A 69154-nucleotide genomic window follows, 5' to 3' on the forward strand; every position below is an offset into this window, starting at 1 on the left:
AACAGATTGTGAAAATGGTCATTTTTTGCAGTGCATGCAGCTCCACTGCTGAGAGGGCCTGTCAGAGGCTGACAAATGGAGAGAGTGCTTTCTGCTGAGAGCAGTCCCTGCAGGTTTCCCAAGTGGGCACCAGCCCAGGGCCAGGAAATTACACATGTACATCACTGACCATCATAACGCTGTCATATGAAAGACTGCATAGCCTAAAACTAAGTTTAGACTGTCCTGTCTGACACAAATGCACGGTTTGAAGACCAGTAACTTGGTTTCTGATATGCTGAAGACTTTGGTTGATTCAGGTAACATGAAGAAGACTAGCTGTACAGATGTACAGCAAGGTCAGTATGCTGCTACCCCTAACCTCTGATGTCACTTCCTGTCAAATAAATGGAATTGACTGCTGGGCATTTTCCTGCTCCTGTATCTAAGAGAGACACCACGGAAAACAATAAAAAAATAGCCTTTTATTTTCCACACATCATTTCTGTACAGGCTTTTTCTGTGTTAGTATTTCATACTTTTGTATTTTGTGTATATCTTTAAGTTTAAAGTTCTAATTTAGTAAGGGTCAATAATTTGTCAATGTCATACTTCACAGTGACTGCAGCTACTGTGCCCTCTGCACACATCCTCATATACTGTAGCTGCAGTCCTCAAGGAAAGCGAGGCTTCAGCAGTTTAACAGACTGAACCCCTGCAGAGGACAGCTCTGTGGAAGAGTGAAAAATCAGGGCTTTTTCTGCTTCATCCAGAGATAACACCTGAGCAGAGTTTCATGTGTGTGTGTTTTTTTTTTTACTTCAGTGCAAAATGAGTTGGTTTTGTAGAAAAACAGACAAAAGAAGCCTGGAATTTAAAGTCTCATAAGCATAAACGTTCTTTTATGATCCAATATGATCTGCTTTGACCCAGGTGTTTTGCGATGTGCTGCAAAAATCGATACCTCTCTACGAATTACCTCTAACCTTTACACCTTAGTCATCCACCATCCTCTTTAGCCTTATGATGAACGTAATTATGCAGCTTCATCAAAGCAAGCAAATCAATAAACTAATCCGCAAGTCCATCGTGCCTTCTTCAGTGCCGATCTTTTTCCACTTGAGCAGAAACGGCGCCAAACGCCAGAGTTATTTTCCATAGCTGGAGAAAACAGATTTCTAAAGACGTCAGTCATGCATCATCGCTACGATCCCTCCATTATGTTTCATCAGTCTGCACGAGTGTTTGTTGGCCCGGAAACACTCACAGCGGAGCCCCCCCAACCCACCCCCTCCATCTGTGTTGCTGCTGACTCATTGTCACAACCCCTGAATCTGCTGCCTGCCTGCATTATTTACACTCACCTTCCTCTGTTGGTGCCTCCTCAGCACCTGCAGCCTAAAACTAGAGGCGGGGCAGCTCCAAGCATCCCGGGGTGTTCATTTTAGCCACATGTCCACTTAGCACCAGCCGACTCATCGATTAATCGAATGAAAGAAACAAAGACGTCATTGGCCATTTGAACAACTGAATAATTCTTTCCTTCGATTGATCGGCGAATACACCGAGTGTGTTTTGTTTATTGAAACTTTATCTGGAGATCATAGACAAATACGCCAAGAAAAAACAGTTTCAAGTGCTGCTTGTTCTGATTCTTCAGTGTGATTTGCTTCTGCTTTAGTTTTCATTATTATGATGCTTATTTCTGGATATTAAGGATTTAATATTTTCACATCATTATTTTTATTTATTATTAAAGCATTCTCATACCTACTATTGCATTTGAATCTGGACAGTCTTCATAAACAACTTGAAAATGATATTGTGATATTGATATGATATTGTTGAACTTGAAATGTTATTGTACATGCTACAGAAGGATAGTGAGCTTGAAAGACTTTAAACTATGACAGTTATAAGTAATTTTAACACCTTAAACTGCCAAATAAAAACGTTTACTTCTGGTTCTAATTGGGACCTTCAGATCATGTATGTGTAATTAATCTCCCATAGAAACAATATTCAGAGTTAAACAGCATATTGGAGGCATCAGATTCAGTTAACTGACTGCAGAAATAGTGGAGACACTGTAAAGAGTAATAACTGTGCTCCTCCCCGTGTCTGTCAGAAGTCCTGCAGGACAAAAAAAAAAAAGAAGAGACCTCGCTGCAGCAGGTATCTACTGCTGCATTGGCTGGGGAGAGTGCAGAGCTGCAAACTAAAGGACAGTGACACGCACACATGCTCTGCTCCTGGCAGCAATGCTGCAATGAAAAGATGTTGCATTCAAAGAAATCTGACCAAGAATCATGCCCATCAGTACTCTGCCTATATCCAATCACTGAAAACGCTTAGCGGTGAAAATGCGGTGTATTTGAAAAACTAGTCTGTGTCGTTCTGTGTCACCTTGTGTGCTCAGCTGAAGTTTGACTGCAGAGCTTCCTAGCTGACAAAAAGTGATCTGCCCCCCAGTGGAAGGATTTGGAATAATAGAGGAGCAACTTAAAAGTGAGCTTCCTGGGATTTGTATTTTCTGCAGAAAGGCAGTGATGAGAAGACAACAGCAGACAAACACCAGCTCAGAGTTTTTAGTTTTATTTAAGGTTCATTTTTCCAGACCTGCAGAGGACAGTTCACTTCCTTTAAGCGCCTCAAATTTGTCGTTTTGTTTATTTTTTCCTTGCAACATCATGTTAAAACCCATTGTATGACTCTGTGTTGGTTTCTCCTGGATGACTTTGTTCATTTTGTGAATACTGTTAAATAGAGAACAGCAGGGGGGGAGGATGGGGATCAGAGAGACAGAGCAAGATTGAGAGAGAAGAGAGCGGTAGAGAGAGCGAACACAGATCAGAATTAAGACTTCAAAAAGAAAAAAAGGTGGTGGTCAGAGAGGTTGATTTCAAATCCTAAAGGCTCCTTAAATCACTACTACAGTACTTGGTATTGTCTTGCGGCACCTTCCTTTGTGACACATGATCAGATACAGTTGTCAAAGTCATGTACAATATTGCATATTTTTCAGCAGTCCTGATGCTCTCCTTCCTATCGCTCAAGCTTCTCTCTCACTCTCTCTCATCTGTCCATTTTAAGGCCTCGTTTAAGCCCTCGTGGGTCAAACAAAGGGACCTGTTAACCCCTTTATTACCCTCGTTAGTATTCGACATATCCTCATCCATCTAGTCATTGTCCTTACTAAGTGGTGGCTGTCCATGTTAGGGCTAGCTATTGTAGGTACCACACAGTGGCACTGTGAGTCTAACCCTAGTGCTCAGGATGTGTGCCACGATCTCCCAAAGCCCTGGCTCCCTGCGGTTAGGCGATGCTCTATCCTCTGATACAGAGGTTCAGCAAAATTTTCCCTCCAGCAGGACGGGGCCAATGGGAGTTCCCCTCGACTAAAGAGAATGTGAGCCAAGTGGCCTCTCAAAGCAGGCCATTTGTGTCCTTACCTAACAGGGAGCCCATGCATAGCCTGTGCCCTCAACTTCCCCGTCTCATCTGCATTTTGACCTTTACTAACCAATTCTTAGCTTCTTTTTTTGTTTTTGAGGTTTCGTTTTATTTATTCATTTTTGAACCCACTCAACAAAAAGCTAAGACCAACCCCTCTTCTCTCCAGCCCCCTTCAGACATGCGCTTCTTTTTGTTAATCTTACACATCAGCTAAACGTCTAGATGGTCACTTTTTCTGTATTTCAATCACCGTCTTGTACGGCTGGACCTGACGGCATTTACAAATCAATTTGAAGTTTGATTGCAAACAGGCATGTTGGTGGATAGGCACGCACACGATGATGATTCACTAGGAGGCGGCTCTAAACAGCAATTACATGTACACAATGATAATTTATCTAATCGACTCCTTTTCTCATTCACAATGTGATTACTACAATCTTCTTTGATGTGATTTGCCTATTTCCAAAGACAGATCTGTCTCGATGCCTGTGTGTAAGAAGCAGGGTACGGTAGGAGAAGCAAAGCAGCAAGTCTTTTCTTTTTTTTGTCTCCCTTCCCTTATTTATCTGAATAAACATAAATATAAAGGTGACTCAAGACAGAATGACAACTCCCTTTGAACGAGGTGATGTCACGAATCCCATGTCTGAAAAGGGCTTCCCTCTATCATCTCTCCTTATTCTCGACACAACTGTAAGAATTAACCGTTTCACAGACTCCTGTTAAACTGGGGAGGATGAGGGTCTTTGGGGCAAAGCTTCAAAGAGCAGATTCACAGCTTGGTTCATTCCTCGAAAACTAATCAAGACTTCAACTTTCAAAAACACAAATGCTGTTCATGCTTAATTATTAGTTACTTTTAAAATAAAAAGACCTCACATCAGCTAATTTGTTTATTTGCCAGTTTGTGGAGTTAACTCTCATGTCACCACTGGGTGCTCGATCCTATATTGATTCTTGTGCTCTCCGTTAACAGTAAGCTACATAATGAATCCCATGTTACACCCAGAACTAGGTCTAAGGAGTGGTGAATGCAGCAGACAAAAAGGTACTGATAACTTGTGTGCCACAAACAAAACAAAATAAAATGCCTTCAGAGTGGACAAAAAGGAAGGATGAAGAGAAAAAAGATGAAAGCATGTTTGTTACTTTGTTAATTTTTCATACTCTGCAGATTGGTGTGTATTGCATTGGGAGGGGGAGGGGGGAGGGTACAAGATGAGTGGGTATAAAGTGGTAGTGGGGCAATGGATGGGTGTCTGCTGTAGTCTATGTTCAGTGGCGGTCCACAGCAGCACTCTGTAGCAGCTCTGTGGAGGGCTGTCCTGGGGGTCTGAAGGCGGTCTGGAAGCCTGGGGGAGGGGAGTGGAACTGACTGGCGGGATTGGCTGTGGGAGGGGGAAGGTAGGGAGCCCAGCCGGCGGCGGCTCTGTGGTGAAGAGGGATGTGGGCATCGAGGAGGCTGCTGTGGAGGGGCTGGGGAGTGGGCATCGCTGAGCTGGCAGGGCCGTCCATCTCTGTGAGCGCCTGCAGGGATTTAAGCCAGTGTGGTGGGTTATCGTCCTGGAGGCAGTCTAAACTGTTGCCGGCTGAGGCTGGGATGCCTGCGGGGAGTTATGGAGAGGGAGGACAAGAGATGAGTGATGGCAAAAAAAACACCACAACACAAATCTGACATAAAGACAATGATTTTTGTGATCAGCTGCTTTGTTGAAACATTTAGAGTAGTGCTGTCATTGGTGACTTTACTCATCATTTCTATTCGATATAACAATATATTGCTTATATGACACATCAAAATGGAAAAGTTATGCAACTTCATTTGAAAGGCTTTTCTTAATCATGTAGTTAAGACACTAAATCAGTTTAAAAAACACTTTAAAATGTTTTTTGTCTTTTCTGTTATCAGTCATAATAGCTGGCACACATTTACGCTTTATGCTAAAAAAATGAAACTCTTCATACTTTCTTCATTTTGTCATCCAAAGCTGTAAAAATTTCAGAACTCCAGGGTTAGTCTTGTGTGAGCTTGTCGCTCGCGCTCCTCCCTCTGCTCAAAAATGTCATAAATGACCACATTGTGCCACTTCTATGATAGTTAAAAAAGGAGGAAGCATTTTGATGCCTGTAAAATATTTATGGTGCTCTTTCCTTGCTATTATTCTGCTAAATACGCTGATGGAATTTCCCAGGATATGTTTGACATTCAAATCAGACGTCATACCAAACTACTCATCCTCACTACCAGACCAGATGGAAAATGACTGCTTACAATTATGACTTGGCGAAAGATAATAACTTGATTTCCATTACCACAAAAGACAAAACAAAAAAAGAATCTAATAACTCATCCATGATTTGTATATACCCAGTTTTAAACTTGCTTAACCCTTTAGAGCCGATCGGAGCGGGAACGCTCTGTTATGCGTAACTATTTTTAAATCCCAGTAGCACTGCAACCACGTAAGCTAGCGCAAAAAATTTTTTTGCATATGAAACCGGAGGAGTTGTACTTACATCTGATGCCATCAGCTTGTCCTAGGTCACGGTTTCCTTCCACATAAAGCTTTGCAAAAACTGCATAAAAAGCGCTTGCAGGAACAAAAACATAATATTCCAGAAACACGCTTTACCGATCCGATCAGCTGTCCATAACACTTCCTACGTTGGAATAGACGTCAGCGCGAACTTTTGCATTTCCGCCATTACCTGGCCGAAACCGGAAGTGACGTCATTTTCGCGGAAATGTAGTCTTTTTTGCGATCAGGGCCTCAGGGCCTATACTGCTCTTTTTAAAAGTTATCTTTGACTTTATGACTTTCTGTGTCGTTTCTGGGATGCTTAGGACTCATATTGCACTGCTGGAAATAGTTTATTTTGATGCATATGCTGCTTTTTTGCAAATTTGCAGTATAATATTTATTTTCGTTTTTCCTGCAGTGTATAAAAATTGGTGTATTTCAAAAATAAAACTATGAAGACACTCAAAATAAATTTCCTGTGGTGGAAAACTATTTTGTGCAACTTTTTTGTATTTACAGTTTTGAGGGATAAGCCTCATAAATTTCTCTAACTACAAATATATGTTAAAAAATCAAAAACGATTTTCAATTTTTTTGTAGTTTATTGCACTTTTTTGCAATTTATGTAATTACTATGCACTTAATGAATACATATTATTAAAATCTGGGCTATAATGGTTGTATTGATGTATAGCAACTTGAAATGCTCCCAAAAATGGCTCCACAGCATGTAAAAATATAATATAAGCTCTGGCGGACTTGGTTCTATGGTAGGTCTTAAAGGGTTAAACGTGTCAGCCTTTATCATGTTAAATATTAAATATCAAGTAATTTCACTAATAGTGCTGATGTTTTTACAGACCAATCTTTTAGGACTAAACAATAATTTCAAACAAACAAAAGCCCAAACCAGTTATTTTGGATTTTTGCTTCATAAAAGATGTGAAATGTTGCTGTGAACTAATTGCCAACCTGTAATAATAGCGGGGTCCATCCAACTGCCTGTGCCGTCCCAGCTCAGGCTGTGCGACATGCCTGCAGGTCCAGCTGGCCCACCAATGTGGTTAACACTGTTGGAGGATGAGGAGGAGGAAGAGGACGAGGAATTTGGGAGGCCCCCAAAGTTGATATTAATGTTGGGCAGAAGAGCCCTGAGACCATCCTGCCACTCTTTCACATTTAAGCCGTCTATAGAGCTGCTGTTTTCTACAAGAGAGAAGTAAACAGACATGTCAGCTCCTCAGGTGTTTTTGTGTTTAAGTACAAAACTGCATCTGCCAGCAAAAAAAATATCAATACATGCTAATCAAAACAAGTATCATAATGCCATGCCGCGGCACACATGTGCTGTGAAATTAAATAGCTTGTTGATTGTCTGTTTTACATGCACTACTGCAATGTGACACAGAAAGGTGCCAAAGTGACCCACGGGTCTGGTACCTGAGATGGGGATCCCTCCCAGCCCTGTGTTGTGCTGAGGCGGCAGATTCAGGTCCAGAAAATTACTGTGTGAGGCAGCACTGGCTGAGTGGTTCAAGTGTGTGAGGTTATTCCGTGTGGGCACGCCCAACCAGGGGTGTCTGGCAGCTGGCTGCTGCTGACTGGCCTGGCTGTTGTGAGTGCTGGGGAAACTGAAGGAGCTGTAGATGGTTCTGTGGTGCTGTGGGACACGTGGGAGGCCACTGGGGAAGTGATGGGAAGCGCTGGGGTTAGGGTTGGAGGGTGGCAGGCTGGGTCCATGGTTGCTCCCCTGGGTGAGGGGCCCTGGGGATGAAGGGCTCTGATCCTGTACTGACAACTCCTTCTCTATCAGGTCGGCCAAAGCCTTGCGAGTCACATCGAAAGGATCAAAGCCCAGGTCGTCATCCTGCTGTTTGCTGGATGAGCCAAAGCCAAAGGCCGCCTGCCAGTCTGTGGAGGACGACACTGGTATTGTGTCTGAAGGGAGAGAAAACACAGAGGTTATAGGAGACACAAAACTTCGACTACCTGATAAACTTAGATGATAAAGATTACACCTGCAATAGTTTTGAAATTTCCTTACATGCAAATTAAACAAACTTCCCCTTTTTATTATAGTCTTATACGTTTGAGCTTGAATAGGTATTAGATACATTAAAATTTAAGTGCAACTTGTGCCTAAGCATTTTCTGCTTATCATTTACATTACCGGCATTAGTTATATTGGCTCAATGTTTAGAAAACGGAACATTTTTCAACAGAAAATTTAGAATACAGCAGATAGAAGTAATCTAAATGTTTGACAGCTAGATTAAACATGGTGTTATTCTACCTGATGTGAAGAGGCTCTGTGGTTCAGGGGTCATAGGCCAGTCGGAACTGCCGCGAGGGGAGCTGGGGAAGGGTGGCAGACCAGCAGGGAGGGGGTTTGGATGTCTGAAGTTACTGTTGTCTGAAAAGAGTGACTGGGACTCAGCTGCAGCACCCTCAAAGGGCGAACGGGCTGTGATGTCTGACATGCTGATGGGCACTACCAGGCTGGGCTTAGTTAAACCCGGGGGAGGGGAGGGCGAGTCACTTGTGGGTATCTTTATTAAAAAAGAAAAAAAAAACCAAGAAAGAAGAAAATGTTTGTGAAGTTGTCCTTATTACTGCTGATTCATACTCAGATTTATATTCAAACAAAAGAACCACAGAGGTTGGTTAATGCTATATTACCTGTTGTAAAGTCTCGCCATTTACCATGCCGATAGACTCTGGAGGTTTGTCACTGGGACTGCAGGTAGAAAATTTATATATAGACAGAAAAAAAAAAAAGGTCATTGCAAAATAAATACACAATTGCTTTATTCAATAACATGCAAGTCCTTTTCCGGAGGAAAAATCCATGTACCTGTTACTGTCACAGTTAGAGGAAAAGGGGGACAAGGCAGTACGCTGGCCTGGACCTAGCTCTGTTTCTAGCCCATCTGAAGTAATAGCTTCTTGGTCTAGATAGTCTAGCAGTGGAGGGGACTTGCGGTCTTCTGAAAGCCCGTTGGACAGTTTGTTATGCCCTGACAGCGTCGGCCACCCATCTTTACCATTGCTACTGTTGGTTCTGTTACAAAGCAGGACAGAAATTAGCCTCCGCTGCACTGTGAGTAAATAATAAAAATACAACAAATCTAAATATTAATAAAAACCAACCTCTGTGTGGAGTTGGATTTACTCTTTGACTTTTCTGTTCCACAAGCTGGAGGTTGTAGAAAGCTAGGGTTAATTTTATAGAGGTCTTGGAGGAGTTTTTGCTCATACTCTTGATGTTTTCCTGCCTGAAGAAACAACATAACATGGGTCAAAAAGGTGCTTTAAACCACAACTGACTCTCATTGTGGGAAGAGGAAAAAAAAAAAGTGTACCTGCATCTCCTCTTTAGTAAAGCTAGCTGCTTCATCCCCCAACTCATGTAGGTACATACAATCAGGTTTGGGACACTGCATACTTTTGAGGAAGTAACTGCAGTATTTTGTTGTGCCTAAAGAAGCCTGCAAAAGAAAGAAATAGAAGAAGAAGAAAATTTTACATAGAAATTCATACTAATTCTTTTCAAAGAATTCTTTATCTTCTCTGTGTAATCTACATTGTTTACAATGACGTTTGTGTTAAATAGCTAGAAGCAGAAAAGAAAATGAAGAATAAAATGACTAATTTTTGTGCACTTTAAAAGACTACTAAAATCACTAAAAATTAACAAAGATTTTTGGGTCAACTTCTCACCTTGAGTGTTCTGCCATCAACAACCACATTGTTCACACACTGTATTGCTCTTAGAGCATCTTCAGAGCGGATGTAAGTAACATAAGCGCTGGCACTAGGCCCCTAAAAAACAAAACAGGTAAATAAACATGCCATTGATGCGGTTGCATACTTTTATGAGCTCACTGTAGCTATGAAAGAGGATTTTCATTATTAAATTGCCGTTTTAACCTAATCCACCCTCCTCACCTGTGAACCTGCGTAAGATGTGCTATTGTTGATGACCACTTTATGGATTTTCCCAAACCTCCCAAAATACTCCGGCCGTTTTAGGACCTGTGGGTAAAACACAGCAACACTTGTGACAAAGTGCTGGAGATACTGAGCTCTTTCAAACTGAATATTCAACAGAATCACGAATCACGAGGAAGCTGCAGGTAAAAACATTTAAATATACATAAAGATCATTCTCCAACAAAGTACATTTAAACTTCACTGCATCTGTCAAGCCCAAATCTACAGTGACACAGCCACTTCCTTAGCTGCATCAAACTGAATACCATAAGTTTCAACGCTCCTGTCACAGGTAGCTGAAGTGTAATGTCAGCATTACACTCACCTCTGGGTCAGCGAGTCGCTGCGAGAGCCCCACCACAAACACCAGATTTCTCTGGACCACTCTGACACTGGCCAGATGCTTGCGGTTTTCTGTCACCTTTTGCTTCTTCTCATTCTGTTTCTGCTTCTTTTCATTCTTTATCCTTTGGATCTCCTCCTGTGACAGAGGCTTGTACACAGCAGGGTCCTCTGGATAAGGCTACACAAAAACACAAAGAACTGCGTTACAAACAGAAATATCTCCCATTCAAAGGAAAAAAAATTACTAATTTAAGGCATGGTTACACACAAGCTACACCTGTGTAGTTCTAATTACATGATGTCTCCTCCAACAAGACTGCTGAGCCAGACAAATCATCCTCCTGTTTAATGAGCTTAATGGCATCTACATCCATTTCACCTTTCTGCATGCGGGGCAGAGGCCGTTCTCATCTGTACGGATGCGGTGCCAACAGAAGCGGCAGATCTGGTAGCCACAGGTGCAGGGGAAGAAGTTGACGTCATCAATCTCCAGCGGCTCCATGCACAGTGGGCACTCCATGGGGTCGTCCTTCATTTCAGGGCTGTGGGACATCCTATGGCGCAGCAAGGCTGAGTACTGAAGCGGATCACAGAGCACAGGGCTACCAAAACATAAATGAAGAGTATAAGAGCTCCACTCAGAACTGACTAAATATAGCAAGCAATATATTTACAATTTATTTAGAATGACTGAACTTGTTGTCAGTGCAGATGCTTAACAGCAGAAAGGTATAGCAGTTTCAATTGAACTTCCAACGTGACAATATATCAGTGAACACGCCAAAATACTTTTAATTGCATTTTTAAATGCAATTTTTTGAATGCCAAAACAGTTACTTAAGATCACCCAGCATTTTAAAACAACGTTTTTTAATCAAATGACAGCACAAAGTAGAGAAGCACCATTATAATAGCTAAACATCAGTATCAGCCTAGTTGATTACCTGGAGATTTTTAAAACAATCTGGTCAAGATTTTTTGCTTCTTTTGTAAAAAAAAAGAAAGAAAAAAAGACAAAAAAGGGGGGGAGGTATAAATGAAAACAACAACACACCCACCCCTATCGGCATCAGCTATAGGCCAAACTGTTATTTCAAACATTGTATCAGCTCAGGATTTCAGTGCTTCCCGAGTAATACAGCTGAAAATCATTGTGCTACACACAGAGCTGTAATATTTAAGTGATACATCAAAGATTAAGAAAAAGGTGTCAACAATTGACACATTTGTGTCTCAATACTATTTCAAACGGTCCTAAATTAATATATCCGACCGTTTTCGTTAGTCCTCAATAACAGTTAAATATATCTGAGTGTGCTACATCGCGCAAAGAGAAACACTCATCGGTAACACCTCTACAGATGACCACGAAAAGGCTTGAATAATAACGGGTCATTCTGGCCTCCACAGATGGAAGATTTGTTGCATTCTGTTGAGGTCTTTTCATTGGGCGGCACTGGTTTTTCTAGCTAGGTCTAAAATAAGCCAAATGGGTGTACGTACCAACCCAATCCTTAAAAAAACAGAACTAATGGTCGCAAAGTGATAATGCGGATGTTGTGGTATCTTTCTTGGGCTGACACGTCATGGTCGACGTTAAAGACAAATACAATAAAATAGGTTTATTTAGGAATGAATCGCCTGTTGTTGGCATTTAAACACCAGCCTGTTTTCTACGTGACAACACCGCTGCCAGCAGACGAGCCCATCGAGAGCTCGATAAAAACCTAAAAGACTATAGACATCCAATGCCGGGCAGCATTTTCGCAAATAACCCTACACGTACACGGCTATCGCCGTTTAGCATTTTCACTCGCAGACATCCCCACTAAAGTCGTGAACAAATCGTGTTGGCCAAGCTGGTAACTTTAGCTGCTTAGTCTCCTGGATCGTACGTTATGACAGATGTTATTTGGCTAACCACGGGCTAAGCTAACATTAGCCGCGAACTGGCAAAAGACGCCGGTCTGATTGAGACCAAGTATTCCGTGACAACTGCGATGTTAATCACAAATATAATGCATGTGGACATGAGACGTTCCCCAATATTGACGTTCGTAGTTTAAAAAAAACGTATGACATAACGTTATGGTGCCCTCCTATATAAAAAGTGACAGCTTGCTTAAGCTAACCCGTAGTTAGCCGGCTACATTATCAGAGTGTACGAGGGTTTGGAGTTGAGCTGACGACGAGGCCTTACATAAGCTAACACTGAACAGGGAACAAGTTGTTGGCACTATAAACAACTGTCATTGCTCAAACGACATTAAGATTAGCTGGGCAGAAATTCATGAAGAGTGAGAAAACTTTACAGTCAGTCAGTAAAATCGCAACAGACATAATTGCCCTTCATTTATTGAGGCAGAATGGAAGCTGGCTAGCTCAGCTAGCAGCTTGGTTAGCGTTACTTACCCTGTCCGTATTTAGCTTAGGATTCCTCTCCAAGGGAGTCACACTAAATTGGGCGGGGACTGCGAGCCAATGTATCTGAAATGTCAAAATATCTATAGAGGGTTACGTAAGATACCAGTAGTTGTGTTGTTCTGTTGTAATTAAAAGGCTATAAAGATATTTTGCCCCTTTCTTTTCTTGGTATTGTGGAGACAATTTACGCTCAAACCACCATCTTAGCTAGCATTATAGTTGGGAGGAGGGAGTGGGGCAAGTATTCAGTGCCACTGAGTCTGCGCAGATGGGCTGATGCTTTCAGGGAGATGTAGTTTTTACATTTTCCCATCGTTCCATTACGTTCAAGAGGAATGTAGTTCCCACTGCAACGCACTTACGAAGAAATTTTGTTCGCCATTATTTTCTAAATTCAAAATGCATATATTTTAAATCAGCCGTCATTACTATGTTAGTTATATTCAACTTTTTACATATCATTCCTTTGCACTACATTTAGATTTTGTGTTATTTTTCGCCATTATTTTATTTTCTACACTATTTTATCTTTAGCTCCTTATGTGTACTTTTCATCTATCTATCTATCTATCTATCTATCTATCTATCTATCTATCTATCTATGTCTTCTTTTGCACTGAGATAATTGACACTCAATTTCGTTGTTCAATGTTTGTTTCACTCCTACAATGTCATTAAAGATTCTGATTCTGATTATTTAAGCTTTTTTTTTTTTTTTTAACAGATTTTATTCAATATATAGTTGCGGTGACACAAAAATATAAAGGAATATCTTACCCATCCAATATTATAGAATCTTGTTTTTATATGTTATTGTGTAAGCATAATTAAAACATAAATAGAAAATATTTATACAAAAACACTGGTTCATAATAACTTGCTTTCCGTCTGTCCTTAATGTAATGTTTTTATAGATTCTTTTGTATTTAGTGCCTTTCACAAAATCATCATAGTAATTATTCAACTGCAAGCCATTGACTGTCTCATTCTTTAGAAATCAAAGCACCAGAATGCCCTTGAATTCATAATTTTTTATAATCTGTTTATTGAACTTGGTTATCATATGGCTGTATAAAATTAACAAAGCTGCTTGACATATTTTGCAAGATACAATTATTACAGAACATTAATAATCAAGGAAAATTAGAATTCAATATTTTTTCTTTTGTTCTTTATAGTTTCCTCGGTCACAATACACACAGTTTCCATAAGAATATTACAAAGCTAACACAATTTTTTATTATTTTTTAATCAATCCACACAAGGCTTGGTTTGGGCCAGGTCTGAGTGTGGACTTTGTTGGGGTTTACAGCATCTAAAGTGAGCATTGGAGCGATGGGGTGCGGGGATGCCAGAGATGTCCTTGCAGCCAAGAGTCCCATCCGAACACAGCTGTCTGTGTCTTTCCCCAGGACAATCCCTGCCATTAAGGCACCTGCAAGACTGGAAACAAAGGGGAGATGAGAGTCTTTTGTTTGAGTGTTTCACCATCATTTTGTGACTCAGTGAAAGAATGCCAGTGAGATGGGGAGAGAAAGAGGTCATAGAAATTGAAAAGTGGATAAAACTGCAGCAGAAGAAACAAAGGAAATGAAAGTCAAATAAGAACAAGATGGATGAAGTAGGTCAAGCAAATTTTTAGCACCTATCTCCAGCTCCCGACACATTCATTATCTCCTCTGGGGTCACAGCAAGTGCTGGGTAGTGGAGACCACAAAGCTGCCTCTTCTGCAAACAGAAGCAGGAAAAAAGCCATTTTTACCACTACTGTCAGAGCAAATCGTTACAGGCTGGCATGAAGACCATCCTTACCCTCTTCTGTTTTCTTGGCTGCAAGTTGACTGTGCCTTCATCATACTCTCCACACAGCAACACGCCATTAGCCCCTAGAGTCACCACCAGGCAGTGAAGATGTTCCAGAAGAGGGCGCGAGAGAGCCACAGCAACACTGAGCGTCTCGTCGAGTGTGCTCGGCAGCACTGCCGCAATACAAAACCACATCCTCAGCTTCCGTCAGAGTATTTGCATTTTTGACAAGAGCTCTAACATCAATAGCAGAGGGTGTGAATTTGTTTTTTGATGGCTTTCGCTGATAAAAGAGGAGTAACATAGTTTACCTTCAGGTGTTTTGACACCCAGTGTTTTATTCATGGTGCACAGCTCTGCCAGGTTTGGAGATGAATAGGACAAAGACTTCCAGGCATTTGAAAGGAAAGGCTTACAAGCCTTTTCTGAGTCGGTCGGTTCATACCAAACTGCGATACATATGGAAATCTTAGTGTTACAATCAATAAAAGCACATTTTTGAGATTTTTTAGAATCATGTCTTTCCATTGGTTACCATTTATGTTGCGCTTTTCAGCAAAACAACAAACATAGTTGATGGTTGAGGTGGGAATGTTACCATCCAGACACACGAGTGTGGCTGATGAAAGTTGCGTCTTGAATTGTGACACCTACAAAAAATTATTCAGTGACAGAATATTGAAATGGTAAGTACAGCGTATTTAGCATTTTGTAAAACCAGAGGTTCTTCACAGGGGCTCAGGGAAAACAATGGCAAAATGTAAATCAATCATTTCATAAATTTAATAAATCAGTCAGCAAATTGAGAAAATATAACTGTCCAAAACTGTACAAAACCCAAATACACCAACCAAGCATTTTATTAGGTACATCTTGCTACGGGGTTGGGCCCATCTGCCTTCAGAACTGCCTTAATTCGTAAATTCAACAGCTGATGAGGAGCTTTTGCTTCTCCACATCACAAAGGTGCTCTATTGGACTGAGAACTGGTGACTGTGGAGGTCATTTGAGTAGAGTGAATTCACTGTCATGTTCAAGAAACCAGTTTGAGATCATTTGAGCTTTGTGACACGGCGTGGCGACCTGCTGGAAGAAGCTGAGAAAATATCTTAGCAGCCTGAGCCATTGATACAAGGCATGATCATTCAGTGGTTTGATGTTGCTTATTTCAAATGCTGGCCCCAAATCACCACCAGAAATCAAGACTTATCAGACCAAGCAATGTTTTTCCAATCTCCTGCTGTCCAATTTAAGTGAGCCTGTGCAAACGTTAGCTTCAGTTTCCTGTTCTTAGCTGATAGGACTGGAGCCTGGTGTGGTCATCTGCTGCTCCATACTATTCAGAGATGCTCTTCTGCATACATTGGCTGCAACCACAGATTATTTGTGTTACTATAGCCTTTGTGACCCACACAAATATGTGGTCAAAATTGTGAATCAAGTCTTGTTAAATATGTAGGCAATCATGGATGCTTCACTTTGTTTACTGGTATGATAAGGTTCAAGAAGTCCTCCAAGTTTTGTATTGCAAATGCATGCATATCACTTTGGACAGTAGATGGCAGTAGAGTACCTTAGGACTGAATAATAATAATAATAATGGATTGGATTTATATAGCGCTTTTCAAGGCACCCAAAGCGCTTTACAATGCCACTATTCATTCACTCTCACATTCACACACTGGTGGAGGCAAGCTACGGTTGTAGCCACAGCTGCCCTGGGGCAGACTGACAGAAGCGAGGCTGCCATATCGCGCCATCGGCCCCTCTGGCCAACACCAGTAGGCAAGTTGTTGTTGTTGTGATATTTTGATACCATGGTAGCATTTACAGGATATTGTTTTGTAGTGATATTATACAGAAAAGAGTTACTCAATAAGGCCCATTTACTAGTTGTTTTTCTCTTTCTCTGTGACCCAAGAATTGATGTGTAAGAATCACAGGCTGGTACCCCAAGGTCGAAAATACCACAGAGACGAGACCACTTCCTTACTCCCATCCTCCCTTCCTTATCTTTTATAAAAGAGCTTGTTAAAAGCCAGGTGGTTTGTTTCAGAATTCACTAATGAAAGAACTCTGTATTCTATGTCTAGGAGTGTATTTTGCTGGGATGATCATAAATTGTAGCTGAACTGATAAACTACACACAGGATACTTCTTTGCTCAGAAGGCAGGAAGACGTTTCCTTATTTGGTCTGTACCGGTTTGAACTGAGAATCTGCTGACACACGAACCTTTTTTTCCTCTATATAAGCTGTTTTGTACTAAATAAACCTTTGAGTTGGTTTGGGAAGGCAACCTGAAGCAGTCTGTGTTTCCTTGTTCTCCCAAGCTACTCCCGGCGCTGTAACTAACCCGCTGAACGGCATACCTGAGCGTTACTTTGAATAATTAGGAATCTTATAAGGAAAGGACAAAACTCTGCTTATCGGTGCTCACGCCTTGGAGGGAAACCGGGACGGAGATTTTCTCTTCAGTTGTGCACTGAGTTGTGCACATAGTTCTGGCAAGACTGACCAGGCCAACTGCAGCGTGTTTCCTCTGCACTATTTCTCCTGTTTTACAGGGCAGTAATGTGCTCAGCCAAGTATACAGTTCCTGTATATACAGTTCCCGTATACTTGGGTAACTTTGCCTCTGTTGCAAGTGTTTTTGTGTACCATGTCTGTAAAACGTTCTTAGTTGGGTAGGTCATCTTAAAATTTATGTTTTAATCATGTCAGAAGCTAGCTTGTCTGAAAACATACAAAGCCAGAAAGCTATGAGTACTGCCACCACAAATGTTAGCAAGTACATAAGAAATGAATGTGGAGTTCTTCCATAATAAGACACAAACACAGTGCAGTTCTGTTTTCGTCTTAATAAATGTCCTTACCTTTAGATCCTTTATCATATGTAATTTTTTTTTAAAATTTGTGTACTGTGGTCTCTCGTTTATCGCGGGAGTTACGTTCTAAAAATAACCGGCAATAGGTGAAATTTGTTTTGCCTAATGCGCCTTATAATCCGGTGTGCCTTATACTTCTACCTTACTTTAGCATGTCCAGAAGTCCAACAGGTGCCTTTGGCAATGCAAACGTTTCGTCGACATTGTTGTGTTTGTTGGGGAGAAATCTTACAAACATACAGTACAGCACTTCAGAGTCACACTGCTAGCGATTGAAGATTTATGTAAATTTGACAAGCTCACCGCATTCTGTACTGTACAGGAGACACGGCACCAAGGAGACTGACAATGGTCTACATATATCTATATCTATATCTATACATAAAGCATGCAAAACAGCGAGGCCGCAAAAGGTGAACCGTGTTATAGCGACGGACCACTGTACATAAAACTGGTGTCAAAATTTGTGTTTGAATATGCTTCACAATATTGTAATAGAAACAAAGACAGCGCAATGGCACTCAAAGTCATCTATAAGAAAATGTATTTGGATTATTAACCTTTTGACTCTTGAGATTAAAAATGTCTTTTGCAAGAGTGTCCTAATCTGACACCACACAGCAAGAAGAGTTTGGGTTTGAATCTCCTGACTTGCTCAACCCTTCTTTGGGGGATTTCCATGTTCCCCTTGACCCTGTGTGGGCTCACTCTGGTTACTCTGGCTACCGCTCACAGTTAAGTTAATTGGAGGCTCTAAATAGTCAATGGATGTGAGGTAGATAAAATGCATAGTGTTGTGCTAATTTGTGCGTTCAAAAAAGAAGTATAACGTGTGTGGAAAAAAGCTTTTTAAAGTGTCTTTCAGGGGCAAAATCTTCATCTGTTTAAAGTAGATCTATCACATTTGACTGAGGATTCTATATGTGCAGTTTTCATCCCTTTGTGCTTTATGGCTCTTAGCATGAACAGTGTCTGATGTCACTTACATAGTGCTCTGTGATTTGCTGATGAATATCCATGTCTCCCAAACCGAGACTCAGCTCTCCACTCTCAGTGATGACAGCACAGTAGGTTGCAGTGCTGTGCTCTTTGAGCCTGGCCACACCACTTGTGTTCTTACAAAAAGTTGAAAAGGAAAAAACAAATATATTATTTTCATCTTTAAATAAGATTTTAGCCGTGCATGGTATTGACTAAACACCATTGTTCACATACCATATGTTTGCAGTAGTTTAACACTGCATCACTGTTTGAATCAGCTCCAGTAGCTGAAATGAACAGGGTTTCTTGGCCTAATCTGCTTAGAGAGTCTTTAAGGAAACATTCAGAGAAATTACTCACGAAACTCACGAAACTATGTTCATGATGTAAAATATAATCAGATAAAAAAAACAACCAACCAGCGATGTTTCTTCCTACACCACCAAATGATTGACAGACACTTCCTGGGTTAGTTTGTCCAAACTGAAAGAGATAACGGGAGTTCTCAGAACTCAGTCTGGTTCACCTCCTCTGCACTATTGTGGCTGATTCCATGTCGTAAATGAAGCTTACATTAAGTGCTTTTGTTTTTCCCTTGGCGATAAAATCAACATTTATTCCTCCTATCACAACCTGCAACAGAATAGTCATTGCATGCACTGTTATGTATGACTGTTTGATTTTCACTAATTTAGAATTTGAAAAAAATATGTGTTTATACTCACAATATTGGAATCTGAATTGGATGGAAATTTTGACGCTTTTGGAGAAGTTTGACGTTTTAATCCTCTGTCATTCATCTGCTTTGACAGAGCACAGGCTATTTGACTGCCAACTTTTGCGTTGTTATGAATGAGAGCAATGTCTTGAAACAGAACACGTTAAGGACACATTAGTTCTCATACACTGTAGGCCAAAAGTCTCCAACAGTAACATTGTCATGCCAGTCAATCATCTTCGTACTCTCTCTCTTTTTTCACCAAAGTGTTTGATACAATCATGTTTACTGCATAATTTTTTGATGAGCCAGACTTTTGAAAGGATACTGGCCTGAAGGGACTTCCCTTGAGTCAGGGCACTGACTTTTTGAAGAATGAATGGCGTCACATCTTTTCCCATCACACCTTCAGCCCTTGAGATTTCAAAGCGAGAACAGAAAATGATGCTAATACTGATATCAGTGATATTAATCAGTGACTTTAGGATACGTGGGGCATCAGGTATCGTAAAGTGGCCACATTTCAAATCCAAAGTTGGCTCCTGAGAGAAAATCGAAAACAGATTTTCCGTACCTTGCCTCTGCCACTGCAACTTTTATAGCATCTTCAATCTGCTGTCCAGATGCTGCGTGCTCCTCTGGGATGGGCACAGCTAACAGGACGCCACTTTGGAGTCCCAGGGACAAAGAGCTTGCTGAGTGACCAAACAAAACCGCAAAACAATAAAATAAATATCATACAAAAAATAGTAACCCAAACTTGCTGTACAGTGAGTGTCTAACATTCTATTTGCTAAAATGTGAGGTAAAATGAGATAGTAACTAGTACTGAATTTTAACCTGTGAGTGCTCTATCAGTGTTTATTATGGCATAAAATTGTGATATACCAATAAGTTTTGCAGCCTCCTCAGGGTTGGAGACGTGGCATGCAGACCTGAATCCACTTTGTGGAGAGAAGAAAGCTGGAAAGTTCTTTGACTGTCCATAAGTGGCTACACAGACACCCTGTGTCTCCTAGACAATCGATTGTATATACATTTTAGATGAATTCATACAGGTTAAGGATTATAATACACTGATTACTAATACATATTTGCTCTTCATACTGAAATATGCACCACTTTATTAAGCCTGTCACACTAGAATGGGGGGTGTAAAAATTTCTTACAAGGAACTCCAGTGTGCGACCGATGTCCAGAATGGACTTGACCCCAGCAGAGATGACAGCGATGGGAGTCCTACCAAGTTCTGTGAGATCCGCACTGATATCCAGACCTGGGAGATTATTAATCTAATCAGAGAAACTATTTTAAGCTTTTACCTAAATACAGTTAAAGAGACTTTTGAAGTTATCAAACTCCTTCACGTTTACATAAAATCTCAGGACAGTAAGCGACCTTACTGTTGGGACATCCTTCCACATTAAGACCTTAAACAACTGTAACCAGATGTGTCTTTTCTTTACCAACCGTGTGCACAGCACCATCTTTGTTCCTTCCTTTGTGGCAAAATTAACAGAAATGTAAAATTTGCCCACCTGACAACATATTTTGTTTACTCCAAGCACAGCTCTTTGTGAAATGATATGAAAATGTGTAAAAGGTATTTTCAAAAAATGTGGGACTCAGCTCACTGTTCTCTCCATCTCTGTGAACTCCTCCAATACCCCCAGTGACAAAAACAGGAATCCCAGCTCTGTGTGCTGCTATCATAGTGGCTGACACCGTTGTTCCTCCAGAGAGTCCCTGAGAAAAGAACATACATCTAATAAGTGGATGACACTCTGCCAGTATTTCATTTAGAGTGTGATCAAAGTGTCAAAGACTCACTTTGCTAATGACGTAGGACAGATCACGCCGTGACACTTTCTGGGAGATCTTGCTCTGGGCGAGGTGGTCAAGCTCCTCGGACGACAGTCCAACATGGACTTCCCCACTGATGACGCCAACCGTGGCGGGAGTGGCTCCTTCAGCTCGTACAATAGCCTCTACCTCCTTGGCTGTCCTGTATAACACTCCAACTCATCATTTAATCTTAAAACAAATACTACCTTCTGGTACCCAAGTTTGTTGGTAATTGAAGGTCATTTTTGGCACCTCAGGTTATGTGGGTAAGGCATGCCGTGTGTGATAATTGTGCTTTCAAGGGCAACCACGGGTTTGTTTTCTGCCATTGCCTGTGACACAGATGGGTGAATTCTGAGGAGGCAATCTAAAGAAGAAGTAATCATCATTATTTCCATAAACTGGTTATAAACTGTGTTAATATTATAGCTTTTAATATCAGTGATACAGTGCATTTACCCTTTTTGAGCATTGTCTTCTGGCATGTTGTTATTTCTCTTCTTAGTACAAGAGCAGAGACTTGCCTCAGTATCCTCATTTTGTGTGGGTCAACCCTGAGAGCATGAATGATTTTAGTGTCAATAAAGTTGTATCAGGTGATCTTGTTCTTCTGATCAACTTACGTGAATCAAGATGGCAGGTGCTTTTTAGTTAGATAGTTAAAATAACATTTGTACTACAGAGCTGCACAAAAGTCGTTAGCCACCTATCATTTTTAAAAAAATATTTTACATGTATGAAGCCAGATTCTCTTTAGTTTGTGAAGGTCAAACATTTAAAAAAACATTTAAAAAAGGACCTAATTCAAGGGTTGAACCAGTGTTAGCAAAGAAATAATTGTAAATTATATCTTTGGGCACATTGTTACTATCAATGTGCTTTACTATCACAAAAACACATAAATTATTATTTATTTATTTATTAACCTTTATTTAACCAGGAAGATCCCATTGAGATTAAAAACCTCTTTTTCAAGGGAGACCTGGCCAAGATAGGCAGCAGCAGATGTCTCACAGTTACAGAAATTACTCAAACACAGGCAGCAACAACACACATGCAACAATAAGTGAAAGAATACAAATAAAATAAAAATAAAATTCAATAAAATTCAAATAAAATAAAAAGTCAGTTAAAATGACAATCAATCTAATTGAAACAGTTGCATGTTATGGACTTGGCCTCAAGGATTCGTAGTTTAGATTTAAAATCACTTAATGAAATGAATTCAGTCATTTTCCATTCCTTCTGCAGTTTGTTCCAGGCCGAGGGTGCTAAATGGACAAAAGCTCTTTTACCAAGTTCAGTTCGGGCAAATGGAACAGAAAGCAACAAGTAACCATGCGGACGAAGAGAATACCGACCAGCATGTTTCATTACAAGCAGGGAACATATATAAGAAGGCAGCAACCCAAGTATCGCCTTATATATAAAACTGTATAAATGAGAGTTCCTCCGACTTACCAAAGCAGGCCATCCTACCTGAGAGTATAACTCACAGTGGTGAGTCTGAAATTTACAGTTAGTGATGAACCTCAGAGAAGCATGATACACAGAATCAACCATTCGAAGACATTGAGCAGAAGCATTCATATATAGAATATCACCATAATCCAGCACAGGCAAGAATGTTGCAGCAACAAGCCGCTTCTTTGTATTAAAAGAGAAACACAACTTATTTTGAAAATAAAATCTCAGTTTTAACTTCAGGTTTTTCACAAGATTCTCTACATGTGGTTTGAAGGTAAGCGAGTCATCAATTAAGATTCCCAGATATTTATAGGTGTGAACCAACTCTATTTTATTACCTTCAAGAGTGGTTACTGATGGGATTGTTTGGGCTCGTCTCCTTGATTTAGAAAACAACATGAGCTTTGTTTTGTCTGCGTTGAGAACAAGTTTAAGCTGATGTAATGAGTGCTGGACATATACAATAAATGTCAAAGAAAACAGTTTGACAGGCATAAAGTTGTATATTTGCCCAAAAATGTTGCCATGAAGCAGTTTTCATAGCACAATGCTTTGACATGCCATCCCTGCCACACTAAATCAGCATCAGTTTGCATATCATGCAAACAGGTCAGTAGAGGAGCCCATCAGTATCACCCTTTACATCGCCCTGCACTTGGAGAAATCCATCTCATATTGCTCTTTCTGGACTTCAGTTAAGTCTTTAACACCATTTTACCAACCAGTCTAACTGTGTAGCTTGGGCCTGAACTTGGACATCTGTAGCTGGATTTTTGATTTCTAGTGTCAGGCTAGTAAAGCACACAACCGCAATCATCACTCTGAACACTGGTCTTGATGCGTGTGCCAGAGGTGGGACCAAGTCATTGTTTTGCAAGTCTCAAGTCTCAAGTCTTTATCCTCAAGTCTAAAGTCAAGTCTCAAGTAATGTCAGGCAAGTCAGAGTCGAGTCTCAAGTCACTGGTGTAAAAGTCCGAGTCAAGTCACAAGTCTGAAACTTTGAATTTCAAGTCCTTTCGAGTCTTTAAAAAAAAACAAACGAAAAAATAATGTTGCAGTTATGCTAAATGTAAATATTAGACCATGTAATTTTAAAATCTGTGTTTTTCTCAACACATGACAAAATAGTGAACTTAGAAAATATACACAAATTGTGAAATTGCACCTCTTTAAAATGCAGCTCAATTAAACCTAGCTCCAAGAATAATTTTCACCGACAGTTCTGAGATAAGCTGCATGTTATTCTTGGATGCGGTTGTAGGACCGGCTTTAAAATCGCATGACAAAAATATCATACACATTAAAAAAAAACTGCATCACCAACGTAGCCTGGACAACATTTGCTAGTTAGATGAAGTCAACTATCTCATCTTAGCATATTTATATGCATATTTATAATTATACGCTTCTTGGAGTGAGTGCACACACTCATGAAGTTTAGTAACTTCAGGTCACTGCAACAAGCCCAGGTACAGTTTACCGACGGATGGGTGCAGGACCTTGAAATGCACCGTGTAGAACGAAAGACCATCGTACGTATCATAAGTTTACCAGTCTCACAAATTGTCGTCATAAATATACATTCCTTAACCGTTTATTAATAGGACCTTTGAGCTCAATGGTAATTAATTAGTAGTGGAAATAATTTCTGGTAGCATCACAGAAATGTAGCAGTGACAATAATACTGTATGCTGTAATCGTACTGGGCAATTAGTGATACAAAAAACCTGTTTTATCCTGTGAATAAAAGTATATGTTTTTGTCAATGTACCATAATAACAGAAGCGAAACGCAATATTGTGTCAGGACAATTCACTATTTATGCACAATAAACACAATAAATAAAGGAGCATAGCGCGACAATTTCTGTTCAGCGCCAGACTTGCTTGTAACCTATATCACCAATTATGTTAAGAAAAATGACGTATTAACTACTACAAAACTCTGACCTTCGTGTAAATGCTTGGAGCAGACTAACCTGTGAGCTGGAGTGTTCTGGGACGTTATATTTGATCTTTGAATGGCTGCAATCCAGGCCATCCGTCGCGTCTTTGTTACTTCGGAAACATGGCTCGAACAATTTCTCTTCAACGACGTAATCCGATAACAACCGATCTCTTTACCCGTCGGCTTCTCGTGGCTGTCATGCGACCGGCTATTGCAGTTAATAATACAACGGCTTCTTGACATTTTTGTGTTTCTTTTTTATCGCTGTATAACTGATTTTAATTGAAAGCCTGCATGCGCTAGTACCGCTTGCCACGAGTTCCCAGAATCCTTTGCGGTTCTACCCGTGAATGACGTCACATTTTCAATCTCTATATAATATGCATGTTAAATTTTATATTTGGGGTAAAATATCAAGTCTTTTCAAGTAAACCGGTTCAAGTCCAATTCAAGTCCCAAGTCATTGGTGTAAAAGTCCAAGTCAAGTCACAAGTCTTAGAACATTTTTTCAAGTCAAGTCTAAAGTCATAAAATTAATGACTCGAGTCTGACTCGAGTCCAAGTCATGTGACTCGAGTCCACACCTCTGGCGTGTGCAATCATCCAGGCAAGGAAATCCCCCAAAATTGATTCCCATTGTTAATACGTGGTTCTGATTCTGGTCATTATGCAAATGTACTGGTTCCCAAGAATGTGTGACGAACCCTCTCCTGTATGTTCTCTTCCCCGATGATTGTCAACCCGTCCATGTGACAAACTCCATCATAAAGTAAGAGATGCTTCTGGCCCTTCATTTGATGTTTTAAAGGCAGGGAAACAGTGAGGAAGGCTGAAGTATGCCAAATTACAAAAAACTTGGACTGCAAATAAGTGGCAAAAACCTTATAGAGTGATGGCTACAGTTTCTAGTTCTAAACATCATTAGTATGTTAAGAGACAGGTACAACAGTGAGTTTCTACAGCCATCTATAGAATACAATAGAAACTCTGTCATGGTTTGTAGCTGCATTTAAGCCAGTTGGGAATCTTGGCAAAGTTGAAAGTGGAAAGCGTCTGTTTGGCACTGGCTTCATTTCTCAGCATTAAACACATTGACAATGCAGTAAAAGCATACTTGGATAGAAAAACACAGCTGAAAACTATATGTCATGGACTGGACTCCCCTGAGCTCAGACCTCAACATTATTGAAACAGTGTGGGATCCTCTTGACAGAAAAAAGTCAGCAAGACTGTTGCACAATACTGAAAATATTTAATGTCAACTTATCGAAACAAGAAAGAGATTACAAGAGAAAGCTGCTTCAAAGTTGAGAAAAACACATTCTTGCTGCTGAATCAAGCGTTACACACACAGCATTTAGATTTCATGGTTCTTCAACACAAAATGCAAACAGTGACATTAAAAAGGGACTACAGAAAAAATCAAACTCTATTTTTGTCTATAAATTAAAAGCAATAAACTTTACCTTGTGTTTTTGAAGGAAAAACTGTTTAGCCTCCCAAATTTATTCTACCCTACAGTGTGTTTTCTGCCAAAGCAGGGCACAATGCCTGCACAGTCATTGTGAGACACTCTGTGTACCAGAAAGTTGGGATAAGTTCCCAGCACCCTGACCCAATTTTTTTTTTTTTTTTTTTTTTGGGGGGGGGGGCGGCACTGACACTAGCACACTGTGAGTATTTTTCTACATAAATAAATAAGGAAAAAGGCCATTTATTACTTCCAGCATAGTAATGTGAAAGACTCCCTTTAATCCAAAAGAAAGTAAAGAAATACTGCTGAGAGAGTTAGAAAAAAAACACACAATACTTAAAACTGAATACATTTATAGACCTGTCTTGATCAAAAACATTCAAAATGAGAAAAAGGTCTAATATATAGAACAAAGTTTGGGTCTTACCTTCTCCACTGCAACAAAAATGCTACAAACTTTGCCCACAAGGTTGAACTTTGACCCTGTTAACACTGTTTACACAGCCCACAAGCATCAACAGCACATTTCAATAGTTTAACCTTCTCTGTTACTGTCTCCTGGCAAATCAAATCAATGCAAAACCACACAGAACAAAGAGCAAGCAGATCATGCACAATATAGTACAACACACAGTAAATAAGAATATTTTTAAATAAATGTACAAAAATGTCCTAGTAAAAATACAGTTTTTATGGTTTGTAGTGGAATGATACATGTATTACTTAGTTTCTGTTCTCCCGTGTACATATAAAGACATGGTTATCACAAGTATGAGAAGGTCTTGATGCTATTCTATTTAACTTGTTAAATGAACTACATTGTGGTACAGTGGTTAGCACTCAAAGGTCGCAGCATGAAGATTCAGTAGGAAGGCCCTTTTGTGTGAAGCTTGCATGCTCTGCCTGTGCCTGTGTGGGTGTCCTCTGGGTGCTTTTCTTTTGTACTATAGCCTAAATACACTCTTGCTGGATTAACTGGTGATACTAACTTGGTCATAGATGTAAATATAAGAGTTTGTGGTTGTCAGTTTCTCCGTGTTGTCACCATGATGGACTGGAACGTAGTAGTATTCACAATGAATAAGTTGCCCAACTTTAGTCATCTAAACTTAACTTAGTTTTTCTACGACAATGATTCCATAATTTTTTTAAGTTCTGAGAACTAGCTACATTTCACATGTACCTGCCTTGCAGTCAGTGTTAGCTGGGATAGGCTCCAGCCCCTCTGCTACCCTAAGTTGGATACGAGGTTAAGAAAATGGATAGAAGGACGGTCACGAGTTCTGAACAATTAGTGGGTGGAAGTGCACTGAAGAGAACATTTGAAGATTTTCTGACAGATAAAGTTTTGTTTCATCTGTGGTGAAGTCGTCCTTTGTCTGCACGTGATGACTGATAACTTGGACTGGGTGAAGAACATAATCTGTTTTAAAGCTGGGGTATATGGGAGGGTTTTTATAGATTTCATATGAAGTCTCCTCAAACTCCAATTCTGAGCTTTCCAGTAGCTCCTCTTCAAACCAGCGTGGATGCTTCATCTGGTATGCACGGAAAGCCTCTATAGCATCATGCAAGGCTCTACCTGAAGGACACAGATGGTAAGTGTCTTCTGAAAGCCCTTCAACTTGCTTCACAATGCCTGGTTCATGTTTTTCTAAGTCCAGGATTCTGAAAAAGACCTCCTCGAACTGCTTCATCAGCTTGTATCGTACTGTAATGTTGAAAGGCGAAGGAACGTCTTCTTCTGAAGAAACGCCATCAAAGTAAGCCACAATGTACTTTTTGAACGATGCAGATCGGATAAAATGAGGAACCAAGAGGCTGAGGGACGGTGTGAGCATGTCACCTACAGATGAACAAGCGTCTTCTCTCATGAAAACCTGTTTGTCACCACACATGGCTCTCCACTTGGCTTGTACGCCTCGTGAGCACAGGATTAGTATCTTAGCAGAGGATTTCTCAATTTGCTCTTTGTGCCAGTCCAACCACTGGATCTTTCCAAGCACTCCCAGTCTACTGGAATCCAGCAAATCCAGGACCACCTCCGTACCACATTTGTTCATCAGGAAGGCACAAAGCTTGAGAACAATATTTTTGTATAAAGGGTGATCGAGGGAGTGGATGATGAGGACGCTCTTTCTCTCTTTGACTTGCAAAACTTGTGGTTGGTCTCTGGCAGTGGGTGAAGATGTGTCCAAAGGATCTGAGAAATAAAGAAAATCGCTAATTAACTATTTATCTATTCAAGCTTCTGTTTAATACAGTGCATGTTTATAAGAAGACAAACCTTTATGAGATGCTCTCCAGAGCAAACAAGCCAGACAAATACTAATTAACAGCAGTCCAACGGCGGCCTTTATAAGATAAGTCCTAGTTGGATAATCTAAAAAGAAAGAAACTCATACTTACATACTTTTTATATAACTAAACATACGTAAAATGAATTACAACATGACTATAGGTTAATGTAAGACTTCTGATACCTACAATATGATTGGTAAAAATTGCACTTACACTGGCAGTAATCAATTGTTTTCTTGGGGCTCCAACAATTATTTTGGCATTGCCTAAAAAATGGTTGGACCTTCAACACAAGCAGAGTAGAATGAGCTCTTGACATATTATCTCTATATGGAAAATTATTTCACTAACTGTTAAGATTGGTACACTAAGTTAACTCACCATTACTGATACTTCACACTGCCTGAGTTGCCACCGCTCAAACTCAAATGTCACGTTCACAATCGTTGCGTTTTCCTTGTTATTTACGGGGAATTAAAAGAAAGTCGATTACTCGTCATGACTGATATAAAAAGGTGGCGAGTTTAAGTAGAACTACCTTTGAGACATTCTTTGAGCAAAGGATGCCACTGTTCAGGATGGAAACTCTGTATTTCTCTGAATACTGTGAAGCCTTAAATGTTACAACAATGGACAACATTTTGATGTTACCATTAGTCAACACTTCAGTCCGCATGCTATGATCCCACAGGCTGCCTGAAATGAAAGACGAAGAATAAGAACATGTTTCAGTGTTCTGGGTCTAAAGGAATACTGAAATATTTAAAATTCAAGAGAAGCAAAAAATGTGAAATTTACCGTTTTCCAGACACATTCGGACCTGTTGGATTGTTTTGTCATCACATCCTGGGAATCGTAGTAGATGATGTAAGAAGGGAACCAGGACATATTAAAGTCAAACATGAAAATTACAGCTGCAAAAGTGATTCAGACTCAGAAGAATCTGTCATGGTCTGGGTCTGATGACCCAGAGCTCATGTATTTCTTGTATATGTTTTTCCATATGTTATGGTGGTTTTCTCTCCCTTTTTGTCCTTTCTCCCTGGGTGCTCCCGGATGTTTTGGGGTCGCTGAGGGGACTGCGACCCGGAAGTGTTCCCGCACTGGGGACTGCCGCACCTGCCGCCCATTAGCCCTCACCAGCTGCAGCTGATGGCTTCATGAGGGGCACCTTATTTAAGAAGGTGGCGGAGCCCCAGTCGGCGCGGGATTATACTAAGTCGAACCTGTTAAGTACGTCCGTAGATTAGTGTGTTGTGATCGGCTTCGCTACTAAAGGCTGCCTGCTGAGCTGTGTGTGTTTTTGTGTCACCAGGAGTCGGGAGTCAGGAACGTCGTCACGAGGGGAAATCACAGAGTGGAATCGGGTTTTTGGAGTTGTCACCTTTTCACTGCTATGGACACGTGCACTGTGTGGGATTCTTGGAGGAATCGCCACAGGAGTCACAGTGCTTGAATTGTATATAGTTGTCGTTTCTGTCCACTCGCCATAAATAAATCCACTGTCCTTCACTTGAGTCTCGCGTTTGGGCCCTACTTTCTCTACAACTCCACGGTCTGCCGTCGCAGCCCGTGACAGAATCAGCAGTGAGCCTGTTAATTTCTTATTATTGATTATTATTTTAATTACTGTTATTATAATTACTGCTTCATTGATTCTTGTTCTTCTTGCTGTTTAATGGTATTGATTGCAACATTTTGTGGCTGTAACTTCCACATTAGCTCATATTGTGCTTACACCTGGATTAAAATGAGCTACAGTTCTGTGAGAAAACTGAGTACTCCCTTATTGCATCCTTATGATTTAAGATGGTAGGCAGCAGCCGGGTAATGCTGATCAAATGCATTTGATTAACTGACCATCAGCAAGCGTGACAACGTCTATAAAAGTATACGTTTTGGCATCTTGCTTGTTTGCAACATTTAGATGTTCCATAATCTTCCCAGCAGTCGATGCCCTAGGAAATTCAGCAAAAGGTCAAATGCTCAATGCTTAGAGAAAACCCAAGAGCTTTATCTCACACTCTACAGGCCTCAGTTAGTCTGTTAAATGTTAAAGTAGATAATGGCACATTTAGAAAAAACAGGACTGAACTAGTGCGCCCTGTTTGGAAAGCCTCTTCTTTCTAAGAAGAACACAGCAACACAGCTTAGGCTTGTATAGTGGCATTTGAAAAAAAACCCCACTTCTGACCTTCAGACAGATGTTTTGTCCATAATGCAGAGCATCATGTTTGCACAACATATAAGGACAAACACTTCACACTGACTGTAAAAAAAAAAAAAAATGGTGCTTGTTTTGCAGGCACAGGACGTGGGCACCTTGCAGTCACTGAGTCAAACATGAACTCCTCTGTATGTCAAAGTACTCTAGAGTTAAACATGAGGCCATCTGCCAGAGCTTGGCTCAAAGTTAATCATCCAATAGGACAATGCAGCGAATCTATAACATAGTGGGTGAAAAAGGAAGTAATCAACGGGTTGCAATGGCCCAGTCAAAGTGCAAACCTCAACCAAAGCTCAATGATCTGCAGCTGCAACTCCTGTCCACAAACCACACAGCAACAGTAAGCAGCTCTCATCCTTTAAATGATTACAATTACCAAACATCTTAAAAAATTGACTGGCGTGGACAAGTATTATGTGACATGTGAGTCTGAAAAAGGTCTTCTTCTCCGGTTCATCTAGATCTGGTGGTAACTTACTTGGAATGGCAATTGACTTCCCTTTCCCGTTATCTCCATTCTCAGGTTTTGGCAAATTAAAAACAGTCACCATGTATGTGTGGCCGAAGTCTACCTCAACTTCATCCAAAGAAAAGGTCCACTAATAAAGAAAAAAGAAAAAATCACGCATATTTAAACTTCTCATTGAATGTGTAATAGTTAAGTAAAGGTTACGGAATCAATTATTTCTTCTACCTTATGGTTTTCGTTGTGCAATTTTGCACTGTGTTTAAATGTGTAACTTAATTGCACACAAAGACTTTGATTTGTAGTTTGATCCACAATATTAATTTGAGATCCCTTAAGCGCCCATATGGATGCTGTGAACAGAAAAAGTGGTATATTTGTTGCCATTTTTAATATTTCATTTTCTATTCGCCTTTAAATGAAGCACTAATAGGTTTTCATTTTTCTCTTGACATATTCAAAAAATGTGAACTACAGTAAATATATTAATATTAGCTTTACTTACAGTCAATGTGTATTTTCCACGTCACATTCAAAACAGGAACAAGCTCATGTTTGCCCTTCCAGAGTTTCAAATCCAGCGAATCTGGGCCGGTAGGAGCTTCTGTATTAGGTACTTTCTCTTCATCTGAGCAGTTATCTGACATCGAGGGATTTCTATATTATGATGCTAAAATATATTTCACTGATGTGTGCAGTGGTGGAATATATAGCATATTTACTCTCCTTTACCTTAAGCATAATTTTAAAATACATACATTTTACTTCCTCACAGTTTTCTTCCTTTCAAAAACTAGGTTACGTTCTACTGTGCAACATTTTATGGATGATTTTTAGATAAGATTCTATTAAGCCTTGACAATAATTAACAAGATAAAAGGTAATATGTAAATGTACAGCAAAGAAAGCCATCTTTCCACCATTTATTTAAGTAGCATGTATTTTACTGCTTGGCATACCAGTAATATGATGCTTTCAGCACTTTATTCAATTTTATTATTCAAATATCTATGGTTGAACTCTTCCTCATTTATACAGCAGTATGTCAACGTTATTCAACTGGTCTGATAGATAATATACTTACTAATTGTGCAATTGTTAAGGCCCTGCAAAGATAAGACAAAAAAAAATGCAAAAACAAACAGGATAAGTTCATGAAGATTATAAATCCCCAACCTCTAACTTTAATCAGACTGCTTAAATTGTTAATGTAGCATAAAATTCTCACTGGCTTTTTGCAGTCCAGACGGTTGTCCAGCATCCTAAGACCAGACGAGTTTGTGAGTCCAGTACTCAAACAGAAACAGAAAAAAAGAAAGTGGCTCATGCTGGTGTAGATCCTGATCCTGTAGCTCAATTTGGAAAAGCTTTAAAAGCAATAGAGCAAATGAGAAAGATAAATGAATACAATAAAGATCCCCACTTGAAAACATACACAAACACAGCGAACGCTATCTGTGGTGTGAGTTCAGCAAGGATTTTCTTCAGTTTTATCAAACATCGCCATCTAAACAGGAAGCGGTATCTCGTAGTTTCCATTCTAATGCACGACACCTTTTTTTTTTTATGTCACAAGCTGCTTGTAAATTAGATAGTGCAGTGTTTTTGAATGCTAAGGATTAATAACAACAACAACAAAGATATTAAAACATCAAACAGTCACTAGGAGGCAGCAGTGGCCAAATTTACAATTAGGAAATGACCCCTGTTTCAAGACATTTAAATTCCAGTTGCAAGGCTAATACAAACAACCAAAAGGAACAAAAACTTTTAATTTAAATCTTTTTTTATTTTCTTTAAATTTTTTAAACTGCTTTTCTTTCTTGGACACTTTTGAGCCTTGACCTGGAATGAAGACTTGAACAATAAACCTCTCCTGGCTAGTGAGAACGTCTCTTAAATCAAGTTTCCACTTCCACTGTGACCCACATGTAACAGAAAGTGTGAGTTCAGAGGCTCAACACATAAAGCCAGGAGACAGTCCAGCATTGTGGGGAACAAACTTAGAGCAATGCACTACATGGTTACCAGCTATAACATAGTACGTGGCTATGTGATAATTCCTGTTGCATTGTCTGAGTTACTGTGCCTCCTACTGGATATTGAGCTCAACTGTATCAGTTTACATAACACTAAAGCAGACAGAGAGACAGACAGTTCTGTTCCACTGAAATCTGCCCAGAATAGACTGTAGATCTGACCTCTGTGTGTGAGTGCAGTCATGGCAATGATTCATAAGCCAGGGTGGCATCTTAGTCCAAATATAAAAATACTCTTTTATTGAGCAGCCCCAGGCTGCGATATGAAGTGCTGTGTTCCTCCTTATCAAATACCTTAGTGTAGCTGTGATCAAAATGTGTGTGTGTGTGTGTGTGTGTGTTCATCTCTATACTTCCTCACCCTTAAAATGTATCATTCCCCTGATATATAAACTTTAGAAAAGCTGCATATGCTTTGCTTGATCATGCTTGCAAAGTAGATCAAAATATGTAAATGTTTTTAGTGAATGATTTTTATTGATAAATACACTTTAATAAGTACTTCATAATACTGTAACCATGAGACACTTTATAAAAGCCATGCTTTAGACTTAAATGATCCAAACACTTGCTTTAAACTACTCTGCAGTCTATTCTTTACTTACATAGACTATAAATACACTTAAAATCACCTAAAACATGGTTTTAAGTGTGTTAAAACCACGTTTTAACACACTTAAAATGCAAACTGAAAATACACTTAAAACCCTGTTTTTAATGCCTCTACGTACAGATTCAAAGGTTAGGTTGAAATAAACTTCAAGACTTCAACTTTTACAAACTCACATTAGCATGCACCACTGAAATAACTGGTCTTTAATGTAGGCCTCTGCCAGCAAACAATGAGGGCTCACCGTGGCGCATATTTAAAAAAGCAACCATGCTTTTAGTGCCTGGCATCTACAGATGATAGCTCAGCTGTCAGCAAGGTGAGGGGAGCGTGAGGTGTGCCTTGTGCAATGCAATCACATGAAAATAAATGGGTCATGGGTTGAGGGCAAATCAAAAATGGATTGTGCTGCATGGTGCAGCAATTGTTAGGTGGACAGAGAAGGGGGGGTGTCTATTTTAACAAGCCATCCACACAATACTTTGGGCACGTAAATCTTTGAGCAATAACCATAAAGTGCTTTTCCTTTTCTCAGCACACCACTACCTTGTCTGATTTCCCGTCAACGCCAAGGTAAGTTTCACACAATAAAAGAAAATTAAAGTCAGAGATTTTTAACATGGATATTAAATGAGACTTTTGACCTAGCAATGTAAGATTAAGTGATGGCTCATTAAAGGTGATTCAGTGGACCATAGTTATTATACTATAGTTAAAAATAATTTTTTTCTATTGTTTCTTTTTAACAATGGCATTAAAGGTCCATTCTGTTTTATTTTCTGAGTTGTTAAAGTACCTGCATTTAAAGCCCTTTGGCTGTCTCAGGTGAGCTGAGTCTTGTTTTAACTCAGGGGTAGAGGAATACTGCATATCTGCCCCTGACAGTGATACTGCAGCCGGTATTTATGTGACAGGATCACAGCTATGTGGCTACTTTTGTCAAGGTCTTAAAACTTTTTGAACTTGGCAGCCTAGCTTTTACTCCCACAACATCTCAGGCTTCTTAATGATGTCTTGACCCTTTGAGTGAGGAAATGTAATCTGAGGCTGAAACTGCCCATCTGTGTTTTGGCTCTGGTAACAACACGTTTGATCCTTCACTGCAGTTAAAAGCTAATGTAATAAGTGACGATAGTTTGCTCATATGAACTGGTAACCTTCTAGCTAAGGCTGAAGGCTTCCTTAAACCAGCTGTGACTTTGCTTGTTGACTTTGACCTTCACCCTCTCTTAGAATGGCTTATTTTAAACTGGATAATGTCGTCAAGTGAGGAGAGCTTTTTATTTTTAGAACTACAACTGTTTATCACGATTAAATTCGCTTTAATACAATGTAGTAATCAGTAGTACGTTTTTAAAGGTAAAGATACAGAGTAAATAAAAACATATAGATAAGGAGAAGGCTACGTAATATGAAAGCATATATATCATGGAGAGATTATTCAAAGACATTAGCCAGCTAAATTTAAGTGTTGGTAACAGAGAAACAAAATAAACAATCTTCTAAGATAGAAAATGTGCCACAATATGAATCTGGATGAGATCTACTGGTATCTGCTGGTATGGTGTTGTTCCACTTTCTGTGCTGCCAAACTTTTTGTAGCTTGGCTGTCTCTCGCATTATCAAGGCCACAGCAGCTGATGGGACACAGTGCAATGTGGCCAAATATAGCTGTGCAACAGGCAACTCCTGGGAAGAAAGCTGAAAACTATCTGAAAGCCCCTGAGAGCTATTAGACTAAATAAATCTGTTTAGCAGATCTCGAATTCCCTAATCTTATTATCAACAGAGAATACTAGGAATAATAATAATGTGTGCTTTTTTAAATTGTTATTATCTATTAGTTTGTACGTCTTTTCACATAGTTGATTGCTTTGTGTAAACAAAAGTTTAAAAAAAAAGGATAAAAGAGAACAAAATAAGAAAATAGTTGTTAGTTACAGCTTCCCAAAGTACAAGATAATATATTCCAGTATGTTTTTTCTTTGATCACAAATCCAAACCCAATACTGTAACTAAAGGATGGCCTACAGGTCCCAAAAGCCTTAATCATGCATTATTTTTAATGACTAGCAGGGGGCAACTCTAAAAAGAGGTTTTAAAAAGAATTCCAGCTGTTTTGAAGTCTATGGGAAAATAACCATTGAGCTTATGTGACCCATGACCTCAGTAAATCCCTCATAGGTTTTTGGTCTCAATCACTAGTTTTACATTTTTAAATAAAAATATTTTTAAAAATACAAGATTCTGTTCATTTTGTCAATTATGGTCATAGTTGCAAGTTGCTTTTGTATGCATATGCACTAATTTATTTCTTGCTTAGTTCCACCCTTTGCTCTTAATATGCGGTTAAAAAAACAAGACCATGGGATTCAGCCTTCAAAATAAGAGTCCACAAATTAGGTGACAACATCACCTGGATTATAAATGTAGTTTGCATCCAAAGCCCCCCAAAATATTAACTTTACACCAAGATATGAGAAAGAGAAGCTTCACAGTATCACGTTCAAAACCTTTAACCTTTGAAATGTTTGCTTGAACATTAATTTAAACTAACCTGAAAATCTGTGAATCTATATTTGTGATACTAGATGTTAAAAAATGTACTTCTCTTCCAAAGGCACAATAAGCTGCAGCAATGTCTGAGGGGTGAGTATTCTCCTAGTACGGTATAATTTGTTTAATATGTTACATCATTCACCTATTTTAAAAAACCTTTCTCAGGTTAAAAAAAAATAAAACAAGTGATCTGTGTGTGTGTGTGTGTGTGTGTGTGTGTGTGTGTGTGTGTGTGTGTGTGTGTGTGTGTGTGTGTGTACTCATACCACCATGTTGATAATGAAGACCGGTGAGTAAAAATGCCAATGTTCACAACGATTAATTGATCCCTAATCCAAATTCGAAGTTTTATGCACTTCATATGATATTTATCATCTACACTAATTTACCTCCTTTGGTTTTAGTCCAAGAGAAAGCGAAAGTTTGCTGCTACACGCCGACTCCTTTTGAAAGTAGGTCTTATAGATTCAAAGGAACTTGTGTTTTGCATTTGTTGTGTTTGGTTTTTTATTATCATTTTAATTTTTTATAGTTATCATCATTATTATTCAAAAGAGCCATTGTTTTTAATGTTATAAAGAGTGATTCAATCCTTACTATATTTTAGTCCAAACTGCTGAAAAAGGCTGCTGCTATGCTGGTGGTAGAAGGTGAAGAGAAGGAAAGGGAGAAAGAAAGAGTTGTGAATGAGTCATACCCTCCACTGCAGCTGTCAGGAATGTCAGTCCAGGAGCTCCAGGTACTGACCAAACAAATTTTAAATGATCGGTAATTAATTAATTTATGTCATTTAAACATCTTTCTTTTTCTTCTGTACAGGAACTTTGCAAAGAATTACATCGTAAAATTGACGTAGTGGATGAAACACGTTATGATATGGAGGTCAAAGCAGGCAAAAACGAGAAAGAGGTACAAACATTCTGAATCACAGTGTAAAAGTACTTTTTGTATAGTCCTGCGTGTAAAAAATGGTGGTAATATGCTGCCCCTAGTGGTGAACGGGTTGGTTAAAACCTACAGCGGTTAATAACAGCAGGTACTTTCATTGTCAGAGTGTAAACGTTATACACATGTTTGATGTTTGCTGCACAGATTATATCACTCAGTCAGAAGATCATTGAGCTGAAGGGTATAAAGAAGCCCAATTTGAAAAGGGTCAAGAAAACAACAGACGATATGCTGGGTGCATGCACCGAGACCTCCAGACTAACAAAGGCTGATTTCAAGGCCAACCTCAAGACAGTAAAGAAAGAAGATGAAAAGGTAAAAACTTCAAAATGGCAACATAAATTACACAAAAAACGAAATTAAACTAAATTAATGAGTAATTTAAAATCTGTGTATTTTTATTTTAATAATCATAATTAATATTTAAACAGAGGGAAGAAGTGACGGACTGGAGGAAGAATGTGGAAGCCATGTCCGGCATGGAAGGCAGAAAGAAGATGTTTAATGCTGGACAATAAAAATTTTGCTCATGTTAAAAATAAAGCTATATTAGCAACACATCTTGCTAAAATAAAGCTTTAGTTTGCAATACATAAGCTGAAGTGAGTGAGTTTTTATCTGAGTGAATCAAAACTTGTCAACATGACTTAATGTACACTTGTAAGTAGAAAATACGATACGAGTGCAACAACACTCGTATCGATATTGAACCGTTCGATACAGTGCTTTCGGTTCGGTACGCATATGTATCGAACAATACAACATTTTTTATTTATTTTATCAACTTTTCTTCTGACGATGCTGTCTGTGTTGAGAGCTCAGTGGATCTGCGTTCGACTACTCCGCCTAGGCTGCACTGTCAAGCGCAGATCCACTGAGCGCAGCACAAACTAGCATGACAGAAGCTAAGCTCCTTGCAACATGGCGAATTGAACCTCCCCCACCCTCATTCAGATCTGGCCTTTGGAACTATTTTGGTCTTCATGTGAAGTATGACCCTGAAGGTAAGCGCGTCATGGACAAAAGTAAAACAGTATGTCGGATGTGCCACGCAATGCTCAATTACATTGGTGGGAACTACTGCATTAGCGCAGTTAGCTCGTTAACGTGTTGACGCCGTCCAGCCCCACGCACAGGGCGATCAGGGGTAGCTCGTTGACGGAGATTTGCCGTGTTGTTGCGTTAACGTCATTTCAGATTAACGCTGACAGCACTAGTGGGAACAAAATGAATATGACTGCACATTTACGCTGACATCATCCTAGTGCAAAGACAAGTGGAAGCAGACAAAAACAACAAGCACGCATGCTACAAACTTTACCAGAGTCATTTAGACGGCCGTTAGCGCATGATTCTCCTTATGGGGACCTGATATGTTTAATATGCTGCTGAGAATATAGCCCAGAAGAAGAGTAGTATAGCTTTTATTTCGGAAAGAGCCATTTCTCTGTAATAAACTCTCTTTTCCAAAGATGAGTGATTTCTCGATCAGATAGATTTATTATTTTATCCCTTTGTTGTTTCAGCAACATTAAATTTAAATTTGAGTTAAAATATATATTTATAATATTAATAAATGACAAATTAAAAAAGCATGAACATTTTTTTGTATCGAAAAAATATTGAACGGTGACACCAAAGTATCGAACCGAACCGTGAATTTTGTGTATCGTTGCACCCCTACAAATTATGTAATAAATTCTAATATTTGCACATTAAAACTGCACTAAAGAAAATCCAGATTATCTGGATTTTGATTTTTCCTTTCAAAGTGTTTTTAATTGTTTATCGCTATTCCAATATCTGCAGTATGTGTGATGCCAATTAAACAAATGTGCCTGTATAAGTGATTTTGCCTTTTTTTAAAATAGATTTTCTTTTTTTTCCTATTTTTAAATTTTTTGTATTTTTGCCTGGAAAATGGGAAATCGGTGAAGTGAATTACTGACAGGTGTGTGCAAACATACATGGAAATACAGCATATAAGGGAAAGCAGTTTGTACAATTTTAATTGGCTTGAAAGTAGATGTGGTACTGACCAAATATTGACCTTTAATCTTAAACACAACCTGAACACTCTTGGTAATTTCTTTAAGTAGTCTCCAGGAATAGTTTTACAGATTTCTTAAAGGGCATTTAAATCTCTGTTTTCGATGTTGGCTGCCTTTCATTCCACTCTCTGTTAAGATGATCCCAGACTACTTCAACACTGTTGATGTCCAGGCTCTGGGGAGGCCAGCTCGTGACTCCACTGTGTGTTTTTCTATCCAGGTATGCTTTTACTGCATTGGTAGTGTGTTGGGGATCATTGAAATGAAGCGTTGCCTCAAATGCTTTCTACGTGGTATTGCATGGTAGGTAAATCTGATGGTACTTTTCTGTTTTCATGACTCCATCAATTTTTAAAGCTCTCTAACACCACTGCCTTAAATGCGTCCCCAAACCATGACAGAGCCTCCATCGTATTTTACAGATGGCTGTACACACTTATTGGTTTACCTCTCTCCTGACCACCTCTGTACATACTGATGATGATTTGAACCAAAAATTTCAAATGTGGATTCGTGAGAGTTTTCGTTGATTTTCAATCCAGTTCTGGTGCAGTTTGGCCTCAGCCTTTTCTTCCTGTTTCACTTCCTTAAGAATTGCTTTTTGACAGCCACCCTTCAACTGATGCACTTTCTCATGAGACCTCAGTGAACAGCTGATATACCAACTTAAGGGCCAGACGTATCTCTCTGGTCCCGTGTCAGGTCTTTGTCGGATTGTTTTCTATTTCATAAGGACATGACTTTCAGGTACTGTTCATCTACTGTTTTTAAGACTGCCAATCCTTATTTTGTTCTCTACATGTCCAACTTCCTTTTTATTTGTAATGCACACTGCACATCATGCTGGGATTTAACAAGTTTTCAGCTAATACTTTTTGGGAATCACTTTGCTGGTGCAAAAATACTACAACACCTGTGAAATGCGTGCGTTATCTTTTGTAGGTTTTGTAGATTCAACTAAAGAAATGTGAGCAGATCATCTGCTAAGCAGCCTGTCATCTGTAGACACAGCGTTGGTTCATTCCTTGAGTTAATTACCTGGTATATTCTTGAATCATTAATGATTATCAAAGAAATTAACAAACAAACATTCATCTGAAAATGGCCACGACTGAGAATGAGTGAAAAAGCAGCCAATATTCAAAGAAACACTTTGACAAACAGACCTTCAGAAAGCTCAGAGAACTGCTGCGTAAGACCACTTTTGAAAACATTACAAAAAGATCAGGCTCCTTTAAGCAAAATGCAAAAAAACGAGAGGTGGCTCAAGATAAGCGCACAGTGTAGATTAACAAGTATTCATCAGTGATAATGGCTCAGTGTTGACATATTTCTACTGCTGGGGGATAGAAGTGTAGTGATATGCAATATACTGGCTGTCAGGATAGAGGAGGCTATTTTGGGTTGGCCACTCAGAGAAGGCAATAGGAGTCATTAAATTTGACTTGAGTTTTCTTGCAGTCATTTAAAGACAGAGACTGATCACACCAACTGGGTGTTCTGCAGAGATTAAAAAAGGTATGTTTAATATATGTGTATGAGTGATGGTAGTGTAGGTTAAGGGTTTCTTTTTCTATTATGATGTTATTACTGACAGGTGCCTTATTAGATTATGACACACACAAAGCTATCATGAAAAAATGTATAAGAAATATAGTATTTTCACAAGTTCAATATTTATAAGAATACTGGCCACATTTATATCTAATCTTGGGTCACATCAATGTGTTTAAACGAATTTAAGTAATTTCGATGTTAATGTGTCTTTTATTCATTTGTAGCAGCTATATACATTTTCTACAAAAATCCATCTTTGTAGATCTATCATTTTAAAAATTAAATTAAACTGATTAAAAGATTTATATTTTTATTCTGATCTGGGTTTTATCAAACGGGACTAAAAAAGGAATATCATTCAAAGTATCTGTGACCCTCAAGCATGCAGTGTTGGCAATTTAAAACTTTTAACTTTCATAACATTTATATTTTAAAAAAAAAAAGCAGTCCAAGGTCTGGATTACTTTGACTTGTCTCGGTAAAAAGATGTGACAGCATGCGAAGAAGTATAAAAAACAGGCTAGTGAAAATAGTTTACAAAATTGAACCATAGCCTAGAAGCTTGTTAAAACGTTATAATACTGTGATCATGCATTCATACGCTGCTAATAATGCTTCTCTTACAACCTTTTTACCAAAAGTAGATTTTCTCACTTCAGTATTAATTATTTTACAGACAAAAGTCAACCATGGCTGAAGCGTAAGTGACATTTTTTTCCACAGGCATTTAAAAATATTTTTAACATGTAGAAACAAACTCTTGTTATTTCTTATCCTTTTCCACACCATCATACCCACCACAGATCTGTGAGTTCTTCTAAGTTCTTAACATCTCCAAAGAAGTTAAACAGTTGTTTAACATTATTATTTGAAAAAATGTATTTTTGTCTACTTTTTATTTGTAGAGAAAATCAAAGATTTCTGCAGCCCGCAGACTTGCCCTTAAGGTATTTTCTTCTTTGTTTTTACTAAAACAGATGAAATATGCATAGCAAAACTAGAAAGCTGTTCATTCAGGAGTCCATATTAGTTATTTATTATCAGTTATTTGAGTCATTACGTGCATTTTCTACAACTTAGACCAAGCTGCTGAAAACAGCAACTGTGATGTTGGAGGATGAAAAGGAGCAAAAGAAGCTGAAGAGAGAGACGACTTTGAGGGAGAGAGTCCCTCCACTTCAGCTGTCTGGTTTGTCTCTGCAGGACCTTCAGGTATGTGCAGGTCACTGCAGAAGCATCACTGAAATAACACAGTGGAAATGCCCCACACATAAGTAACTCTCTAATGTGTACAGATGCCATGCATATACACCATTTTCATGTGTGCTGTTTTCTCCATCTTATTTTTGGTAATTTATGACACTGGAATGAGCAGGAATCTTTTTTGCTCATGCTCTTCTGTTTAACAATTTGATATTGTTCTGTTTATGTAGGCTCTGTGCAAAGAACTGCACCAAAAGATTGATGTGGTAGACGAAGAACGGTATGATAGTGAAGTGAAAGTTGCCAAAAACAACAAGGAGGTTTTTCATTCTTTATGACCTTCAGAAATGGCTTTCTTAACATTACATGTTTTACTTGTCCTTTTTTGTCATTATATCTCAAATGTTATCATTATTTAGAAACAGGTTCTGCACAACAGCATAGTTCATTCTTATCATTTTAATGTGTTTCCTGCAGATTGAAAATCTTTCTCAAAAAGTCTTTGACTTAAAAGGAAAGATGAAGCGGCCTGCTCTCAAGAGGGTGAAGATCTCAGCTGACGCCATGTTGGGTGCTCTGCTGGGATCCAAGGTCAAAGAGTCTGTGGACTTTAAGGCAAACCTGAAGACAGTGAAGAAAGAGGAGGAGAAGGTAAGTGCCACAGTCAGTGTGTTAAGATCACTTCAGGTAACTTGACCCCTTGGCTTAAAGTGTTTAATCTGAAATAATGGTTACATTCGAGTTACAACAAGTTGATAGTATTGCTCAAATGATTTCAGGGTTATTTTAGGGAAACATTTCACTAAGAATTATTTTCTTCCTGTGAACAGAAAGAGGAGGTGACTGATTGGCGTAAGAATGTGGAGGCCATGTCTGGTATGGAGGGCAGGAAGAAGCTGTTTGATGCCGGACAATAGATTCACGTTTTGGACAGCACTTAAAATAAAATCTTAATGTCACGGTGCACAATGAGTAACTACAAAGTGTATGTTTTAGTGTCAGTGTGTTAAAAGACTTGCAAAAATATTAATTGGAGTGAAAAAGTATGTTTTACAAATACACAAATTGCACTTTGTTGAAGTTTTATCTGGTTTGTATGTTCACCACAGTCAGAAAACAGCAGATTTTGCTTTTATTCTTTATCTTAAAATCTCTGTAAAATACTATCATCATCATAATAACAACAACAATAATTATAATAACAATAAACTTCTGATGCAGAAACCTGCCACTGTACTTTTTCTTTTACATCTTTTACGTACTTTTTTTTAAAGCCACAGAAGTTGTTATAGCACATACCGTTGCCACACATCAGCACCTGCAGAGTTGGGGGGAAAAGAGTCTGTTAACTGAGTGAGAAATTGGAGTAAAGCTCTTTTCATTCCGATTTTTAACTATTTCATTCAAATATTACAAAAAAAAAATGATTTGCAAGATGAAAAAACACACAGGGTTGCAATTTTCCCTAACTCGACAGAAATTTAATGTAGCAAATGCAGTACGATTGTAGATTAGGTGGTGCACGATGGCAAAGATACATAAAACATATTAAATAAAAACTCAAAGAGACAGTGGGAGGATTATTATTATAAACCTCAATAAAAAATCTAACAAAAAGGTCGTTTTAATTCTCACTTTCTACAACTAATGCACTGAGAACCTAAAATGAGGACAGGGAAATTTTGTGATTATGGAAAGTAAATAAACATTTTAAGTGTGGTGAAGATCGCAGCAATTCATGCGACCAGCACACTGTCTGCTAGCCTGATATGCACATCATTAGAAAGTGGAAGTAAATGTAAATGTAGAGGTTTTTATTCCGGTCGGCCAGGCAAAGAGAGTTTACGGAAAATATCCCACTGATCACATTATATGAAGTGCAGGATGAAGGATTTTGGAGCTTTTTCTGTGCTAAGGACCACTTTGAACTTTAGTGTACCACTCTCAACGTTACTGTACCACTAAATCAGTGAGATACTACTTCAAAACAAATATTAAGAGTCTAAATATAGCATTTAACTATCTCAGACTTGCACTTCAGCATTCTTATTTAATTGTTTGCTGTCTACCAATCCTTGTGTGAGGATGTGAGTTGCAGCCTTTTGAGTGAACATAACTCCCGGTTACAACACTGATGCAAACTGAACTCTACACTGGCTCAGTTTACCACCAGCCCTGACGAGCACCTGTCCTCATTTCTCTATTCCCCTAAATAAAGCAGGACAAACCTTTGGTGTTGTTCTAACTCCAAGCTGTTCCTGTAATGTGCTATCACAACTTGCAGATGATGTGCACTAAATATACTATTTCTGACTTTTTGCAATGAGATTTTAAAACCCTAATAAAGCAATTGTGATGTGTATCAGCTGTGCCCACTAGAAACTACGCTGTAGGAAAGTATTTTCGATAGTGGCACTATAGATGGACACGTTAGTTTGATAAATAAAGCTGCAGAGCAAATACATGACAACACTCTTAGTTGATTTCTCCCTGCTGTTTGACTTCTTAACAGCTGGATCTGATCTGACTCTGGTATAATGTGAATGTGACTGACCTGACATAAGTTTAATAACTTCTTTAAATACTTCCTGTCACATCCACTAACAGGTGGACACCCAAAATTCTGAGCCAAGAAATTAAGTTTAACTGTCTTCTATTCGAAAATTGTAGTGATGCATTGCACAACATTAAATTCTTCTCTTGGTGAACAAACAGTAGCAGCAGCACAGACAAGACTCTATTTTAGACACTCGTTCAGTAGTTAGTCGTTAGTACAACACTATAAAATGGATTGACTGCCTGTCAAATAGTCATTAGTGCTTGTCTGTCATACTCACTGACTCATGCATGCAGTTTTGAGGTGCATCTAAGCGAACTGTCTGGCATCATAGGGACAGATTCCTGATCAATATCCAGTGCAGTGGATACACAGTTATTGCTACTACTGTCACTAACATAGAGCACTGTCTTGTCCTTTCATAATGTTATCCACTAAGAGCAAATTAAACACTGTTGTCTTCCATGTATGTCTATCCACCTCTATATTACAACAGAGAAACTGAAAAATAAAAAGCTTTGAGTAAAATGCTCAAATTCATTGATCTGCTTTAACAGGACAATTAATGTGTGGGGTGGGTATATAAACATCATATCACCAATACTCAGCATACAGCCCAGCTGTGCTAAACATGCAGAGAATTTACTATATTTGCATCCGTCCCAGCATCACATTTGTAAATATTGTTTACAATATTTAAACATAATAACATAATATATGTGTATAGTATCCTATAATGTGAGAAAAGTCATGTAGCAAGAATCATATATAAGAATTATATTTAATATTTTAAATAAGAAATGCATCACTCTTGATGCATTTTTCCCCCATTCAGATTATATTGTGTTAGCAGGGGGAAAGTGATCAACTGAAGAGGAGAGAGAAGCTGCTCTGACAGAGTTCCTCCTCCAAATCCGTCTGGTAAAACTCTGTTGAACTGCAGAGCTCCTTCAGTGACAGACTGCTGCATCCTAGATGCATGAAGGAGCGTTTCCACAGGTCCTTCCTCCCTGAGCTGTCAGACTACAATCAAAACTGCTCCCAACAAACATAGATGTTTACATCAGCGCTGTAACAACTTCTGCTGTTATAACTTGCACATTACTTTTCTCAGTTTACATATACACTAACTTATTGGAAGTTAAATGCCTACTTTTTAATGCACAGGTACAATACACAATCTGTACTTTTCTGATTATTCTAAATATTGTTAACTGTTACGCCCCACTTAAAAACGAAGTGCTGACTGGGGTGAGGGGTAACACAAAGTGAAAGAGAAAACATGAACTACTGGAGAATAGATGTCATTGAACTTGATTTATTGCCCAAAACTACTACAGTAAAAATAAACACAGGGAAGCTCTTTTCTTCAGGGTCTCCAAGGCCAAAACAACAAACAAAACCCCCCTTTTAGCTAAAAATCAAACCAAGGGCCCGTTCTTCGTACGTCGCTTACTACATCCAAGATCAAATGACACATCCAAGACCAAATCATCGCGCTAACCGTGAGCTCGCTATTCCGGTTCTCCGAACACACCTGCTGTTGACGATTAGTATAGCTGGATGAAGTAATGTGAGATCACTGGGTGTCGTAAAAGGGGCTACGCATCGATAGTAGAAACATTGATCGGCAACCCTCTGATTGGTCGGCGAAAATGTCGAAGGAGCGCGCTCGGTATTTTTCGGCAGCAGAGCAAGAACTCTTGAGTGAGGGATTTCAGGAGTTTCAGAGTTTAATTAAAACGCAAGGGAACACTGCAAAGGCTGCAAAAGCAAGGAGAGAGGGCTGGCAGAAAGTTGCTGACAAATTAAACTCGTAAGTAATTTAATAATAACAATAATAATGGAGTGGATTTATATAGCGCTTTTCAAGGCACCCAAAGCGCATGACAATGCCACTATTCAGTCACTCTCACATTCATACACTGGTGGAGGCAGCTACGGTTGTAGCCACAGCTGCCCTGGGGCAGACTGACAGAAGCGAGGCTGCCATATCGCGCCATCGGCCCCTCTGGCCAACACCAGTAGGCGGTAGGGTAGATTTATCATATCACACTATATTATCCAATATTATATTACATTATATTATAATATGTTATATTATATCCCCTTTCACATTAGAGCCACAACAGGACCCACTAGAACATGGGAACAAGTAAAAGTGAAATATAAGAATATTCTACAGAATGGTAATATTTATCACTTATATTGCTTTTCGTCTCTTGGAAAGAGACCCTGTAATACTCTGTTTGTTTGTTCATAACAGCAACCAAGAAAAGGGCAGAGCAAAAAAAGACAGGTGGTGGTCCTGCACCCCCTCGTCAACAAGTTGGTTAAGTAAATAATATCCTCACGGGAAAATCGATATCTCTCAATTAGCACACTGTCGCGTTGAGTTAAAGGATCCTGTCTGTCCGGGCTTTGGAGCGTGATGTCACGGGGGTGGGCGTGGAAAGGATTTTGGCCCGATCCGCCATTTTGGGGGTCTAAGTAAGGAGCGAAAGCATAGCCATGGTTCGTACTTGCTCGCGTAAACGGACAGGACATGGCTGCGACAGGCTTCCCAAATCCACCTTCGCTTTTATAGCCGTGGTCTCTCATCTTGATTACACGAAGTAATTTCCAATTACTACTCTGAAATATGACTTACATCTGTAATAATCACATACATGTAATAGAATGTTAATAGTACATTTCCCTTTTTTAGGGAATGACCTGTATGTATCTGTGTGAAATCAATAAAAGGATCAAGTGCTGCATTATCTTCAGTTACATTGATGTTATTTATTTATGGTGAAACAGTGGTGGAATATCGCTGTTGCTTTCTTATAAATGAAGCGGACATACCTGCGTGGCCGCGATCTAATCCTGTTTACATAAAGTAAACCTGCTCCCGAGCAGGTTTACGCTTACGGCTCTGTTGCTATGACAGCAAGTCCCGGATGAACTTCGGGGAACCGAACGATCCAAGATCACGCGAAATCATCAACAATCAAATCCAGCTAACTTACTTAGCGAGGTACGAAGAACGGGCCCCAAGTACTCTCTAACCAAAACAAAATACAATGGCTGAGCTCCCTGTCTAACCAAAAACAGGAGAAAACAGTTGAAACAAAAATGGCAATAAGGGCACACCTTTGCTTACAATAAAAGAAAGAAAACCAAAGTTTCACAGAGTTTAAGTTCTCTCTCTCTCTCACTCACTCACACACACTCACACACACACACACACACACACACACACACACACACACACACACACACACACACACAAAGGCCCGCTGCCCAAAACACTATAGCTCACAGCTCTGGCAAAAATGGGGGAAGTGGCAGGGGTGTGGCAGTTTAGGATGGCAGACTATATGCCGTGGCTGACGAGCTGGAACACACCTCAGCTGTGGCTCATGAGGCAGACCTGCAACACAAGAAAAGGAGAAAAAAAACTCTTCTACAGAGGGAGAGCCACTAGAGGTCAGCGACCGTAACATTAACTATTTAAACATCTTTCAGTATCCTGCTCTGTTTGCACACTACAACCTGGGTTTTCCACTTATCTGTACTCTAATTTGTATAACTGTACAGTACTCTGCTTTGGTAACTATTGTCCAAGATGTAAAATATGTAAAAATTGTGTTTCTGTTCTGTGTCCTGTTCTGTTTGTATATGTGCTTTTTTTGCTGCTAATACAACCAAATTTCCCCTTGTGGGACAATTAAAGAATTATTCTATTCTATTTATATAGTCCATAGGTAAATAAATAAAAAAAATTTAAATGTCAAAAAGGAGAATAGACAGAAAAGGGTTTTTCGAAATGTTTTAAAGGTTACTGTAAAATTACTCTGTTATGAAGGCAAAATTAATAAATGCTACCTCCAAGTGGCAGCACGGCTCTAACAACTTAACCACATATAATAGAAGCATAAAGCCCCTTTTTGAAAACTTGGTCCTGGCTTCATAGGTTCCAGTATGACTTAATATACAGCAATATTCCCTATATTCACCTTCCTTGAATTCTGGTTTAAGTCTTCATTGTGGTCTTATTCCCGAGGGAAATAAAAGCAGCCAAAAATAGTGCTTTGAAAGAGGTGAGACTGAAACAAAACTGTAATACTGCAGGTTTACAGCCTGCAGTTAAACAATATGAAACAACAGATTCTGTGAAATTGGTATTAGCTAATGATTCAGAAAATTCTGCAAATGTATAATCCTGAGCAAATGCTTTCATGTGTGACATAAAATATCTTTGCCGTTCCAACTATTCTCTCCCAGACTTTGGAATAGCACCGTACAGTGTCTCTATTTATTTTGGCCTCTGTACTTTTAAAAATTGTGGTGTGCAAGATCAACAGAAAGCTGGGAGCTAATTGGAAACAATTTGGCTGTGAGATTGTGGCCTTTTCCTCAGTAACCCATGGGAATTTTAAATGTGACTCAAAGGTTGCATTATTCAGCTGGTTTAAATCAAGACAAAACACATCTGTAAATTATGGACATCTTATTAGTTTGGAGCCAAACAGCTATTATTCTGATATAATGACACTCAAAATAACAGACATTGTAGACTCTAAATTATAGTTGGAACAATAATAAATTGGTTACATGTCAAAAATGGGGTGTTGCTCAATCGTGAGGTTGAATGCCAGTAAAAGAGATATTATTTCCTAACCACAAATTAATCTGTTAAAGTAACAATTAAAATCATTTTTGCTGGATGTTTTTTTTATGTATGTATTTATTAAAGTGTGTGCGTGTGTGTGTGTGTGTGTGTGTGTGTGTGTGTGTTTGTTTTTCGTTTTAGGAGGACAATTTTCAAGACAAATCAAAGAGCTATGAGGACCCTCTGTTACAGGAGGACATTTTGCTGTCCTCATAAAATTGACCTTTTAAAATGGTTTCTGGGCATGTTTTAATACCCAAAAAGTGTTTTTCTCAAAAGTCTTTGTAAACCAAAAACTTGACATATGTTGTATATTTGTGTGTCCGCCACTGCCCCCTGTCGGTTGGAGTTGTCCCTGCATGCCGCACACACAAGCGCGGGAAATTATACACGAGCGCGGGACATTATACACATGGCGCGAAATTGGAAGCTGCGCATGCGCATTTTAACATTACCCATTTAGACCATTGATATTTACATCAATGATTTAGACTGACTGATTGGGCGCTTCTTATTCATCCATCAATTTTGGCAGAGTTTTGACACGCTTTGGAGAAAAGGTAAGAAGGTAATTATAAAACTTTTAAAAGACGGGCGTTCTGACAGACACAGTGCTTCAGAGTAGGCACAGCCGTGGTGAGGCGGCAGGTGAGGGAACGACGAGGTACGGTGGAAAGCATACGGCGGAGAGCGCACCGCGGGGACCGGACCACAACGAGGTGAGGACGGCGGAGCGGGCCGGAGCACGCGGAACGGTTCACGGAGGTCACAGCAACACGCGGGGCGGGGATTCCCGGACTGTCCCAGGGTTATTTTTACCCTGGCCTAATCTCATCACTTGTTTCAAGGTAAGAAATTACACAAGTGTGTGATGTTTCACTGAGTTTGAAAGAAGGCCTTTTTCACGACAAGATCACTTGTTTAATGTAAAATGGCTGCTACTGCTATTAGATGATCTTTGCCCAAATACCAAGGAAACATTGGAAGGCAAATACAACTCTTGTAGATTTATGAAATTAAATTGAGACAGTATTGGTGTCACTCTGCACACATGTTTATAAAATATTGTAAAAAAAAACATTTGTTTTGCCCTTATAGTTGTGTTGATGAAGCACATGATTCCTGAGAGATCTAAAGCTTAGTTTGACAGACAGGTTTAGGCTAAGTCAGAGTTAGGCTTTAGTTAAATTAGGACATTTAAGTATCTTTAATATCTGCAAGTGCATGCTTTCTGTTAAAACAACTCAGACATCAGCCTTGTCTGTGTCTGTTATGTGAATGTAATGAAAGCATAGAACTCAATTGAAACAGTTTCAGTATCCATGCTATTAGTGAAATAAGAAAAATTGGGTGGAGCATGTCAGAAACTTGACTTAATCAACACAGGTGGAACACAGTCAAGTTAATCTGCACAAATACAGCCTCGCCCCCATCCATTTATCTGTTAATCAGAATCCCTCCAGCACTCATCACCAAACTAAAATAACCTTAAACTAATAATACGCTAACATGGGGGGGGGGGGGGGTGCTTCTCATTCAGCTTTACTAATGCCCTTGTAAACATAAAGGCTTGAAGTTTTGATGTTGTTTACATTTTTATCTTGATTTCCTTAGCAAATCATGTCACGGAGAACCACTCCCCTTCAGGATGCCATTAATCACATCCTTGCAAGAAGAGACAAGAATTCAATGTTAGAAATCAAATTTATTAATTCAGTTAAAGGTGAGTGACTTTGACACACTGCAGGCTAGACTGAGGGGTTACACATCACCAGTGGTGACCTGTACAAACATCAATATAAATTAAAATCTAAGGTATTTTAATAATAATTTAGTTATTAGCGAGCCTGGCTATTTATGTTTTCTGCACTTGGACATGTTTTCTTTATTATATATGTAGAATTGAAAAAAGCACAACATTGCATACTTGCAATTTACAGATATACATATTTAATGAATTGATTATTTGCAGTGCTGCCACGCCTGTGTCTCTAATATGGTTGTGTCTTCAGGTCGTGGCATCTTCACTTTAGCCAATTTCAAACAAGGAGACTTCGTGGTCGAGTATAGAGGGGAGCTTATTGATGCAACTGAAGCTGAACACAGACGTAACCTGTACCCCAGCGCATGTTCAGTCTTCATGTTTGAATTCATATGGAAGCAGAAGACTTTGTGGTAAATTCAAAATGACTGAATGTTTACATTTCTATTGCAAGGTCAGGATTTCTGAAGCAAACATCTCATATTGCTCTTTAACGAGTCCTTACCTCTAGTACCCGGCCCCGTCAGTCCCCAGAATCTATAGAAGGGGGAGTGACGGACCCGTGGAATAGCAGGATCTCATTCTTACTGAGGCTCCGTCATTTCCCGGTGACCCTGTGGTCCCCGGGAACTCGCAGTACTGGGGACTGACGGGACTCCCACATATGCTGAGGGCCCGTTAGTCCCCGTATTCAGCCTGTGTGTGCCTTCTCTAATACACACTCACGGGCGTAATGTACGGGGTTAGAGGGGTAATAATATAAGCCTACATTTTACAGCTAAGACAGTGTGCTCACGCTGCTGTGAAGATTTAAAATATAATATAGAGATAGAGAAAATAATAAGAGAAAATTCAAATGGCCAGGGCTGAATGAGCGGCCCTGTGTCTGTGCGCATTTGGCACATGTGGACACGGAGACTCGTGCACTGTTATACTGTGTCCAAAACTACTGTATAATATGTACAATGCCAAAATAGTACATGTCAAGTGTTCTCTGTCTGTGAGGTAGGTAGATGGATGGCTTGATGGATAGGTGAAAAACCTTTCAACACAAAAAATAAAGAACATTTCATTAATCATTCAGATAAATTAAATGCATTATACAGAAGACAAATGAAATAACAAAAATATACACTTCAGTAAAGCCTCTTTTGTCTAAACTATTTATCCTAGTTTTAGTTTCACATTCATTAGTTTTTGAATCAGAGGTGAGTAATTTCAAACAACGAAGATGAAATAAACTGGTCTACCTTGCATTTTTTACACTTTCTGTAACAATTACATTTTTAAAGTATACATTTTAGAGTTTACAAATATTTTAATAAAGACTTTAACCAAGGATTTTCTTTTACAAAGAATTATTTTCCTTAAATTAAACCAAACATATTTACACTAGTTTTAAGATTTAACCAAGGATTTGGGGTAATTGCTTTTAGTATTAATTAACATAAGTGTGGGAAACACTATCTACATAAACAGTTTATTCAAACTTAAACATTTATTTTAATATCAATATAATTTTTTAAACTTAAATGCAGTAACTATTTCCCAAAGCATAAATACATTTCCACAATTGAGCTTCCATAGTTCCCAAACATAAGCAGCAAATATGAGTCCAAGCTTACCGATAGCCCGTCTAACTCAAAGTCTTCCTCAAAGTGGATTGTGCTTGGTTTGCTGTCCTCTCAGCATGTCACGCTCGGGTCAAATGACTGCTGCATGCATTTTAAGGTCTACTAGGCACGCCCGCCCTTGATTGCTCTAATTCAACTCACCTGGCGGAGCAGTGCGCACCAGGCTGCGCTTAGCTGTAGATTGCACAAGGTCTAATCAGCGGCCACGCGCAAGCAGCAGCACAGAGCAGGTAGTGGGCAAGAGGAGGAAGAGAAGAGTAACAGCCACAGCCACACCTACACCTACTAGGTCAGCGCGACAGTACAACAAAACCACGTTTAAGCTCTAAGCACAAGTAGAAGCGCAAACACTTATCTCAGTCAGAAAGCAACGCGTCCTTGACTGATGGACCCTCTTTAACTTATCAACTATGCATTTAACAACTAAACTTGTATTGGATGTTGTGTTTGTGTTGGTGCTTAAAAATTATAGTATAGTTCATAGGCGTGTCACTATAAATGTTTGTTTAATGTATGTTTCCAAATTTGCAGTATTGATGGAGCACTTGAAGATGGGTCATTTGGGCGACTAGTAAACGATGAACACAGGACACCAAATTGCAGAATGAAGTTGATTGAAGCAGAAGGGAAGCCACATCTCTGCCTTTTTGCACTGAAGGAAATTGCGGCAGGAAGTGAAATTACTTATGACTATGGTGGGAAAGAATGGCCCTGGCGGAAAAAGGTGGGTCATTTAAAAAAAAATTTCCCCCTATGAATTGTTGTTTAAAACCTACATATCTAGATGTCACAATTAGGGCTGCAACTAACGATTATTTCAATAATCGATTAGTTGTCGATTAATCGATTAGTTGTTTCAGCCCTAGTCACAATATTTAAATGTCCTCTTGGTGGTATTCAATCTGGTTTAACTAAATCTTGAATTTGTATGACTTTCCCAAGTGATGATTGCAAGCTTATCTGTTTTGTGTCCCCTCCACAAGTGTGTTTTACTGAGTGGCCACACACTGGAGGTGAAACAGTGAAAGCATCAGTTTGAGCTCAGATGTCATTATGAGGCTGATGGCCAGTGTCCTTGAAAACCTTGGGTTTTTCTGTGTCAGACATATACATGCACCTTTTACTCACAGTCACTTTAGCTTCTTAGTATTGTCTTACTTTGGCTTCACTTAACTAGGTAAGGGTTAATCACTCTGTTTCCTTGCAGTTAGGGTGAAAGTTAGAACTGTATTTAACTGAAGGTGAAACAGAAAATGCTTAACTATGTGTGTGTGTCTGACACAGACAAACTCAAGGTATGTGAGAACACTGTCCTGACATCTGAGCTCAAACTGAGTCTTTCATTGTTTCATCTCCAGTGTTTGGCATACTCAGAAAAACACACGGGTTGAGGGGACACTGGTTAGAAAAGACCACTTGTAGTGGATTAAATACATTTCCACTGTAGCTGCCAGATGTTTACAATATTTGTTCTACTTTTCATACCCAGCTAAAGATCGCAAGCATCCCTTCTGGTCAACAGTGTGTTGCAGAGCCTATTGCCCATGACGTGGAGCACCATGTGATCTCTACAGACTCATTCACAGGTGAGTCCCTGCTTGAGTAAGCACTACCTGTTAAACCCTGGGGTCTTGCAAAGCACTATGCCTCCATGTCTTGTGTTCTCTTCTACAGACAGAGAATTAAGAGCAGAGTGTCAGTCATCTAGACCTACAGCAGACAACTCTGAACATGAGGTTAGCATGGATTCATCTGTTTACTAAAGATTGTATCAATGTGTAGTTTGGTAAATAGTGTGGTTTGTAAAGATCATGTTTATCAATTGATTACAATTATACTGCATGTGCAGTCTTTAAATCATTGTAAGTACAGGTAGTCATCATTTAACATTGCATTTCCCTCTCAACATCATTTGGGTGTTTTAAGGTTTGACTGAGAGTGTCCCTCTTGATCAGATGGACACTGTACCATTGATGCTTGTTCATCTTTGCATCTTTTTAGGTGCATTCTGTTGGAGGTCAGCGTGGCACTTCTTCTCTGAAAGAGTTAATTGGTGAAGTTGGTGTCCAGTATCAGGAGTTGTCACCCCAAGCGTTCTCAGAAGAACTTACCAGTGGTCAGTTTTGAGTAAATGTTGTTAACTTCTGGCAATGCATGACATGCCTGAAGGTTTGCTGCATGAAAAATGTGCCAGTATTGGGACATTTCTGATGATTCTATAGTGTCTTGATGGATATTTTGAGTAGAATTGTAACAGTCAGGGATGTGAATTGATTGCGTTATGCGTAGATGTGTTTTTTTTGACTTAACGAAAGTCAAGCACTGAATCTCCTTGTGTTCCCTTGTACAGAGAGCAAATCGAAAGAGGTGCCACAATCATCCAGAGCTGTGCCTAACGACTCTGCTTGTGAGGTGAGTTGAAATTGACCTTTGTTTTAAAATTGACCAATGGTTAGAAGTGTTATGGTGTTTACATGAAACTCCATTTTGAGTATTTTAGCAAACATCTGGCAGCGGTGGTGGAAATGTCCTCTATTTAGAACAGGAGGTCTTTTCTAACCACAGTGTCCCCTTAACAAGTGTGTTTTACTGAGTGGCCACACACTGGAGGTGAAACAGTGAAAGCATCAGTTTGAGCTCGGATGTCATTATGAGGCTGATGGCCAGTGTCCTTGTAAACCTTGGGTTTTTCTGTGTCAGACATATACATGCACCTTTTACTCACAGTCACTTTAGCTTCTTAGTATTGTCTTACTTTGGCTTCACTTAACTAGGTAAGGGTTAATCACTCTGTTTCCTTGCAGTTAGGGTGAGAGTTAGAACTGTATTTAACTGAAGGTGAAACAGAAAATGCTTAACTATGTGTGTGTGTCTGACACAGACAAACTCAAGGTATGTGAGAACACTGTCCTGACATCTGAGCTCAAACTGAGTCTTTCATTGTTTCATCTCCAGTGTTTGGCATACTCAGAAAAACACACGGGTTGAGGGGACACTGGTTAGAAAAGACCACTTGTAGTGGATTAAATACATTTCCACTGTAGCTGCCAGATGTTTACAATATTTGTTCTACTTTTCATACCCAGCTAAAGATCGCAAGCATCCCTTCTGGTCAACAGTGTGTTGCAGAGCCTATTGCCCATGACGTGGAGCACCATGTGATCTCTACAGACTCATTCACAGGTGAGTCCCTGCTTGAGTAAGCACTACCTGTTAAACCCTGGGGTCTTGCAAAGCACTATGCCTCCATGTCTTGTGTTCTCTTCTACAGACAGAGAATTAAGAGCAGAGTGTCAGTCATCTAGACCTACAGCAGACAACTCTGAGCATGAGGTTAGCATGGATTCATCTGTTTACTAAAGATTGTATCAATGTGTAGTTTGGTAAATAGTGTGGTTTGTAAAGATCATGTTTATCAATTGATTACAATTATACTGCATGTGCAGTCTTTAAATCATTGTAAGTACAGGTAGTCATCATTTAACATTGCATTTCCCTCTCAACATCATTTGGGTGTTTTAAGGTTTGACTGAGAGTGTCCCTCTTGATCAGATGGACACTGTACCATTGATGCTTGTTCATCTTTGCATCTTTTTAGGTGCATTCTGTTGGAGGTCAGCGTGGCACTTCTTCTCTGAAAGAGTTAATTGGTGAAGTTGGTGTCCAGTATCAGGAGTTGTCACCCCAAGCGTTCTCAGAAGAACTTACCAGTGGTCAGTTTTGAGTAAATGTTGTTAACTTCTGGCAATGCATGACATGCCTGAAGGTTTGCTGCATGAAAAATGTGCCAGTATTGGGACATTTCTGATGATTCTATAGTGTCTTGATGGATATTTTGAGTAGAATTGTAACAGTCAGGGATGTGAATTGATTGCGTTATGCGTAGATGTGTTTTTTTTGACTTAACGAAAGTCAAGCACTGAATCTCCTTGTGTTCCCTTGTACAGAGAGCAAATCGAAAGAGGTGCCACAATCATCCAGAGCTGTGCCTAACGACTCTGCTTGTGAGGTGAGTTGAAATTGACCTTTGTTTTAAAATTGACCAATGGTTAGAAGTGTTATGGTGTTTACATGAAACTCCATTTTGAGTATTTTAGCAAACATCTGGCAGCGGTGGTGGAAATGTCCTCTATTTAGAACAGGAGGTCTTTTCTAACCACAGTGTCCCCTTAACAAGTGTGTTTTACTGAGTGGCCACACACTGGAGGTGAAACAGTGAAAGCATCAGTTTGAGCTCGGATGTCATTATGAGGCTGATGGCCAGTGTCCTTGTAAACCTTGGGTTTTTCTGTGTCAGACATATACATGCACCTTTTACTCACAGTCACTTTAGCTTCTTAGTATTGTCTTACTTTGGCTTCACTTAACTAGGTAAGGGTTAATCACTCTGTTTCCTTGCAGTTAGGGTGAGAGTTAGAACTGTATTTAACTGAAGGTGAAACAGAAAATGCTTAACTATGTGTGTGTGTCTGACACAGACAAACTCAAGGTATGTGAGAACACTGTCCTGACATCTGAGCTCAAACTGAGTCTTTCATTGTTTCATCTCCAGTGTTTGGCATACTCAGAAAAACACACGGGTTGAGGGGACACTGGTTAGAAAAGACCACTTGTAGTGGATTAAATACATTTCCACTGTAGCTGCCAGATGTTTACAATATTTGTTCTACTTTTCATACCCAGCTAAAGATCGCAAGCATCCCTTCTGGTCAACAGTGTGTTGCAGAGCCTATTGCCCATGACGTGGAGCACCATGTGATCTCTACAGACTCATTCACAGGTGAGTCCCTGCTTGAGTAAGCACTACCTGTTAAACCCTGGGGTCTTGCAAAGCACTATGTCTCCATGTCTTGTGTTCTCTTCTACAGACAGAGAATTAAGAGCAGAGTGTCAGTCATCTAGACCTACAGCAGACAACTCTGAACATGAGGTTAGCATGGATTCATCTGTTTACTAAAGATTGTATCAATGTGTAGTTTGGTAAATAGTGTGGTTTGTAAAGATCATGTTTATCAATTGATTACAATTATACTGCATGTGCAGTCTTTAAATCATTGTAAGTACAGGTAGTCATCATTTAACATTGCATTTCCCTCTCAACATCATTTGGGTGTTTTAAGGTTTGACTGAGAGTGTCCCTCTTGATCAGATGGACACTGTACCATTGATGCTTGTTCATCTTTGCATCTTTTTAGGTGCATTCTGTTGGAGGTCAGCGTGGCACTTCTTCTCTGAAAGAGTTAATTGGTGAAGTTGGTGTCCAGTATCAGGAGTTGTCACCCCAAGCGTTCTCAGAAGAACTTACCAGTGGTCAGTTTTGAGTAAATGTTGTTAACTTCTGGCAATGCATGACATGCCTGAAGGTTTGCTGCATGAAAAATGTGCCAGTATTGGGACATTTCTGATGATTCTATAGTGTCTTGATGGATATTTTGAGTAGAATTGTAACAGTCAGGGATGTGAATTGATTGCGTTATGCGTAGATGTGTTTTTTTTGACTTAACGAAAGTCAAGCACTGAATCTCCTTGTGTTCCCTTGTACAGAGAGCAAATCGAAAGAGGTGCCACAATCATCCAGAGCTGTGCCTAACGACTCTGCTTGTGAGGTGAGTTGAAATTGACCTTTGTTTTAAAATTGACCAATGGTTAGAAGTGTTATGGTGTTTACATGAAACTCCATTTTGAGTATTTTAGCAAACATCTGGCAGCGGTGGTGGAAATGTCCTCTATTTAGAACAGGAGGTCTTTTCTAACCACAGTGTCCCCTTAACAAGTGTGTTTTACTGAGTGGCCACACACTGGAGGTGAAACAGTGAAAGCATCAGTTTGAGCTCGGATGTCATTATGAGGCTGATGGCCAGTGTCCTTGTAAACCTTGGGTTTTTCTGTGTCAGACATATACATGCACCTTTTACTCACAGTCACTTTAGCTTCTTAGTATTTTACTTTTGCTTCATCTAAATAGATTCCCCTCTCTCTAACTCACAAATCTCAGGAATTGAATAGATATGCTTCACTATTTTATCTAAAAAGTAACTCCTATCTCCCTTTCAATCTCTCCTGAAGGATTGGTAGAAAATATGTAAAATGGTCAAACATTATTTTTAATTCGTCATAAAATATTTGGGTAACAATGTTTTATGTTTCATTTCATGTTTTTAATTTTTTCCAGTGTACAATTCATAGGCTGGTATTTGAATCGGTGAAACTTGACAAATGCGGGATATGCCATTCACCTTTGACAGCTATCAGATGGCACGGTCTAAGATGCAAGCGTAAGTGTATTATTTATCTTGTGTTAATTAATGCATTTTTTCACTATACCATAAGTTACCATGAGTCAGGTCTACATTTTCATATGTAAAGAATAAAAAAAATCACTTCAAAGTTTTATCAATTCAAACCATTGCAATGATACACAGTGTAATGGCAGATACTATCACATATCATGCATTTGAGTTTGTCTGCTTAGTGTGGCAGAGAACAGAGAACATACTGTAATAATGTATATTGCCCTCTTACTCTTTGTTGATTAGACTGTTGAACTTTACAACTTTAAATCTTTGTTTCACTCTTTCAACATCAAGCTCATATAAGCTAAATAAGCATCTCACCGCGCGCAAGGCATGCCGGTCCGGGTCAAGGGTCACGACTACCCAGCGTGCATCGTAAACAGTAAACACTGCCGCGTGTGATAGCGATATTGAATATTTTGAGCGTCCTAAAGTCAATGTTTTAAAAGAATTTGGTACGAAACGGGGATACAGTGCTGCTGGGAAGAGAAAGAAAGAATTCGTGGCCCTCGCTTGGGCGTTTTCACTACAAAAAGCCCCTATAGTTTTAACAAAACAGCAGGAGTGGGAGGCTATGCTACCTTGGATATAAGTCTCTGCTCGAGATCGAGACTGACAGTTGTCAGATGACAATTCCAGATCCCTTAGAGCTGAGGGAAGGTTGGTACAATGAATCAACAGCTGCAAATAAACTTTCACTTTCAAAGCCTCATATTCGGAGCCATCAGCCTCTGTGGTGCCCGGAGACGCTCGTGCGGGGTTTGGCCACTGACGTCTGGCAACCCTGGCACAGCACTTCCCCGTAGGCCTATATCCATGGATGTATTAAAAGAACCAAGCCTATATCTGACGGAGAAGTATAATTCAGCCTTTACATCGTGGGTAGTGGTGTACTCTGACCCGGCCGCGTCGTGCATGCGTACTGACAATGCTGATTTAGCTTATTTGTGATGTTACAATGCAAAAACCACAGTTCCTGATTTGATCTGTTATATAAAGATAAAGCAAAATGCACAAATGTTTAATTATATTTAAGAGAGTATCAACATGTATGAAGTAAACTGCCCTCAAGTCTGTTTGTCATTCTGTAATTACACATATACACACAAACTTGGAAGATGATGTTTGATGATAATAAACCCTTTGAGTAAACATTGCATCAAACTTGCAAACTTCTTACAATGTCAATATAGGAAGCCCAATAAGGTACTGGGTCTGATTAATCCAGACCTATTCCAATAGATCAATCAGGCAATTTGCAATACAAATGCTTGATGGTGTCTCTACACATTTTCAATGACTTTTTAGTAGAAGTCCTTTTCATCTCAATCCTTATTAATTAATGTAGGATAAACATTTTAGCTTTTCTGTTTCTCATTAGATCGTATGTATGTATGTATGTATGTCTGTCTGTCTGTCTGTCAATTAGTCTGTTTTTAAAATAACAATGTTTTATATCTCAAATCTGATGAAAAAATTTATTATTAGGATGATTCAGTATATCATATTCATAAGTTTAAAATGTGTCTTAAACTTAAAAAAAAAATCTGCTTTTTATTCTGAATTATGCGTTGGTTTTAAATTCACTTTATGCTTGTTTATATTTAGTGGTCTTCGTGAATATAATTTGTGATGTGTGGGATCGCTACTTTTTAAATTATAACTTAATGAATCATCGGTTGTTGTCTAATGCTGTGGTTTCTTTGTATTTGTAGAATGCCGTTGTGTGTGGCATAAGATCTGCCTCCAGACATCTTCAGAAGACTGGGATATGTCCGACGTAAGTGTACAGTGAAATTCAACCTGGAAAGACTCAGATACGGAGAAAGAATTAGACATGCTTTATTGAACATTAAATATTTGGCGGTCAGACCCCGGCGGGAAAACTGTTGATAAAAGCATTGCTGATTGAAGTAGGAGGTCTTCCGCTGGGGTCTGGACACTGGTGGTGGTATGGAGGCAGGGGGCAAGCATGGGGGTGCAGGGGTGGTGGAGGGATGCGAAAACGCTGAGAGGCCGAGCTATGGGTGAAAGAGCTTAAATGCCCGGATGCTGAATGGAGGCATAGGTGCGAGGGAGCTCCGGATTGGCTGCGCCGGAGTGAGCAGCTGAAGGGAGTTGAGATGATGATGATGATGATGATGGAGATGATGTGCAGGTGTTTCTCCCAGGTTGAATTTACGCAGGCTTCATTATAATATAGTTAATATTGACGTAGATGCAGTTCGTGAAGATTGCCACATGTTGCTTGCTCTTCCTTTTTCTTTCATCACAAAATTATAAGGATAATCAGTTTTGTAAGTGTCGTCTCAGATAGAGAATTGAAAGCAGAGAGATTTTGGACTGGATAGAGTGTAGAAGTTATGTGAGAGAGGCCAGAAATAAATAAACACATTGTAAAAATATTACTTAGATTTTATTATAATCCTTTGTAAAAAAAACAAACAAAAAAACAAACAGTTTCATACAATCTAGTCTCAAAGGTTTTACAAATTTTGATCTGTGGGGGTCATTGTGGGAGGGGCTCCGGGACCAGGTTAGGGCTGGTGTCTTAGTTTTTTTTGTTTTGTGTTTGTTTTTTTTGTTAATGTCATTGTTCAAAAAATATAAATTGGATATTAGAAATGGGACAAATATCAAAAAAGTACTGAATCGATCACAGATTGCAAATTGATCAAGCAGAATCAAAATACTTGCACAAAATACATATCTGCTGCACATTTTCTTCTTTAAATCAGGAGGTATTTCTTAGTACTTTTAAGACATCTAGAGACTTTGGTTTACGTCCCGAGCTCTGTGACGTGAACAATTTAGCATTTATCCTTCCCATGTTTATTTCTGTTATTTAATCTATGCTGTATCTACGAACAGGGTGATGTCTCATCTGATGAAGAATACATCCCAAATTCTGCATCAGATTCAGAAAGCTCAGGAACAGAGTTGTCTATTGAGTTACCTGGACCATCAAAAAACTCCCATGCTGCTAGCATGCCTGATTTATGCGTTACTTTTGCTGAAAAAGAACAGACCATGGATGTTAAGAACAACTTTGAGCACATTTTGAATGATCTTGAAACTACTGATGATCTTCATCCCGACCAAGAACCAGACAGCTCAGAGTCATGCCAGCAGAAAACAAAAGATGCATGTAGCGAAAAGAGTACTGTGGATATTAGCCAAAATGAATCCCCAACCAAGTCAACAAAATTAATCAAAAGCACAGTCAATTTTTGTTTTGTGTGTGGAAAACCTCAAACAAAATTTGCACGTCATCTGGAGACGCATGTAAATGAAAATGCTGAAGTCGCCCAGGTGCTTCAGTTACCCAAATCATCAAAGGACAGAAAAGTTCATCTTGAAAGGTTACGAAACCTTGGTAACTTCAAGCACAACTCTGCTGTTAAAACCACAGGATCAGGTTGTCTTAAAGTGAAAAGGATCTCAAAAAAGAGCAGCAGCAGCGCTGAGACATACGAGTACTGCTTATACTGTAAGGGTATGATATCCAGAAAAGAAGTTTCTCGGCATATGAAAAGATGTGCTTTAAGACCAGAGAATAATGCTGAAGAGAAGCTGAAAGATAGAGTCTTTGGTATAGCATCTACTCAATCCACAATGTCTCAGCCAATTTCAAGTGAACTCTACTCAGTACTGGGCAAGATGCACAAGGATGATGTGTCTAGTGCAATAAGGAATGATCATTATATTATGCAGTTGGCTCAGTCTCTTTTTAATAAGCATGGAAGTGACAGATCAAAGCATGAGTATATAAGACAGAAAGTAAGGGAACTTGGGAGATTACTTGTGACTTTACGTCACACAACAAGAATCCATAATATGGAAGAGGCAATAAAACCAGCCAACTTCTTTATTCTTACTAATGCTGTCAAGAGAGTTTCAGGTTTTGATACTGAAACCAGCACATTCAAAGCCCCAAGTTTGGCCCTGAAGCTTGGACATTCTCTCAGAAAAATAAGTGATATTATCATGTGTCGTGCTCTCATGGAAGAGGATCAAGAGGCGATCGATTCAATCAGGAGGTTTCACACACTTCATGAAACAAAGTGGTCTGAATTAGTTTCCCATTCAGCCTTATCAAACCTGAGTGAGGCAAAATACAACAAGGTCGACAGCCTTCCACTGACCAGAGATGTTCAGAAGCTGCAGTTATATCTTGGTCAGCAAGTGGAATCAGCTAGGGAGAAACTAGGTGATAACCCAACAGCAGGAACTTATGCAGCACTAGCAAAGGTGATCCTTTGTCAAGTGATTTTGTTCAATAGGAGGAGGGAAGGTGAAGTAGCACGTATGACTGTCAAAAATTTTGAAGATCGTGACATGTCCAAACTAAACGATGACATCAGCTCTGGGCTTACAGAAGTTGAGAAAAGGCTTTGCCAACAGTTTGCCAGAGTGGAACTGAAGGGGAAAAAAGGACGAAAGGTGGCTGTGATCCTGACTTCTGATATGACCGATAACCTGTCACTCCTCGTTAGTAAGAGGAAAGAGTGCGGGGTATCTGAAAACAATATGTACCTTTTCGCCATTCCTTGTAGTGATGGTCACTACAGAGGGCAGTTTGGTCAGTTTGCAGATGCTTGCGGAGCTGAACATCCTCAGAACCTCAGATCAACTAACCTTCGCAAACAGATTGCCACGATAAGCCAAGTCATGAACTTGAAAGATAATGAACTAGACCAGCTGGCCGATTTCCTCGGCCATGACATTAGGGTCCATAGAGAATACTATCGACTGCCCCAATCAACAATTCAGCTGGCTAAGATCTCCAAGTTGCTCATGGCCATGGAGAAGGGAACTGTGAAGGATATTCAAGGAAAAACTCTGGATGAAATTGGTGGTATGCATGGTTTATATGTTGTTAAATCGGCTTGGTGTTTGTGAATATGGTTGGTCTAATAACATTTTTTCAATTTTATAGATGACATAGATGGGATGGCTACTGGATCACAGCAACTCCCTGATGCTTCCACATTGCGAGGTACTGAAATTATTGTATTCTGTGTTATAGACTTTGTAGTTGTATTGATAAAATATTTAAAATTTACATTTTTATATATTTAGATAATGTTATTGCAGTTCTGTTTGTACTTTGCTGTGTAAGTATTTGCTATTTTGCATGTTCTCCCACTGTAGCTTGCTATCGCCAGTGTGTGAATGTGTGTGTGTGAATGGGTGAATGACTGAATGTAGTGTAAAGCGCTTTGGGGTCCTATGGACTAGAAAAAGCGCTATACAAATGCAGGCCATTTATACAAATGCAGGCCATTTACTTAGAAATCATGGAGGGATCTGAAATTTTCAGCGTTGGTACATGTCCACTGTGAGAGACAGAATCTAAAAGAAAATTCCGGAAATCACAATGTATGATTTTATTAAAATATTTTTGTATATTACTGCTTAAAATAAGTATTTGAACACTTGCTTATCATGCAGATTTCTGACCCTCAAAGACCTGTTATTCTGCTTTTAAACAGTCCAACTACACTCTGCTCATGATTCTAATTTAGCAGCACCTGTTTGATGCCGTTAGCTTTCATAAAGACACATGTGCACCCCACAATCTGTCAAAAGTGTTGCAGCAACATGAGTAAAACCAAAGAGCTGTCCAACGACACAAGAGACAAAACTTTAGACCTTCACAAAGCTGGAAAGGGCTCCAGAGCCACTGCCAAGCAGCTCGGTGCGCGACAGTGCGCGTGCACGCATGTGCGTGTGCGCGATGGAGCGCGTGCAGGTGACTGTGTGTACCCTCTGCAAGACTCCTGCAGGCGCCCCTGAATGGAAGAGGCTAATGTCTTCCTCGGACTGGAGCCCCACGTAAGATCTCAGCTCGTGGGGTGTCAGTGATCCTAAGAAAGGTGAAGAATCAGCCCAGAACTACACGGGACGAGCTGGTCAATGACCTGAAGAGAGCTGGGACCACCGTTGGCAAGGCTACTATCAGTAATACACTGAGACGTCATGGTTTAAAATCATTCATCACACTGAAGGTTCCCCTTCTTAAGCCAACCCATGTCCAGGCCCGTCTGAAGTTTGCCAGGGACCATCTGGATGATCCAGAGTCATGGGAGAAAGTCCTGTGGTCCGATGAGACCAAAATAAAACTTTTTGGTCTAAACTCCATTGTTGGGGTTTGGAGGAAGAAGAAGGATGAGTCTCATCCCAATAATACCATCCTACAGTGAAGCATGAGGGTGGAAACATCATGCTCTGGGCTGTTTTTCTGCACGGGGGACAGGACCACTGCACTGTATTAAGGAGAAGATAAACAGGGACATGGATTGTGAGATTTTGGGCCAAAACGTCCTTCCCTCAGTCAGAGCATTGAAGATGGGTTCTGGCTGGGTCTTTCAACAAGACAAAGACCTGAAGCACTCAGCCAGGAAAACCAAAGAGTGGCACCGTAAGAGGCATTTCAAGGTTCTGGAGTGGCCTCACTAGTCTCCAGACCTCAGTCCAATAGAAAATCTGTGGATGGAGTTAAAAGTCTGTGTTGGCCCAAAACATGACAGATCTACAGAAGATCTGTGTGGAGGAGTGGGTCAAAAGACCTTCTGCAATGTGTGCAAACCTGGTGAAGAACTACAGGAACTGTTTGGCTGCTGTAATTGTTAACAAAGGCAATATTAATATAGTTTGACTCAAGTGTTCAAATACTTATTTTACAAAGAAATATACAAAAAACTTGTTATAAAATCATACAATGTGATTTCCGGAATTTTATTTTAGATTATGTCTCTCACAGTGGACATGTAGCTATGATGAAAAGTTCAGACCCTTCCATGATTTCTAAGTGGGAGAACTCGCAAAATAGCAGGGTGTTCAAATACTCACTTTCCTCATTCATATATATAACAACAACCAAAACACCCAGCACGCCCCTGCGGGCGGTTTATCCTTCAAGCTCGGGTCCTCTACCAGAGGCCTGGGAGCTTGAGGGTCCTGCGCAGTATCTTAGCTGTTCCCAGGACTGCGCTCTTCTGGACAGAGATCTCCGATGTTGTTCCCGGGATCTGCTGGAGCCACTCGCCTAGCTTGGGAGTCACCGCACCTAGTGCTCCGATTACCACGGGGACCACCGTTACCTTCACCCTCCACATCCTCTCGAGCTCTTCTCTGAGCCCTTGGTATTTCTCCAGCTTCTCGTGTTCCTTCTTCCTGATATTGCTGTCATTCGGAACCGCTACATCGATCACTACGGCCGTCTTCTTCTGTTTGTCTACCACCACTATGTCCGGTTGGTTAGCCACCACCATTTTGTCCGTCTGTATCTGGAAGTCCCACAGGATCTTAGCTCGGTCATTCTCCACCACCCTTGGGGGCATCTCCCATTTTGACCTCGGGACTTCTAGGTTATACTCGGCACAGATGTTCCTGTACACTATGCCGGCCACTTGGTTATGGCGTTCCATGTATGCCTTGCCTGCTAGCATCTTGCACCCTGCTGTTATGTGCTGGATTGTTTCTGGGGCATCTTTACACAGCCTGCACCTGGGGTCTTGCCTGGTGTGATAGACCCCAGCCTCTATGGATCTTGTACTCAGAGCTTGTTCTTGTGCTGCCATGATTAGTGCCTCTGTGCTGTCTTTCAGTCCAGCTTTGTCCAGCCACTGGTAGGATTTCTGGATATCAGCCACCTCCTCTATCTGCCGGTGGTACATACCGTGCAGGGGCCTGTCCTTCCATGATGGTTCCTCGTCTCCCTCCTCTTTCTTGGGTTTCTGCTGCCTGAGGTATTCACTGAGCACTCGGTCAGTTGGGGCCATCTTCCCAATGTATTCTTGGATGTTCCTTGTCTCATCCTGGACTGTGGTGCTGACACTCACCAGTCCCCGGCCCCCTTCCTTCCGCTTAGCGTACAGCCTCAGGGTGCTGGACTTGGGGTGAAACCCTCCATGCATGTGTGGCGAGACGAGGTTGGGATATAAGGTAAATACTCTTCAGTTTTAAACGACAACGCCACCCTGGGAATTTCACCCAGAGAATACTGGAAACAACACTAAATCACCAAAAAGGCACTTGGGTTCGCTATACTCAATCCAGAGACGAGGTTCAATAATAAACAAATTAACAATTTATTAATAATTATTTAAAACACCATATAAAAGCACAATCATAAATATTCAAGTACAAATATGCTTAAAAGGGTATTCAGAGCTGAGGCTTACCAGTGGAGGGGCAGGGATGCCACACACAAACTAAAGAAAGAAAACACACCAACACACAGGTGCAACACACTATCACACTAATAAACTAAACAAGGCGGGTGTGTACACTCAAGGGATCCCACCACCAAGGCACCCTAGTCTCCTCCACGTCGGCACTCCGCATCTGAATAAAAGAAACAAAGAAAATTTTAATATATTACAACAAACTAATGTGTAGCACCGGGGGATAACCCAACTGCAGGACCACACTGGTGATCTACAGCTAGAAAAAGGGCCTCCCACCAGTGGTGTAACAAAAATCCAAACTACAAATCAAAAGCAATAAAACAACATACAATCTGGATAAAACTCTAAAATCTGGAGCAAACGGAATCGCCGTACTGCTCCAACTTGCCGTCCACACGACGAAAAGTTAACAGTCGATCAATATGCACGCCAGCTGACTCCGATAACCGGCATGCATATGGCCGTTGTCCACGCCGACGTCCACTGTAAAAGCCGACAGCAGCAGGGAAAGAATTCTCACAACGGGAACAGACGGTAAAAGCACAGCAAGGCAAAACAGCAGCACTTCAGTTCGCGTAGCTTAGCGCAAAACTAAGGTCCACACTTCCTGCGAAACATAATAAATAATTACTATAAACGAACAATAGAAGGCAGAGAGCGTAACAAAAGTTGATTACGTACCAAGTAAGCCGGGTCATAGAATGTAAGCAGAATAGCTCAGAGGAGGCTTCTATAGCTACGACCAGCCGCGATGGAGACTTTAGAGGAGTAACCCACAAACGATCTCTACCACACCGAGGAAGTCAGGTGACCAAAAAGGAGATCACAGGCAAGCAATGCAGAGACACTCAAATGGCCACTATTTATACCAGCGCCCCCTAATGGGCCAGGCTAAAAGTGGGTTGGACCGAGGGATAACATTCATCCTGCCACATTCTACCCCTCCTTCTTGCATCGTCGCCCCGACGATGAATTACAAAGACACCCAGATTAGTCCCAAGGCCTAAAAAATGCAGAGACAGCATGTACCCTAGGCTCAGAAATAGAGTTAGCAGCCCCTTGTGCCACCTCCCCTGTTGGTCTTGGGAGATGATGGATGTTTGAATGCTGGCCAGCTGTGGACCGGGTTGTTTTTCGCACCACCACATTTCTTGTATCAGAACTCGTAGAGGGAGCAGGAAGAGAGCTAGATGGAACTGGTGCTACACTCGGAGTAACCGTACAAGTGGCTGGGACATCGGAAGTTCGGTCTTCTGGCCGGAGCAACAACTCAGGGCTACTTGGAATCACTGCCACTGGGCTGTAAGATGGTGAAACATTTACTTGAGGAGCTCCTATGCTCAGGAATAACAGGTCACTGTCACGTGATGATTCATGTTCTGGGGAGGATATTTCTGGGCCATGTGAGCTACTGCTTGGAGCAGGCCCTTCTGATGGTGTAGCTGCCGTTACCACAGCCTTCAACAAGGTACGATGAATATGCTTCACACTGCTGGGATCATCTGCAGGTGCAATGGTATATACTGCCCCACCTCCTTTAGGTGCCTTCAGGATTCTATATACCACGGGTTTCCATCGATCTTGGATTTTACATCTCCCTCTTCCACTCAGATCGCGCAGGAACACCAACTGGCCGTCGTTCAATGGTGCCTCTTTCACCTTTTTATCATGGTGCCTCTTTCTGCGGTCGGCAGCCAATTGCAATCGTTCCTTGGCTCCTTCATGTACAACCTGTAGCCGGGCTTGATGCTCCTGAATCCACTCGTGCACATCTCCACTGATGGGGTCCGGTACTCTGCCCAACAGAAAGTCCACTGGCAACCTGGGTTCTTGCCCAAACATCAATAAGAATGGGGTTTCCCCAGTAGCCTGATGGGGAGTGGTATTATAACAGTAGAGTAACTGGGGCAAACATACATTCCAGTCTCTTTTTCTGGATACTGGCAGGGTCCGCAACAAATTGTGCAAAGTCCTATTAAAACGTTCACACTGACCATTTCCAGCCGGATGATAAGGAGTAGTGTGGGACTTCTCGATACCATAAAACCTGCAGAGCTGCTGGATCAGGGAGCTTTCAAAGTTACGACCCTGATCGGAATGGATACGCGCTGGTACACCAAACTTTGAAAACCACTCAGTCACGAGAACCTGGGCCACTGTAGCAGCACATTGGTCACGAGTGGGGACAGCCAATGTATACTTGCTGAAAACATCAGTCATCACCAAAACGTTCTCCAGCCCATTCCG

General features: G+C 39.9%; 7 protein-coding genes and 1 long non-coding RNA gene across 13 annotated transcripts in view; 3 read left to right on the forward strand and 5 right to left on the reverse strand.

The window, feature by feature from the left end:
- Positions 1–2558: 2558 nt before the first annotated feature.
- On the reverse strand, positions 2559–12954 carry cnot4a (CCR4-NOT transcription complex, subunit 4a). Its single transcript, XM_085412613.1, has 13 exons — positions 12711–12954; positions 10678–10900; positions 10279–10476; positions 9909–9995; positions 9681–9782; positions 9323–9448; positions 9111–9235; positions 8815–9021; positions 8640–8697; positions 8254–8509; positions 7401–7898; positions 6933–7166; positions 2559–5042 (listed from the first exon to the last, which is right to left on the reverse strand). Exons 2-13 carry the CDS (start codon positions 10849–10851, stop codon positions 4714–4716), a joined length of 2394 nt encoding a protein of 797 aa, XP_085268739.1. The 5' UTR covers positions 10852–10900; positions 12711–12954; the 3' UTR covers positions 2559–4713.
- A 711-nt stretch (positions 12955–13665) lies between these two features.
- LOC146665134 (uncharacterized) lies at positions 13666–24617 on the reverse strand. 3 transcript variants are annotated; one of them, XM_085412614.1, is made up of 19 exons: positions 24406–24617; positions 21419–21513; positions 21212–21326; positions 20945–21119; positions 20749–20860; positions 20284–20390; positions 20003–20129; positions 19689–19809; positions 19443–19528; positions 19122–19261; positions 18970–19029; positions 18816–18879; positions 18631–18725; positions 18402–18530; positions 15064–15178; positions 14840–14977; positions 14535–14701; positions 14368–14450; positions 13668–14165 (listed from the first exon to the last, which is right to left on the reverse strand). In XM_085412614.1, the coding sequence occupies exons 1-19, from the start codon at positions 24615–24617 to the stop codon at positions 13970–13972; spliced, it is 2337 nt and encodes a 778-aa protein (XP_085268740.1). In that variant the 3' UTR covers positions 13668–13969. The 3 variants fall into 3 exon arrangements, with proteins under 3 accessions (XP_085268741.1, XP_085268742.1, XP_085268740.1); XM_085412615.1 differs by lacking the exons at positions 20003–20129; positions 20284–20390 and having other exon boundaries at positions 13666–14165; XM_085412616.1 differs by lacking the exons at positions 18816–18879; positions 18970–19029; positions 19122–19261 and having other exon boundaries at positions 13667–14165; positions 18631–18707.
- A 2497-nt stretch (positions 24618–27114) lies between these two features.
- On the reverse strand, positions 27115–29221 carry LOC146665135 (interleukin-17 receptor A). The gene is made up of 6 exons (XM_085412618.1): positions 28948–29221; positions 28688–28845; positions 28531–28605; positions 28363–28432; positions 28136–28231; positions 27115–28051 (listed from the first exon to the last, which is right to left on the reverse strand). Exons 1-6 carry the CDS (start codon positions 28961–28963, stop codon positions 27123–27125), a joined length of 1344 nt encoding a protein of 447 aa, XP_085268744.1. The 5' UTR covers positions 28964–29221; the 3' UTR covers positions 27115–27122.
- Positions 29222–29264: 43 nt separating this feature from the next.
- LOC146665136 (troponin I, slow skeletal muscle-like) lies at positions 29265–37581 on the forward strand. Its single transcript, XM_085412619.1, has 8 exons — positions 29265–29382; positions 34027–34064; positions 36112–36144; positions 36455–36502; positions 36658–36789; positions 36870–36959; positions 37143–37313; positions 37430–37581. The coding sequence occupies exons 5-8, from the start codon at positions 36685–36687 to the stop codon at positions 37514–37516; spliced, it is 453 nt and encodes a 150-aa protein (XP_085268745.1). The 5' UTR covers positions 29265–29382; positions 34027–34064; positions 36112–36144; positions 36455–36502; positions 36658–36684; the 3' UTR covers positions 37517–37581.
- A 4117-nt stretch (positions 37582–41698) lies between these two features.
- Positions 41699–42908, forward strand: LOC146665137 (troponin I, fast skeletal muscle-like). Its single transcript, XM_085412620.1, has 4 exons — positions 41699–41818; positions 42040–42129; positions 42287–42460; positions 42640–42908. Exons 1-4 carry the CDS (start codon positions 41714–41716, stop codon positions 42724–42726), a joined length of 456 nt encoding a protein of 151 aa, XP_085268746.1. The 5' UTR covers positions 41699–41713; the 3' UTR covers positions 42727–42908.
- Positions 42308–46686, reverse strand: LOC146665138 (uncharacterized). The gene is made up of 3 exons (XR_014912561.1): positions 45871–46686; positions 43072–43127; positions 42308–42430 (listed from the first exon to the last, which is right to left on the reverse strand). It is a non-coding gene; the product is annotated as an uncharacterized LOC146665138 (long non-coding RNA).
- A 2669-nt stretch (positions 46687–49355) lies between these two features.
- The window catches only part of LOC146665139 (uncharacterized), a 31003-nt gene continuing 11204 nt past the window's right edge, over positions 49356–69154 (forward strand). Inside the window, exons 1-20 of the mRNA XM_085412629.1 lie at positions 49356–49871; positions 50638–50746; positions 51036–51198; positions 52951–53143; positions 53909–54005; positions 54094–54155; positions 54421–54535; positions 54770–54831; positions 55506–55602; positions 55691–55752; positions 56018–56132; positions 56367–56428; positions 57103–57199; positions 57288–57349; positions 57615–57729; positions 57964–58025; positions 58592–58694; positions 60428–60492; positions 61584–63570; positions 63652–63711. Coding sequence (XP_085268755.1) covers positions 50644–50746; positions 51036–51198; positions 52951–53143; positions 53909–54005; positions 54094–54155; positions 54421–54535; positions 54770–54831; positions 55506–55602; positions 55691–55752; positions 56018–56132; positions 56367–56428; positions 57103–57199; positions 57288–57349; positions 57615–57729; positions 57964–58025; positions 58592–58694; positions 60428–60492; positions 61584–63570; positions 63652–63711 — 3682 coding nt within the window. The 5' untranslated portion in view covers positions 49356–49871; positions 50638–50643. The remainder of the gene's footprint in view (positions 49872–50637; positions 50747–51035; positions 51199–52950; positions 53144–53908; positions 54006–54093; positions 54156–54420; positions 54536–54769; positions 54832–55505; positions 55603–55690; positions 55753–56017; positions 56133–56366; positions 56429–57102; positions 57200–57287; positions 57350–57614; positions 57730–57963; positions 58026–58591; positions 58695–60427; positions 60493–61583; positions 63571–63651; positions 63712–69154) is intronic.
- LOC146665140 (uncharacterized) overlaps positions 66785–69154 on the reverse strand; it is a 7760-nt gene continuing 5390 nt past the window's right edge. Inside the window, exons 3-4 of one of the 4 annotated variants that reach the window (XR_014912565.1) lie at positions 67296–67390; positions 66785–67064 (exon numbers count right to left, since the gene is read on the reverse strand). The gene's annotated coding sequence lies outside the window, so the exon portion shown is untranslated. Of the gene's footprint in view, positions 67391–69154 lie in introns of all 4 variants that reach the window. The other 3 variants (XR_014912563.1, XR_014912564.1, XR_014912562.1) reach the window with 3 other exon arrangements.

This window comes from Rhamphochromis longiceps, linkage group LG7 (assembly GCF_057381845.1).
Source record: "Rhamphochromis longiceps isolate RC_006_pf linkage group LG7, R_longiceps_female_GT1.1, whole genome shotgun sequence".
Classification (NCBI taxonomy): Eukaryota; Metazoa; Chordata; class Actinopteri; order Cichliformes; family Cichlidae; genus Rhamphochromis; species Rhamphochromis longiceps.

Bases quoted from the DNA above. Each gene is read 5' to 3' on its own strand.
- cnot4a (XM_085412613.1), bottom strand. From the start codon at position 10,851: ATGTCCCACAGCCCTGAAATGAAGGACGACCCCATGGAGTGCCCACTG. The intron at 9,783-9,908 runs GTGAGGAGGGTG...TTTGTTTTTTAG, and splicing joins CATCTTACGCAGGTTCACAG to GGGCCTAGTGCCAGCGCTTA. The intron at 5,043-6,932 runs GTTGGCAATTAG...AACTCCCCGCAG, and splicing joins GGACCCCGCTATTATTACAG to GCATCCCAGCCTCAGCCGGC.
- LOC146665134 (XM_085412614.1), bottom strand. From the start codon at position 24,617: ATGTCAAGAAGCCGTTGTATTATTAACTGCAATAGCCGGTCGCATGAC. The intron at 19,262-19,442 runs GTATCCTTTCAA...TTCTGTTTCAAG, and splicing joins AGGGAAGTCCCTTCAGGCCA to ACATTGCTCTCATTCATAAC. The intron at 15,179-18,401 runs GTAAGTGACATC...AATTTTTTGTAG, and splicing joins AGCAAATCACAGAGCACTAT to GTGTCACAATTCAAGACGCA.
- LOC146665135 (XM_085412618.1), bottom strand. The intron at 28,606-28,687 runs GTAGTTCTACTT...GTAAATAACAAG, and splicing joins GCTCAAAGAATGTCTCAAAG to GAAAACGCAACGATTGTGAA. The intron at 28,433-28,530 runs GTGAGTTAACTT...CTTGTGTTGAAG, and splicing joins AGTGTGAAGTATCAGTAATG to GTCCAACCATTTTTTAGGCA.
- LOC146665136 (XM_085412619.1), top strand. From the start codon at position 36,685: ATGCTGGTGGTAGAAGGTGAAGAGAAGGAAAGGGAGAAAGAAAGAGTT. The intron at 36,960-37,142 runs GTACAAACATTC...TTTGCTGCACAG, and splicing joins CAGGCAAAAACGAGAAAGAG to ATTATATCACTCAGTCAGAA. The intron at 37,314-37,429 runs GTAAAAACTTCA...ATATTTAAACAG, and splicing joins TAAAGAAAGAAGATGAAAAG to AGGGAAGAAGTGACGGACTG.
- LOC146665137 (XM_085412620.1), top strand. From the start codon at position 41,714: ATGTTGGAGGATGAAAAGGAGCAAAAGAAGCTGAAGAGAGAGACGACT. The intron at 41,819-42,039 runs GTATGTGCAGGT...CTGTTTATGTAG, and splicing joins TGTCTCTGCAGGACCTTCAG to GCTCTGTGCAAAGAACTGCA. The intron at 42,130-42,286 runs GTTTTTCATTCT...TGTTTCCTGCAG, and splicing joins TTGCCAAAAACAACAAGGAG to ATTGAAAATCTTTCTCAAAA.